The sequence below is a fragment of the Entelurus aequoreus genome, linkage group LG18 (genome assembly GCF_033978785.1).
Source record: "Entelurus aequoreus isolate RoL-2023_Sb linkage group LG18, RoL_Eaeq_v1.1, whole genome shotgun sequence".
Lineage (NCBI taxonomy): Eukaryota > Metazoa > Chordata > Actinopteri > Syngnathiformes > Syngnathidae > Entelurus > Entelurus aequoreus.
Window position 1 is genome coordinate 47,394,306 of NC_084748.1, and position 72,089 is coordinate 47,466,394.

General features: G+C 35.5%; 2 protein-coding genes across 2 annotated transcripts in view; one reads left to right on the top strand and one right to left on the bottom strand.

Moving 5' to 3' along the window:
* Positions 1 to 6,439: 6,439 nt before the first annotated feature.
* LOC133634204 (ATP-sensitive inward rectifier potassium channel 12-like) lies at positions 6,440 to 34,476 on the bottom strand. Its single transcript, XM_062027290.1, has 3 exons — positions 34,268 to 34,476; positions 11,161 to 11,339; positions 6,440 to 9,382 (listed from the first exon to the last, which is right to left on the bottom strand). Exons 2-3 carry the CDS (start codon positions 11,250 to 11,252, stop codon positions 7,753 to 7,755), a joined length of 1,722 nt encoding a protein of 573 aa, XP_061883274.1. The 5' UTR covers positions 11,253 to 11,339; positions 34,268 to 34,476; the 3' UTR covers positions 6,440 to 7,752.
* A 35,586-nt stretch (positions 34,477 to 70,062) lies between these two features.
* Positions 70,063 to 72,089, top strand: part of LOC133633436 (uncharacterized) — a 56,932-nt gene continuing 54,905 nt past the window's right edge. The window contains exon 1 of the mRNA XM_062025961.1: positions 70,063 to 70,223. Coding sequence (XP_061881945.1) covers positions 70,063 to 70,223 — 161 coding nt within the window. The remainder of the gene's footprint in view (positions 70,224 to 72,089) is intronic.

Consider the following 72,089-nt stretch of genomic DNA (forward strand, 5'->3'; position numbering starts at 1 on the left):
TCCGCCATGTCATTTAAGGTTGTCCATCATGTCATTTATATTGGCCCATCATGTCATTTAAGGTGGTCCGCCATGTCATTTAATGTGGCCCATCATGTCATTTAATGTGGTCCGCCATGTCATTTAAGGTGGCCCATCATGTCATTTAAGGTGGTCCGCCATATCATTTAATGTGGCCCATCATGTCATTTAAGGTGGCCCATCATGTCATTTAAGGTGGTCCGCCATGTCATTTAAGGTGGCCCATCATGTCATTTAATGTGGTCCGCCATGTCATTTAAGGTGGCCCATCATGTCATTTAAGGTGGTCCGCCATATCATTTAAGGTGGCCCATCATGTAATTTAAGGTGGCCCATCATGTCATTTAAGGTGGTCCGCCATGTCATTTAATGTGGTCCGCCATGTCATTTAAGGTGGTGTGCCATGTCATTTATTGTGGCCCATCATGTCATTTAAGGTGGCCCATCATGTCATTTAAGGTGGTCCGCCATATCATTTAAGGTGGCCCATCATGTCATTTAAGGTGGTCCGCCATGTCATTTAATGTGGCCCATCATGTCATTTAAGGTGGCCCATCATGTCATTTAAGGTGGCCCATCATGCCATTTAAGGTGGTCCGCCATGTCATTTAAGGTGGTCCGCCATTTCATTTAATGTGGCCCATCATGTCATTTAAGGTGGTCCGCCATGTCATTAATGTGGCCCATCATGTCATTTAAGGTGGTCCGCCATGTCATTTAATGTGGCCCATCATGTCATTTAAGGTGGCCCATCATGTCATTTAAGGTGGTCCGCCATGTCATTTAAGGTGGCCCATCATGTCATTTAAGGTGGCCCATCATGTCATTTAATGTGGTCTGCCATATCATTTAAGGTGGTCTGCCATATCATTTAATGTGGCCCATCATGTCATTTAAAGTGGTCCTTCATGTCATTTAATGTGGCCCATCATGTCATTTAATGTGGTCCGCCATGTAATTTAATGTGGCCCATCATGTCATTCAATTTGACCTGCCACGTCATTCCGTATGGTCTATCACATCATTTAAATTGGCCTATCGCACCATTTATTGTGGACTGCCACATCATATAATGTCGTCCGCCACATCATTTAATGTGGTCCGCCATGTCCTAAAATGTGGTTCGCCACATCATTTAATGTGGCCCGTCATGTCATTCAATGTGGGCCGCAAAGTTATTTTAAGTGGCCCACCAAATCATTTAAAGTGGCCCGCCATGTCATTCAACGTGGTCTTCCACGTCATTTAACATGGTCCGCCACATCCTTTAAAGTGGTCCGCCACATCCTAAAATGTGGTTCACCTCGTCATTTAATGTGGCCCATCATGTCATTTAAGGTGGTCTGCCATGTCATTTAATGTGGCCCATCATGTCATTTAAGGTTGTCCGCCATGTAATTTAATGTGGCCCATCATGTCATTCAATTTGACCTGCCACGTCATTCAGTATGGTCTATCACATCATTTAATTTGGCCTGTCGCATCATTTATTGTGGACTGCCACGTCATATAATGTCGTCCGCCACATCATTTAACGTATCCTAAAATGTGGTTCGCCACATCATTTAATGTGGCCCGTCATGTCATTCAATGTATCATTTAATGTGGCCCGTCATGTCATTCAATGTGGGCCGCAAAGTTATTTTAAGTGGCCCACCAAATCATTTAAAGTGGCCCGCCATGTCATTCAACGTGGTCTTCCACTTCATTTAACATGGTCCGCCACATCCTTTAAAGTGGTCCGCCACATCCTAAAATGTGGTTCACCTCGTCATTTAATGTGGCCCGTCATGTCATTCAACATGGTCCACAAAGTCATTTTAAGTGGCCCGCCAAATCATTTCAATGAGCCCACCATGTCATTCAACGTGATCTGCCACATCATTTATTGTGGTCTGCCATGTCATTTAAGGTGGTCCGCCATATCATTTAATGTGGCCCATCATGTCATTTAAGGTGGTCCTTCATGTCATTTAATGTGGCCCGTCATGTCATTTAACGTGGTCCGCCATGTAATTTAATCTGGCCCATCATGTCCTTCAATTTGACCTGCCACGTCATTCCGTATGGTCTATCACATCATTTAAATTGGCCTGTCGCATCATTTATTGTGGACTGCCACGTCATATAATGTCGTCCGCCACATCATTTAACGTGGTCCGCCACGTCCTAAAATGTGGTTCGCCACATCATTTAATGTGGCCCGTCATGTCATTCAATGTGGGCCGCAAAGTTATTTTAAGTGGCCCACCAAATCATTTAAAGTGGCCCGCCATGTCATTCAACGTGGTCTTCCACGTCATTTAACATGGTCCGCCACATCCTTTAAAGTGGTCCGCCACATCCTAAAATGTGGTTCACCTCGTCATTTAAGGTGGCCCGTCATGTCATTCAACATGGTCCACAAAGTCATTTTAAGTGGCCCGCCAAATCATTTCAATGAGCCCACCATGTCATTCAACGTGATCTGCCACATCATTTATTGTGGTCTGCCACATCATTTAAAGTGGTCTGCCACATAATTTAAAGTGGTCCATCAAGTAATTTAATGTGGCCCATTATCTTATTCAATTTCATCAAGGTGGTCCACGACGTCATTTAAGGTGGCCCGTCATGTCATTCAATGCTGTCCGCAAAGTTGTTTTAAGTGGCCCAGCAAATCATTCAAATTGGCCTGTCATGCCATTCAATGTGTTCTTCCACGTCATTTTATCTGGTCTGTCACGTCATGTAAAATGGCCCGCAATGTCATTTAACGTGATCTGCCACATCATTTAATATGGTCCGCCCCATCATTTAACGTGGTCCACCACGTCATTTAATGTGTTTAGCCACATCATTTATTGTGGCCCATTCTATCAATCAATATGACCCGCCACGTCATTCAATAAGGTCCGTCACATCATTTAATGTGGTCTGTTGCGTCATTTATTGTGGTCCGCAACTTCATTTAAAGTGGTCTGTCGCGTTATTTAATGTGGCTTGCCACACCTTAAAATGTGGTCCAGTACTTCATTTAATGTGGCCCGTCATATCATTCAATGCGGTCTGCAGAGTCATTTTAGGTGGGCCGCCGAATCATTTAAATTGGCCCGCCATTTCATTCAACGTGGTCTGCCACATCATTTCATGTGGCCCATTATCTCATTCAATTTGGTTTTGTTTACTCTAATAACGCCAAAGCTGCCATGCAGGCTGTTTCTTTCTTTTAAAAAATAATAATGAATCAAAATCAATGTCATTATGTATTATTGACCTATTTAAGGCTCCAATTACGTCACATTAAATATTCCACTTTGAGATATTTTTGGGGGGAAAATGTTGCATATTTTGTGTTTGCCATATAAAAAACTAAGCTGTTTTTAAAAAAAAAAAAAAAAAAAAAAACATAAACAACAATAAAACGTATAATTGACGGATGGATCTGAAGTTAATCTCAAGATTATTGGGTTAAAAGTAAACAATAAAAAAAAAAAAGTATTTATTTTTAACACTTTAATGAGTAGGACCCTTTTGGATCCCCAATAATTTTAGTGCGATTTGTTTTTAAGTGTCATTGCTCAAAAAATAATAATGAATTAAAATGGATAGGTTGATTGGCAACACTAAATGGTCCCTAGAGTGTGAATGTTGTCTGTCTATCTGTGTTGGCCCTGTGATGAGGTGGCGGCTTGTCCAGGGTGTACCCCGCCTTCCGCCCGAATGCAGTTGAGATAGGCTCCAGCACCCTCCGCCACCCCAAAAGGGACAAGCGGTAGAAAATGGATTTATGGGGTATATTTATATACTCCAAATGTATTCCATTTTAATATTTACTATGGCTATTTTATAACTGACCTTGAAACGGGAGACGAAAATCAGGTACAACACGCCCACTTAGACTCATTTTAGAGGACAGCGCATCTCTGCTGTTACGCAAGCTGCACACTGACTACTCTAAAGTAACATTTCCACACCTTTTGTCCCTTGAGAAAAAAATAATGCAATGCTGAAATGTCATTGTTGTGAGCTGCTGTACGTCGGATGATGAACGTCAATTAAAAAAAAAAAATACATAAACATTCGTAGGGTTTCTCCTCTCTGTTATGCTTCTTTTGAAGGTGTGGTCTGCTGTGACGGATCATGGTGGACCTTTTTAAGGAAAGGGGAAGAGACTTTACGAGCCCATCAAGTGAACTAAAGAGGAGTGAGAGCAAGCCTACATTTCAATCTGTTTCTACTAAGTACAGTAGTACCTCAAATTGGGAGCTCAATTGGTTGTGTAACGAAGCTCTTAACACAAAACACTTGTATGTCAAATCATGCGCACTTTCGTCCTTCTCGTGGTCGGAAAAAACAAACTTATCCAACATCTGGGTAAGACCAGATGTTTTCTCAAATTTTGGCTGTCAACTTGCGGTCTACGTAACGTTCTTTGGTCCAAATGTTGCATAGATTATGTTTTACAGACAGTCTTCATGCTGCTTTCATACGTGCCTCCACTTCGACAGCGTCTTCTCCCCGTCATCTTTGCTGCACCGTTGGTTTTTGGTGCTTCCATAGCGAGACTACTCACAGATGTAAGTTAGAAAATGTTGTGGTGACAACGCCCATAGCCACGCCCCCACCGCCACAGGTATCTTGGCAGTTTATGGGAAACACTGAACATGTTTCAAAAAAGCTGGCACAGGTGGCAAAAAAAGAGTGAGAAAGTTGAGGAATGCTCGTCAAAGACTTATTTGGAACATCCCACAGGTGAACAGGCTAATTGGGAACAGGTGGGTGCCATGATTGGGTATAAAAGCAGCTTCCATGAAATGCTCAGTCATTCACAAACAAGGACGGGGCGAGGGTCACCACTTTGTCAACAAATGCCTGAGCAAATTGTTCAAGAACAACATTTCTCAACCAGCTATTGCAAGGAATTTAGGGATTTCACCATCTACGCTCCGTAATATCATCAAAAGGTTCAGGGAATCCGGAGAAATCACAGCACGTAACATTGAATGCTCGTCGCCTTTGATCCCTCAGGCGGTACTGCATCAAAAAGTGACATCTGTGTGTAAAGGATATCACCACATGGGCTCAGGAACACTTCAGAAAACCACTGTCAGTAACTACAGTCGGTCGCTACATCTGTAAGTGCAAGTTAAAACTCTACTATGCAAAGCCAAAGCCATTTATCAACAACACCCGGAAACGCCGCCGGCTTCGCAAATGTGTCTCCTCAGTTCTCAAACCTTTACTGAGTGTTGTTAAAAGGAAAGGCCATGTAACACAGTGGTGAAAATGCCCCTGTGACAACTTTTTTGTAATGTGTTGCTGCCATTAAATTCTAAGTTCATGATTATTTGTAAAAAAAAAAAAAAAAAAAGTTTCTTAGTGTGAACATGAAATATCTTGTCTTTGCAGTCTATTCAATTGAATATAAATTGAAAACGATTTGCAAATCATTGTATTCTCTTTTTATTTACCATTTACACAACGGTGACAACTTCACTGCTTTTGGGTTTTGTGTATATATATATATATATATATATATATATATATATATATATATATATATATATATATATATATATATATATATGGCAATACGTTTGTACACCCCTGGTCTACATCATGCTCTTAAACCGAAGAAATAATCAATAGAACTAAACAGTGTTTATAATGTAAAGTAATCATAAAATATAATAATAATGCAAGTAACCATTTAATATGATTTCAACTTAAATTTTCCATTACTGTAGAATTTTTGACCATTGTACTGTTATTCAAAAGGTAAATGACTTTATTCTAAATAAATAAACAAAAACTTTTAAGTGACTCATTTCTGTAAACAAAAATTTTACTTTTTTCCCCAGTTGGTAAAACGACGTTGGATGCTGTCATTTTTTTGTCGTCGAATTTGGAATGTCGCACAGAAATTAATCTTACAGGAATGAAGTCAGATTTATTTAATTTTTTAATGTTGCTATTTTAAAAATGAATGATGGTAAAACATTTTCTTTATTATTATTTATTTATTATTATTATTTATTATTCTTTATTATTACTATTATTATGTGGGCTCTGTACCGAGGATGTCGTTGTGGCTTGTACAGCCCTTTGAGACACTTGTGATTTAGGGCTATATAAATAAACATTGATTGATTGGTTGATTACATAATACTTTAATTTGATTTTTTAATTTTTTTAAGAATTTGACCCAAATTTGACCAAGATCAAGTTTTATCAAGAAAAAGGCGAATTAGCTAGGGAATTAAGTTATTTCTGTTAAAAAAACGTCATGAAGTAAAACAAATAAATAACAATTTAATTTAAAAAAATTTTTTTTTGATAAAGTCATAATCCTACAAGAATGCTGTTGCATTTTTTTTCTTAAAAAAACTAAATTTCACGATAACAACGTCTTAATTTTTCAAAAAGGATCATAGTCTTAAAAGGGTGCATCAAAAGGTGATATTTTTCGATAATTGTCGTCTTAAAGAATAAAAACATTTTGTCATTTTTTTCTTAAGTAGTTCTAATCGTACGAAAATAAAATGTAACCGCCAAGTAATATTTTTTCTTTAAAAGGTCATAAATCGCAAAATAAATTGTAATTTAGGAATGAAAAACATGGGAGACAGACATTTATTTATTGAGAAAAACATCGGTAGGATGCAAAAAATACATATTTTTTTGCAAAATCTCTTTAAAAAAAAAAAAAAAAGGTTTTTGAAAATACCACTTCATCACTTTTTCCTGTGAAAATATGACTTTGTTTTAGTCAGATTACTTCTTTATATATTATTATTTTGGAATTCTATCCTCAAACAAAATCAACATTTTATTCTCTATGACTTTTGTGCTAAAAAAAAATGTATTTAATAAAGATAAATCTATTTTTTTATGTATGGCCCTAATACTCCTTGGCACTGACCGACATTTAAATATTCACTTAGAATGTAGTTATAGTCATTTCAAAATGGGAAATTGCCTAATCACTAATCAATAAATTGTTTTATAAAACAATTCCATCGTGCAGCCTCAGTTACAACTGTTCGCTACTTTGTATCAGAAATGGCAATCGCCGAGGATGCACGTGCATGTACGAGCCAGTTTGCCCGCGAATAAGAAGGAACTTATTGACTACAACATCATACTAAAATGGCGGACTCGCGCAAATCTCTTCGGGTAAATCTCTACCATATATGGGTACATCTGCGAACGTCACACCTGGTAAGAACGTGTGCAAATTCCAAACAGCTCGTTTGGAGGAAGTATGAAGGAAGGCAAGATTGTTTTATAAACATCTCCGCCATGCCTCCATGGTGTATGTCACCTTTTCGGGACTTATGCAGATCCCAAATACACAAAAACATGTACCAATCGTTAAGAAAAGTTGCTTTTGCATAGTAGGTCCCCTTTAACGCATTACAATTAGCTCTTATCTCAGAACACTCTCAAGTTGAGGTACCACTGTATCTGCAATGAAAGCACACTATATTTACAAAATGCAAGTTTGGTTTCCTCAGAGCTCGTGCAGTTATAGTTCTTGTCACTGGAGATAAATCCATAGTCGTTGTTACCTAGAAGAGAATGTACAATTCCTGAAACCAGCACAGTTTTTTGGCTGAAGCCAAGACATGAGTTTGAGAGAAAGCAGCAAAAAATGTTGCATCCTTCCTGAACCTTTCGTTCCAGATGAGTTCAAAGGACTCGGATATTGAGAGGAAACAAAAAGGAGGTCTTGACTGGTGACTGGCTTCAGACTCCAGACTCTCGACTGATGTATAAAGGTAGACCGGGCTGTAGTTTGTCAAGACTGATCTGATTGTCGGTGTCCAGCATGCAGAGCATCTCAACCATCTGCTCCTTTACAAATGTCTCCTTGAGGCCCAGGTGAAATTCTCCTCGCAACTTTGCCTCTTCTAGGCTTCCCGACTCCCTGTTCTCCTCCTCCTCCTCGTCATCATCCCCGCAGCAAAGTGCTACCTCGTTTTCGTAACAGAAGGCGCTCGGGGAGTGGAGGCCCAGGATTTGGCGGGCCGCCCTCGGAGCAAACGGTGACGGCGACCTGGAGAAACTCGATGCTGAAGACGAGGGCGGACCGCCGCTGCCCGCCTTCTGGCTGAGCTCCCTGGCACTGCAGTGAGGGGTGGATGGCACTTCGTACGTCTTGTGGAAGCGAGAGTAGTCCACATGGTAGCGGTTCCCCTTCTCAAAGACCACCGGCTCAAAGCGTTGACCCCATAATATCTCCTTGGCTAAGTAGGAGCTACGAGCCTGGGTAGTCATTGCCGTGGCCTCCACCATTCCCTCCAGGATGACCACAATCTCAAAGTCTTCCTTCTGTAAGTCTGTGCTACTCAGATCGTACAGAGGACTGCTCTTGTTGATCTCGTGGACCACCACCAGCGGTGACACTAGAAATAGTCGGTCCAGACCGTCGTCATAACCGACGTCTATGTCTGTTTGCTCCAAAGGGAGGTACTCGCCCTCAGCAGTTACTTTGGGCTTAATGAGCTGGGCACGGACATGCGCCTCGACGATGTGGCTCTTACGCATGTTCCCCAGGCGCCACATCAGGCACAGCTTCCCGTCTCGTAACGCGATGACGGCATGATGCGAGAAGAGCAAGGTCTGAGCCCGCTTCTTGGGCCGCACCATCTTGGCCATGATGGTACCTATCATGAAGGAATCAATAATGCAGCCCACGATGGACTGCACAACCACGGTCACCACAGCCACTGGGCACTCTTCCGTGACGCACCGAAAACCGTATCCAATGGTAGTTTGGGTCTCTATAGAGAAGAGGAACGCTCCGATAAAGCCCTGGATGTGCAGAATACATGGCCGCCATTTGTCCTGGTCGTCTTCCGCCTTGCTTGGAGAGTCTCCTTCTTGTACGGCGGCGTGGAGGTCGAAGTCTCCATGAACTAGCGCCACTCCCCAGAAGACCACACCGAAAAACAACCAGGACAAAAGGAAAGTGGTGGTGAAGATGAGCAGCAGGTAGCGCCAGCGTATGTCCACACAGGTGGTGAAAATGTCAGCCAGGTATCTGCGTTGTTTATCCTCCATGTTATCAAAGACCACGTTACACTGGCCGTTCTTCTTCACAAACCGACTGCGGAGGCGACCCGTGCCCAAGTCGAAGCCGACATGTCGACAGGACGGCGAAGCGCGGCTGCTGTTGGGGACCATGGAGTCGTCCGTCGGTCTCAGAGACAAAGCCCCACGTCCTTCTTGTTCCCCGGGGTATTTTACCGCTCCTTCATCCTCAGCATGCATGCAGGATCCCGTCAGGGTCTGCTGAGTCAGAGGACTGTGGCCATTATGGAGGCTCAGGGCTGAGATCTTCAGGGCGTCCTCGTCTGTGGAAACAATGCTGTATCTGAAAAACAGAAGATGATCTCCGTGTCAACACTGAGTGGTTTTTGGTTTTTAGTTTCAACAGCTAACAAGTTTTCTAACACTCTAACACACACTGGTGATGGGGCTGAAAATACAAGAAAATACAAATGCAGTTACTGAAAACCGTACATTGATGATATCGTCGTGCGAACCAGCCTACTCTGCAATGGTTATGCAAAACATAAATGTCCACTGTAGAGGACGGTAGGTCTCGGATATACGCCAAGTACATATAAATATATTACTCTAGGGGCAACATTTCTAGGAAGCTAAGGACAGAGGGGCCGGACTTCTCCCGTCAACAAATATATTCTTATTTTGAGACTCATCATGGACATTAGTTTTTGGTCTATTTATTTGATCAGTTAAACATTACTGTAACGTTTTATTTGGAGGTATCCCCATTGCTATCATTAAAAGATTACAGTTGGTACAAAATGCTGCTGCTCGACCTTTGACAGGGACAAGAACATTTTAATATTGAGAGTCCAGTCCATAGTGGATCTAACATAATAGTGTGAGAGTCCAGTCCATAGTGGATCTAACATAATAGTGTGAGAGTCCAGTCCATAGTGGATCTAACATAATAGTGTGAGAGTCCAGTCCATAGTGGATCTAACATAATAGTGTGAGAGTCCAGTCCATAGTGGATCTAACATAATAGTGAGAGTCCAGTCCATAGTGGATCTAACATAATAGTGTGAGAGTCCAGTCCATAGTGGATCTAACATAATAGTGTGAGAGTCCAGTCCATAGTGGATCTAACATAATAGTGTGAGAGTCCAGTCCATAGTGGATCTAACATAATAGTGAGAGTCCAGTCCATAGTGGATCTAACATAATAGTGTGAGAGTCCAGTCCATAGTGGATCTAACATAATAGTGTGAGAGTCCAGTCCATAGTGGATCTAACATAATAGTGTGAGAGTCCTGTCCATAGTGGATCTAACATAATAGTGTGAGAGTCCAGTCCATAGTGGATTTAACATAATAGTGAGAGTCCAGTCCATAATGGATCTAACATAATAGTAAGAGTCCAGTCCATAGTGGATCTAACATAATAGTGTGAGAGTCCAGTCCATGGTGGATCTAACATAATAGTGTGAGAGTCCAGTCCATAGTGGATCTAACATAATAGTGTGAGAGTCCAGTCCATAGTGGATCTAACATAATAGTGAGAGTCCAGTCCATAGTGGATCTAACATAATAGTGTGAGAGTCCAGTCCATAGTGGATCTAACATAATAGTGTGAGAGTCCAGTCCATAGTGGATCTAACATAATAGTGTGAGAGTCCAGTCCATAGTGGATCTAACATAATAGTGTGAGAGTCCAGTCCATAGTGGATCTAACATAATAGTGAGAGTCCAGTCCATAGTGGATCTAACATAATAGTGTGAGAGTCCAGTCCATAGTGGATCTAACATAATAGTGTGAGAGTCCAGTCCATAGTGGATCTAACATAATAGTGAGAGTCCAGTCCACAGTGGATCTAACATAATAGTGTGAGAGTCCAGTCCATAGTGGATCTAACATAATAGTGTGAGAGTCCAGTCCATAGTGGATCTAACATAATAGTGTGAGAGTCCAGTCCATAGTGGATCTAACATAATAGTGAGAGTCCAGTCCATAGTGGATCTAACATAATAGTGTGAGAGTCCAGTCCGTAGTGGATCTAACATAATAGTGTGAGAGTCCAGTCCATAGTGGATCTAACATAATAGTGAGTATGTTTACTGAAGTCGACATTCCCTATCCTACCTGTTGACTCGCACCGCCCCCATGGCAATGGTGATCATCAGTCTTTGTCTGCTGGTGCAGTAATGTAGGCTGGGACGGGCGGTGCCAACCATGAAAGTTCTGTTGCTGGACCGGGATGCAATTTGAGCTCAGGTCTGCCTCGCATTTGTCAACGACAGCGTCTTCTCATCACACATTTTCTGAAAACAAACCAAAAAAAAAACTACTATTTTAATACGCAAGTAGTCACACTTTATACACAATATCAAGTACTGTACAGTATTGTATGTCAAACAAACATAACAAGGAGGTGATGGATTAACTTTATATTTGTTAACAAAGCCAGGAAAACAACAACGACATCCTGAACTGCGCTGTTTTGCCAACACAGAAGTCCCTTTGATGCCCTCACAAATGATCAGAAATCACAAAAATCCCAAATTAGCATTTTTCTACAATAATAAACATCTTAAAAATGACTATCCGCTTACAAGGATAAAAGAGCAGACAGAGAGGGTAGAGAAATGGTGTGTGTGTGTGTGTACTGTTGGAAGTGTCGCCGCTGAACGAAAAGTAGTCCTCGCCTCCGCTGTGAAATAAGTCCACTCTTCGGAAATTCCGTTCTCATCACATCTAAAAAAAATTGCTGTGGTACGAAGGCTGCTTCTATACGAGCGAGTACAAAAATTGCTGCCAGCGGGACAGGAAATGAATGAACGAAGCCGTCCATAGCGTTCCTACTCCTATGTATTCTTCATCCATCACTCCAAGCAAGGTTTGTAAGTTTTACAATATAACTAAAACTATTCTTCCTTACTAAAGTGTCCCATGTGTGATGTCTGCAGGAGTGTTTTAATGCATATTTGTACGTGCTATCGTAATGTAATGACGCTGGCGTCGTTAGCATTAGCTAATATGCTAACATGTTTACGAGTGTCTGTTGAAATTCTAAAATGATAAATAAATAATAAACAACATATCCCAATCCAAACTTATATAAACACATTACTGTCTGAAGAACAAATATACCGTAAATTCCGGACCCTCTTAATCAGGACAAAAGAGAAGTTGTCTTTTGAATTGGAAAATTTCCTGTTTTTTCCGAAAATCCAGGAAATTTGTAGTAGCATTTCTCGGGTAAAAATGTTACTACTTTAACATTTCTCGACCGTTTTCAAAAAAAATGACAACACTCATTCAGAACAGAATTTTTTTTTTTTAGCATTTTCCAGAAAATTCCCGCTTTTCCTGAAATTCCCCAATTTCCATGAAATTCTCATTAAAGGGATGGGACATTTTTCCAACTTCCACAATTCCCACATTCGATTCATCCTGGAAATTCAAACTTGTTCCACGTTCAACACATTTCTAGGAATTCCTGTTTTTTTTCTAACCTTATTTCCAACTTTTTTCAGTGCGATGACTCCTTTCACATTTGTTAACCCTTTTCAAGCGTTCCACTGTCAAAACATTCCTCTTTGTCAGGACAAAAAAACAAGTTGGTTTAAGAACTTTTCCCGAAATTCCGTAAAACCATTTTTAAATTAAAAAACTGTCACTGCGTCAGCATTTCTTGCTGAAGCATTTCTTGCTGAAGCTTTTCCCAAAATTTCCAGGACAATTCCCACATATTTTAACCTATTCAAACCATACCACCTTCAACACATTCCACTCATCCTGGACATTCAAACTAACACTTTCCCAAGTTCCAAACCAAATTCTGGTTTTCCTGGAAATTCAAACTCTTCAACATTCAAACCATTCCAACATTCAAACTATTCTTACATTCATACTACATTCTGTCAGCATTTCACTTCAACTTCAGCATTGGAGCGTTTACACGCAATAACTTAAAGAAAATACATTTAATTTATTATTTTAAAAATAAGAATACATTTAAAAACTATACGTTTTTATGCCGTCTTCATGCAACTAGAAGGAGCGTTTCTGACCTGTAACCTGTTTTGAAAAAGTTTCATTATAATTAATAAACCAAAGAATACATTATGAGAATCTGTTTGAATCGAGAATCGACTCTAAAACGAATCTTTACCCTAGGAATCGGATTGACTCGTTAGGTGCCCAAAGATTCACACCCCTAACAAATAGTTCCGTCTTTCTTGAGTCTCTTTGCTCATGCAAAATGAAAAACGATTAGTATAGAATTCAAACGAGAGATTTTTAATGGTGATTAATCCAAATGAATCCATGTTCAGCATTTGACAGCACTAGTCCTAACCCTAAACCCCCTATCCATAACGTAACTACATTGACTGTGTGGTCAGTGTAAAGGGCAACTAGAAAACTTTGTTTATTTTTATGGCAAACACACAAAATATGCAACATTTCCCTCCAAAAATATGTCAAAGTGTAATATTTGATGTGAAGTCATTAGAGACTTGAATAGGTCAATAATTTACCAAAACTTGGATTTTGATTCATTATTATATTTTGAGCAAAGACAGTTTTTAAGAAAAAAATCCCACTAAAGTTCTTAGGGATTCAAAACATTTTTTTTTTAAACTTTTAACCCATATATCTCTCATATCTTGATCAACTTCAGATATATCTGTTGATTATAAGTATTTTTAAAAATGTTTTTATGGTTTTTTTTGTCAGATGTCCTTTTTGTCATAGACAACTTAGTTTTTTATGGTAAACACACAAAATATGCAACATTTCCCCCAAAAAATACATCAAAGTGTAATATTTGATGTGAAGTCATTAGAGACTTGAATAGGTCAATAATTTACCAAAACTTAGATTTTGATTCATTATTATATTTTGAGCAAAGAGAGTTAGTTCTTGGGGATTCAAAAAGGCTCCACTCATAAAAGTGTTTTTTTTTTTTTTTTTTACTTTTAACCCATAAACCTTTCACATCTAGATCAATTCAGATATATCTGTTGATTATAGGTATTTTTTTATTTTTTATGTTTTGGGTTTTTATTTATGTATTTTTAGTTTTTGGTTAGTTTGTCTGATGTCCTTTTTGTCATAGAAAACTTAGTTTTTTTTATGGCAAACACACAAAATGTGCAACACTTTCCCCAAAAAATACATCAAAGTGTAATATTTGATGTGAAATAATTAGAGATTTGATTACGGTAGGTCATAAATTCACCAAAACTTAGATTTTGATTCATTATTATATTTTCAAACAAGGACCGTTTTAAATGAAAAAAAACCAAAAACTTCCTACATGGCAGCTTTGTGTTATTAGAATAAACATTGCAACTTTTTCTTGTTAAATTACACCTGTTTTTTTCTTTTTTTACACTTTGTATCTTTTTTTTTGGAATGATTATTTGTAGAATGTGTAAAAAAATTAGATGAGGCAATTCCTGAAGGAATTACGTGTGAATGCTCCAATGCTGAAGTTGAACTGAAATGCTGACAGAATGTAGTATGAATGTAAGAATAGTTTACATTTCCAGGAAAAACGGAATTTGGTTTAGAACTTGGGAAAGTGTTAGTGGAATGTTGTTATGTACGGGAGGAGTAGACGGCACAGACAACAAGGGGGCGTAGTTTAGCTCTATGATTGATTATATATATATATATATATATATATATATATATATATATATATATATATATATATATATATATATATATATATATATATATATACTACCGTTCAAAAGTTTGGGGTCACATTGAAATGTCCATATTTTTGAAGGAAAAGCACTGTACTTTTCAATGAAGATAACTTTAAACTAGTCTTAACTTTAAAGAAATACACTCTATACATTGCTAATGTGGTAAATGACTATTCTAGCTGCAAATGTCTGGTTTTTGGTGCAATATCTACATAGGTGTATAGAGGCCCATTTCCGGAAACTATCACTCCAGTGTTCTAATGGTACAATGTGTTTGCTCATTGGCTCAGAAGGCTAATTGATGATTAGAAAACCCTTGTGCAATCATGTTCACACATCTGAAAACAGTTTAGCTCGTTACAGAAGCTACAAAACTGACCTTCCTTTGAGCAGATTGAGTTTCTGGAGCATCACATTTGTGGGGTCAATTAAACGCTCAAAATGGCCAGAAAAAGAGAACTTTCATCTGAAACTCAACAGTCTATTCTTGTTCTTAGAGATGAAGGCTATTCCACTAAATTGTTTGGGTGACCCCAAACTTTTGAACGGTAGTGTATATATATATATATATATATATATATATATATATATATATATATATATATATATATATATATATATATATATATATATATATATATATATATATATATATATATATATATATATATATATATATAGATATAGATATATATATAGATGTATATATATAAAATAACAAACAAAAATATAAATTAAACAAGGGAATGGAGTGTGACAAAAATCCAAAAGTGTGTGTGTGTGTGTGAGACTATGTGTGGAGATTAGCTGTTGTGTGTTACAGGGAGTGTGGAGCGAGAGGCGGAAGTCCCGGAGGGGAAAGGCAGGCTCGAATGTCAGTAAGACAAGCAGGAAGTCGGGGGCCAAAGCAGTTGGAGGTCCGTGTCCAAGCGGGAGGTCGAGATCCAAGAGTCAGTCCGGGAAGCAGAGGAACAAAGAATGACGAGACACACAGCTCGTCAACGCGGGAACGAAGGTTGTACGGGAACAGATGATTACGTTCTGGCCCAGAACGCAGGTCTGCACTGGCTTAAGAAGCCCAGGAAGCTCATCACTGACAGGTGCGCTGAGTGCTGATTGATTGAGTGACGCGTGCAGGAGATGAGCGGCCGTGGGAACCTCCTTGGGGTTCATTGATGAGTGCGCATTGGCATGCGCCCGGGCCGTCACATATGAGTTGACGGTGGAATGGTTTGAATCGGTTGAAAACTGTGCAAATTGTGGAAGTTTATAACATTGATCATTCATTTTGAATGGGGAAAATGTCCCTGAAAAGTGGGAATTCTTGGAAATCCGGGTTGTTTTTTTTAATTGTTGAATGAGAGCACAACAATTTTGAACAAGCTAAATATTTTGGCATTGGAACGGTTTGAATCGGATACAAAATGTGGGAATTGTGGAACTTTGAAAAATGTCCCATTCTTTTCAATGGGAATTTAATGGAAATTTGGGAATTTCGTAAAAAAGTGTATTTTTTGGAAAATGTTAAAAGACTTGAATGTTCTGAATGAATTGAAATGGTTGGTGTTGGAATATTTCAAATCGTTCGAGCAATCTTGAAGTAGTAACATTTTTCACTGAAAAATGGTATTGAGGAATTTCGGGAAAACCGGGAATTTTTCCAGTTATCCTCATTAAATGTAATGTTTTGACAGTGGAACGGTTGTAACACATGACAGTGGCATAAAAGATGACAGGAAAAGCACAATTTCAGGCCTGTCAGCCTCGAGTAAATTAGAGCTTGAGCCATCCGCTTTAATGGAGGAAGGCCGATGGCGCTCGCCTCACTCCGATGGCCGTCCAGCCAAAACCAAACATTGGACGTCAAAACTTTGTAGCCAGGGTCGAAGTAGACAAGTGTGTGAACAAAATGAGATATTAAGCACCGAGCTACATGAAAGAATGGCTGAGCTACAAGAGGAGGTACTCTTGTCTTTTTGGCTGGAAATATCCGCCATTATAAAGGTGCGTACCCATTCTAGTGGCCCAATTTTTTTTTTGTTCGTGATTAGTGTTACCATGGTAACACGAAGTGTACCCCACTTGAAGTTCCTCTCTTGCCCTGAACGAGACCTTTCCGCTGGTATAACATGTGGGGGTTTGTTGGTCGGTTCGTCGCTTACTATCCGCAAGAGTTTAGGATAGAAAAAAATATATTTTTAGTAAACTGTGAAGTATGAGCAACTAGAAAATTCCCGCGGAAATTTTGATGGACCTGCTATCTGTGCCCTGGACCTCTGGCCGGGGGTCGCCGGAAGCCGCCGTACTTATTAGATGGTGCAGAGTGTCTGAATCTGTGAGTTTTAGGTGTCACTGTACAAACTGAGCCACAGAGCTAGCCTAAAACAGTAGCATTTTTACACCAAAATGATAACATGATAGCATGATAACAGTCAGCATGTTTCAAATTCATTCGCTACAGTCCAGGTGAGTAGCCAATCACAGGACGCGTAAATGTCACGTTCAACGTTTTTCTGTCAAAAAGTTGGGATTTTTTTCTGTCAAAAAGTCGGGATTTTCTCTAAGTGTCAAAAAGTCGAGATTTTTTCTAAGTGTCAAAAGGTTATTGTTTTTCTAAGTGTCAAAAAAAAATAATTCTGTGTCAAAAAGTTGGGATTTTTTGTGTCAAAAAATCGGGATTTTTTCTTAGTGTCAAAAAATCAGGATTTTTTCTAAGTGTCAAAAAATCGGGATTTTTTTCTAAGTATCAAAAAATCGGGATTTTTTCTAAGTGTCAAAAAATCTGTATTTTTTAGTACGTTTCAAAAAGTCTGGATTTTTTCTAAGTGTCAAAAAATCAGGATTTTTTTGTACGTTTCAAAGAGTCAGGATTTTTTCCAAGTGTCAAAAAGTCGGGATTTTTTCTCAGTCTAAAAAAATCTGGATTTCTTTTAAGTGTCAAAAAGTCAGGATTTTTTCTAAGTGTCAAATAATCGGGATTTGTTCTAAGTGTCTAAAACTCTGGATTTTTTCTAAGTGTCAAAAAATCGGGATTTTTTCTAAGTGTCAAAAAATTTGGATTTTTTTGTACTTTTCAAAAAGTCTGGATTTTTTCTAAGTGTCAAAAAATCGGGATTTTTTTGTACGTTTCAAAAAGTCAGGATTTTTTCTCAGTCTAAGAAAATTGGGATTTCTTTTAAGTATCAAAAAAAATCTGGATTTCTTTTAAGTGTCAAAAAGTCAGGATTTTTTCTAAGTGTTAAAAAAATCTGGATTTGTTCTAAGTGTAAAAAAATTGGGATTTTTTCTAAGTGTCAAAAAATCTGGATTTTTTTCTAAGTGTCAAAAAATCTGGATTTTTTTCTAAGTGTCAAAAAATCGGGATTTTTTTCTAAGTGTCAAAAAATTTGGATTTTTTTTGTACGTTTCAAAAAGTCTGGGTTTTTTTCTAAGTGTCAAAAAATCGGGATTTTTTTGTACGTTTCAAAAAGTCAGGATTTTTTCTAAGTGTCAAAAAATCGGGATTTTTTCTCAGTCTAAGAAAATCGGGATTTCTTTTAAGTATCAAAAAAAACCTGGATTTCTTTTAAGTGTCAAAAAGTCAGGATTTTTTCTAAGTGTTAAAAAAATCGGGATTTGTTCTAAGTGTCAAAAAATTGGGATTTTTTCTAAGTGTCAAAAAATCAGAATTTTTTTCTAAGTGTCAAAAAATCGGGATTTTTTTCTAAGTGTCAAAAAATTTGGATTTTTTTGTACGTTTCAAAAAGTCTGGATTTTTTTCTAAGTGTCAAAAAAAATCTGGATTTTTTCTAAGTGTCAAAAAGTCGGGATTTTTTCTCAGTCTAAGAAAATTGGTATTTTTTTTAAGTATCAAAAAAAATCTGGATTTCTTTTAAGTGTCAAAAAGTCAGGATTTTTTCTAAGTGTTAAAAAAATCGGGATTTGTTCTAAGTGTCAAAAAATTGGGATTTTTTCTAAGTGTCAAAAAATTGGGATTTTTTCTAAGTGTCAAAAAATTGGGATTTTTTCTAAGTGTCAAAAAATCTGGATTTTTTTCCCAGTCTCAGAAAATTGGGATTTCTTTTAAGTGTCAAAAACTTGGGATTTGTTCTAAGTGTCAAAAAATCTGGATTTTTTCTAAGTGTCAAAAAGTCTGGATTTTTTCTAAGTGTCAAAAAAATCGAGATTTTTTTCTACGTGTCAAAAAATCGAGATTTTTTTGTACGTTTCAAAAAATCAAGATTTTTTCTAAGTGTCAAAAAATCGGTATTTTTTTGTACGTTTCAAAAAATCGGGATTTTTTTGTACGTTTCAAAAAATCGGTATTTTTTTGTACGTTTCAAAAAATCAAGATTTTTTCTAAGTGTCAAAAAATCGGTATTTTTTTGTACGTTTCAAAAAATCTGGATTTTTTTGTACGTTTCAAAAAATCTGGATTTTTTTGTACGTTTCAAAAAGTCGGGATTTTTTCTAAGCGTCAAAAAATCGGGATTTTTTTCTAAGTGTCGAAAAATCTGGATTTTTTTCCCAGTGTCATAAAATTGGGATTTCTTTTAAGTGTCAAAAAAATCTGGAATTCTTTTAAATGTCAAAAACGCGGCATGCACGGGGGTGATTGGTGGGGTAAACGGTTGCAAAACTAGCGCAAAAAGTTAGCATGCTAAAATTAGTAAGCTAACGTTAGCATGCAATCAGTTAGCATGTGTCACATACCAAGTTACTGTAAGGTGTATGGCGGTCTAATTAGAGAGAAAAAAAACATAGAATTAGTGTAATAATAGTAATAGTATAATATGGGGTTTGTTGGTCGGTTCGTCGCTTATTATCCGCCAGAGTTTAGGGTAGAAAAACTATATGTTCGATAAACTGACGTATGAGCAATAATAATATGGGCTGCTTGCATTGCATTGCAGCGGACCCATAATAAATAAATAGATGAATTTTGGTGTAGAAAACCATATTAGCTGCGCACTTTGGACAGCCTTGGTTTATGCAGTAAAAGGTTGCGTTGTCAATGATCATGTTCCTAGGAAGTGGTTGCGGTTTGCAGCTCTTTGGTTTATGGTTTCCAAGGAAGGGCAAAGCCAAAGAAAACATTTCAACAAAGCGGGAGTTAAGTTGACCAGGTTCTGGCCTCGGGCGGCTCGACGCCAACTTGCGGGGACAGAGGTCCGAACAAGACTTGAATCCGCTGCCAGAGGAACAATCGATCCGCCACTTGGCCCCCTGACAAGGTTGCAGGGCTTATTATGTCAGAACCAGCAGAACCCAAAAGTGGCGCTTGCGTAACCGTCAGCGGGTCAATGGTCCTAAAGGTCTTTGGCAGCGCTCTCAGTCCAGTCAGCAAGGCACTAATGGACGGTCTTGGGAATATTTCCCACAACTGCCTTTTTAAAAGCCTTCGCTCGATATGACGCAGGTCGGCAATAAAGCGTCACGTGTGGCGGTCTTGATGGGATTTGCCGTCATGTAACGGGTGCGACGCTCCCGGACTCCCGGCCCCGCGGACAGATGTCGGCGCCGATTGGCCGGATCACCAGCGATTTTCCGGGCGGATTAATCCCGAGGAGGCAGGCTGACGTCAGCGTGAAGACGCACGCATCTTGGAGGGAGTGGTCTTCCTCACGGACGTCTCGGGGCGGGCCGGTCCTGCATCCTGCTGGCGGTCACACAGTGTCATTGCGGGGAATCGACCGCGGTCTTTTATGTAACGCCGTATCCCGACATGACCACGTGGACTGAAGAACTTTTGTCCAACTCGTATTGTTGTGATTTTTAACACTTAGAATACTAACATATGTACTAACTCATGCTCACTTATCATCTTTTTAACTCTACTCCCCTTTGCAGTAATACAACACCCGAAACTAGTCAAGTTGCCACGTTGTGTAAATGGTAAATAAAAACAGAATATAATGATTTGCAAATCCTTTTCAACTTAAAAAAAAATGGAATAGACTGCAAAGACAAGATATTCCAACTGTTATTTATTTGCAAATATTAGCTCATTTGGAATTTGATGCCTGCGACGTGTTTCAAAAAAGCTGGCACAAGTGGCAAAAAAGACTGATAAAGTTGAGGAATGCTCATCAAACACTTATTTGGAACATCCCACAGGTGAACAGGCTAATTGGGAACAGGTGGGTGCCATGATTGGGTATAAAAGCAGCTTCCATGAAATGCTCAGTCATTCACAAACAAGGACGGGGCGAGGGTCACCACTTTGTCAACAAATGCCTGAGCAAATTGTTTAAGAACAACATTTCTCAACCAGCTATTGCAAGGAATTTAGGGATTTCACCATCTACGCTCCGTAATATCATCAAAAGGTTCAGAGAATCTGGAGAAATCACTGCACGTAAGCAACGATATTACAGACCTTCGATCCCTCAGGCGGTACTGCATCAAAAAGCGACATCAGTGTGTAAAGGATATCACCCCATGGGCTCAGGAACACTTCAGAAACCCACTGTCAGTAACTATAGTTGGTCGCTACATCTGTAAGTGCAAGTTAAAACTCTACTATGCAAAGCCAAAGCCATTTATCAACAACACCCAGAAATGCAGCCGGCTTTGCTGGGCCTGAGCTCATCTAAGATGGACTGATACAAAGTGGAAAAGTGTTCTGTGGTCGGACGAATCCACATTTCAAATTGTTTTTGGAAACTGTGGTCCTCCGGACCAAAGACGAAAGGACCGGATTGTTCTAGGCGCAAAGTGTAAAAGGCAGCATGTGTGATGGTATGGGGGTGTATTAGTGGCCAAGACATGGGTAACTTACACATCTGTGAAGGCACCATTAATGCTGAAAGGTACATACAGCTTTTGGAGCAACATATGTTGCCATCCAAGCAACGTTACCATGGACGCCCCTGCTTATTTCAGCAAGACAATGCCAAGCCACGTGTTACAACAGCGTGGCTTCATAGTAAAAGAGTGCGGGTACTAGACTGGCCTGCCTATAGTCCAGACATTGAAAATGTGTGAAGGCTAAAATGTGAGAAGGGAGACTGTTGAACAACTTAAGCTGTACATCAAGCAAGAATGGGAAATAATTCCACTTCAAAAATGTGTCTCCTCACTTCCCAAACCTTTACTGAGTGTTGTTAAAAGGAAAGGCCATGTAACACACTGGTAAAAATGCCTTCTTTGCAATGTGTTGCTGCCATTAAATTCTAAGTTCATGATTATTTGCAAAAAAAAATTGAAGTTTCTCAGTGTGAACATGAAATATCTTGTCTTTGCAGTCCATTCAATTGAATATAAGTTGAAAAGGATTTTGCAAATCATTGTATTCTCTTTTTACCATTTACACAACGTGACAACTTCACTGCTTTGGGGGTTTGTACTTGTTTAAGAACTTGTTTATACTTTTGGTAGTGGTGTGCGGTACTGAAATACCGATACCACCCAAACCGATTCCTTATGCTTTTAGCATATGGCTAAAGCAGGCTACGTGGATTTGAAATTATCTTTATTTTTCTCAAGCTGCCGAGCCTCCTCTGAAGTCTTCCGGGCTAGATTAGGTGAATTCATTATGACCGAGATGTTGTTAGTAATTCTGTCTATTGATACATTTTAAAATCGAAATTAATCACACTTTTGAATTTGGATTAGTCACGATTAATCGCAAGTATTACTGGTAGCATTAACTCGCTTGCATGCTTTCAATTAACTTAGACAATCTAATTAAATAATAAAAAACAATACTTTGTCACCAATAAAATGTTATTGTTAGGATAGATAGAAGGTAAATGAGCAAAATGAACTGTGTGATTATACCTGATTAATGCAATGTTTTCTGTGATTAATCGCATGAGTTAACTCGTTATTCTTTACAGTCCCACTTACATTACACTCATTTTCTTTGTCACCTATTACACCTTTACTAAATTAGGCCCTGTGTCTTTAAAAGTCGCTAACTTTACTTTTAGCATATGGCTAAAGCAGGCTACGTGGATTTGAAATTATCTTTATTTTTCTCAAGCTGCCGAGCCTCCTCTGAAGTCTTCCGGGCTGGATTAGGTGAATTCATTATGACCGAGATGTTGTTAGTAATTCTGTCTATTAATACATTTTTAAAATCGAAATTAATCACACTTTTGAATTTGGATTAGTCACGATTAATCGCAAGTATTACTGGTAGCATTAACTCGCTTGCATGCTTTCAATTAAATTAGACAATCTAGTTAAATAATAAAAAACAATACTTTGTCACCAATAAAATGTTATTGTTAGGATAGATAGAAGGTAAATGAGCAAAATGAACGGTGTGATTATACCTGATTAATGCAATGTTTTCTGTGATTAATCGCATGAGTTAACTTGTTATTCTTTACAGTCCCAGTTACATTACACTCATTTTCTTTGTCACCTATTACTCCTTTACTAAATTAGGCCCTGTGTCTTTAAAAGTCGCTAACTTTACTTTTAGCGTATGGCTAAAGCAGGCTACGGGGATTTAAAATTATCTTTATTTTTCTCAAGCTGCCGAGCCTCCTCCGAAGTCTTCCGGGCTAGATTAGGTGAATTCATTATGACCGAGATGTTGTTAGTAATTCTGTCTATTAATAAATTTTTAAAATCGAAATTAATCACACTTTTGAATTTGGATTAATCACGATTAATCGCAAGTATTACTGGTAGCATTAACTCGCTTGCATGCTTTCAATTAAATTAGACAATCTAGTTAAATAATAAAAAACAATACTTTGTCACCAATAAAATGTTATTGTTAGGATAGATAGAAGGTAAATGAGCAAAATGAACGGTGTGATTATACCTGATTAATGCAATGTTTTCTGTGATTAATCGCATGAGTTAACTTGTTATTCTTTACAGTCCCAGTTACATTACACTCATTTTCTTTGTCACCTATTACACCTTTACTAAATTAGGCCCTGTGTCTTTAAAAGTCGCTAACTTTACTTTTAGCGTATGGCTAAAGCAAGCTACGGGGATTTGAAATTATCTTTATTTTTCTCAAGCTGCCGAGCCTCCTCCGAAGTCTTCCGGGCTAGATTAGGTGAATTCATTATGACCGAGATGTTGTTAGTAATTCTGTCTATTAATACATTTTTAAAATCGAAATTAATCACACTTTTGAATTTGGATTAATCACGATTAATCGCAAGTATTACTGGTAGCATTAACTCGCTTGCATGCTTTCAATTAAATTAGACAATCTAGTTAAATAATAAAAAACAATACTTTGTCACCAATAAAATGTTATTGTTAGGATAGATAGAAGGTAAATGAGCAAAATGAACGGTGTGATTATACCTGATTAATGCAATGTTTTCTGTGATTAATCGCATGAGTTAACTCGTTATTCTTTACAGTCCCAGTTACATTACACTCATTTTCTTTGTCACCTATTACACCTTTACTAAATTAGGCCCTGTGTCTTTAAAAGTCGCTAACTTTACTTTTAGCGTATGGCTAAAGCAGGCTACGGGGATTTGAAATTATCTTTATTTTTCTCAAGCTGCCGAGCCTCCTCCGAAGTCTTCCGGGCTAGATTAGGTGAATTCATTATGACCGAGATGTTGTTAGTAATTCTGTCTATTAATACATTTTTAAAATCGAAATTAATCACACTTTTGAATTTGGATTAATCACGATTAATCGCAAGTATTACTGGTAGCATTAACTCGCTTGCATGCTTTCAATTAACTTAAACAATATAATTAAATAATAAAAAACTACTTTGTCACCAATAAAATGTTATTGTTAGGATAGATAGAAGGTAAATGAGCAAAATGAACTGTGTGATTATACCTGATTAATGCAATGTTTTCTGTGATTAATCGCAAGAGTTAACTCGTTATTCTTTACAGTCCCAGTTACATTACACTCATTTTCTTTGTCACTTATTACACCTTTACTAAATTAGGCCCTGTGTCTTTAAAAGTCGCTAACTTTACTTTTAGCATATGGCTAAAGCAGGCTACGTGGATTTGAAATCATCTTTATTTTTCTCAAGCTGCCGAGCCTCCTCTGAAGTCTTCCGGGCTAGATTAGGTGAATTCATTATGACCGAGATGTTGTTAGTAATTCTGTCAATTGATACATTTTAAAATCGGATTAATCACACTTTTGAATTTGGATTAATCACGATTAATCGCAAGTATTACTGGTAGCATTAACTCGCTTGCATGCCTTCAATTAACTTAGACAATCTAATTAAATAATAAAAAACAATACTTTGTCACCAATAAAATGTTATTGTTAGGATAGATAGAAGGTAAATGAGCAAAATGAACTGTGTGATTATACCTGATTAATGCAATGTTTTCTGTGATTAATCGCATGAGTTAACTCGTTATTCTTTACAGTCCCAGTTACATTACACTCATTTTCTTTGTCACCTGTTACACCTTTACTAAATTAGGCCCTGTGTCTTTAAAAGTCGCTAACTTTACTTTTAGCATATGGCTAAAGCAGGCTACGTGGATTTGAAATTATCTTTATTTTTCTCAAGCTGCCGAGCCTCTTCTGAAGTCTTCCGGGCTAGATTAGGTGAATTCATTATGACCGAGATGTTGTTAGTAATTCTGTCTATTAATAAATTTTTAAAATCGAAATTAATCACACTTTTGAATTTGGATTAATCACGATTAATCGCAAGTATTACTGGTAGCATTAACTCGCTTGCATGCTTTCAATTAAATTAGACAATCTAGTTAAATAATAAAAAACAATACTTTGTCACCAATAAAATGTTATTGTTAGGATAGATAGAAGGTAAATGAGCAAAATGAACGGTGTGATTATACCTGATTAATGCAATGTTTTCTGTGATTAATCGCATGAGTTAACTCGTTTTTCTTTACAGTCCCAGTTACATTACACTCATTTTCTTTGTCACCTATTACACCTTTACTAAATTAGGCCCTGTGTCTTTAAAAGTCGCTAACTTTACTTTTAGCGTATGGCTAAAGCAGGCTACGGGGATTTGAAATTATCTTTATTTTTCTCAAGCTGCCGAGCCTCCTCCGAAGTCTTCCGGGCTAGATTAGGTGAATTCATTATGACCGAGATGTTGTTAGTAATTCTGTCTATTAATACATTTTTAAAATCGAAATTAATCACACTTTTGAATTTGGATTAATCTCGATTAATCGCAAGTATTACTGGTAGCATTAACTCGCTTGCATGCTTTCAATTAACTTAAACAATATAATTAAATAATAAAAAACTACTTTGTCACCAATAAAATGTTATTGTTAGGATAGATAGAAGGTAAATGAGCAAAATGAACTGTGTGATTATACCTGATTAATGCAATGTTTTCTGTGATTTATCGCAAGAGTTAACTCGTTATTCTTTACAGTCCCAGTTACATTACACTCATTTTCTTTGTCACTTATTACACCTTTACTAAATTAGGCCCTGTGTCTTTAAAAGTCGCTAACTTTACTTTTAGCATATGGCTAAAGCAGGCTACGTGGATTTGAAATCATCTTTATTTTTCTCAAGCTGCCGAGCCTCCTCTGAAGTCTTCCGGGCTAGATTAGGTGAATTCATTATGACCGAGATGTTGTTAGTAATTCTGTCAATTGATACATTTTAAAATCGGATTAATCACACTTTTGAATTTGGATTAATCACGATTAATCGCAAGTATTACTGGTAGCATTAACTCGCTTGCATGCCTTCAATTAACTTAGACAATCTAATTAAATAATAAAAAACAATACTTTGTCACCAATAAAATGTTATTGTTAGGATAGATAGAAGGTAAATGAGCAAAATGAACTGTGTGATTATACCTGATTAATGCAATGTTTTCTGTGATTAATCGCATGAGTTAACTCGTTATTCTTTACAGTCCCAGTTACATTACACTCATTTTCTTTGTCACCTGTTACACCTTTACTAAATTAGGCCCTGTGTCTTTAAAAGTCGCTAACTTTACTTTTAGCATATGGCTAAAGCAGGCTACGTGGATTTGAAATTATCTTTATTTTTCTCAAGCTGCCGAGCCTCCTCTGAAGTCTTCCGGGCTAGATTAGGTGAATTCATTATGACTGAGATGTTGTTAGTAATTCTGTCTATTAATACATTTTTAAAATCCAAATTAATCACACTTTTGAATTTGGATTAATCACGATTAATCGCAAGTATTACTGGTAGCATTAACCCGCTTGCATGATTTCAATTAACTTAAACAATATAATTAAATAATACAAAACAATACTTTGTCACGAATACAATGTTATTGTTAGGATAGATAGAAGGTAAATGAGCAAAATAAACTGTGATTATACCTGATTAATGCAATGTTTCTGGATTAATCACGATTAATCGCAAGTATTACTAGTAGCATTAACTCGCTTAAACAATCTAATTAAACGATTTTTTTTTTAAAACAATACTTTATCACAGTTTTGTTAGTATAGCTAGAAGGTAAAGGAGCAAAATGAACTGTGATTATTCTGCGTAGATACCTGATTAATGCAATTTTTTCTGTGATTAATCGCATGAGTTTACTCGTTATTTTTTTTTACAGTCCCAGTTACAAAACACATATTTTATTGGTCACCAAGCTAACGTGGTAGTTTTGTTCATAACCCTTTCGCATCTTTAATGCAGAAAACGCATCAAAGCATATTTGGATTGTAGCGAAGGCGTCCCTCGCTAATAAAACTTTGGACTCCCCTGCTTCGTGTTGCATAACTTTACAAAATGTTGGCTCAAAGTGAAGGAGTCCTGGGCGGTTTATTCATATTTTTAATGTGTCTGTTCAGTTGGAGTCGTTGCTGAAGTATCAGCGTGAATTTGGCCGCAGACTTCAGCCCCTGGGGGAGGCTAGCCATAATTAGCGGTTGTACGTCTCCATAGCAACGCTTTTCTTCCCTCCTGGTGTTGCCAGCGTGTTTGTGCACCTTTTTTTTTATGACTCGCCGATTCCCACCCGGCACCTGCTCGCTAAAATCATTTAACTTTTTGGGTTTTTGAAGCGCAACGAGACGTTTGTGTTTGTGTTTGTGTTGACATTGAAGCTGGCTGCAATGTTGTCGTGTTGTTTTCATTTAAAAAAAATATTGTTTAGCTATTACCCCCTTGTATGTATGTATGTATATATATTTTTAAAATATTTGTTTATTTTTATAATTTTTTTTCATTTTATTAATGTATATTTATGTATTTTATATCTTAAGCACAAAAATTATGACCAAAGTGGTGAACCTTTATTTTCATTCCTATTTCAATTTTATTGACAGTTGAGTTAAGAAACATAGAAAAAGAAATCACTTTTGAATTTAGCTAGAATGAGTGTATTTTTATAATATTTATTTTATTAATGTGTATTTATGTATTTTAAATCTAAAGCGCCAAAATTAGGACTAAAGTGGTGAACCTGTAATTTTATTAATATTTCAATTTTAAGAAACATTTAAAAAATCACTTTTAAATTTAGTTAGAATGAGTTTATTTTTATAATATTTATTTTATTTTATTAATGTATATTAATGTATTTTATATCTTAAGCGCAAAAATTATGACTAAAGTGGTGAACATGTATTTTCATTCATATTTCAATTTTATTGACAGTAGAGTTAAGAAACATTAAAACAAAAATCACTTTTAAATTAAGCTAGAATTAGTTTATTTTTATAATATTTATTTTATTAATTTTTATTTATGTATTTTAAATCTAAAGTGCCAAAATTGTGACTAAAGTGCTGAACCTGTATTTTTATTCATATTTAAATTTTAAGAGACATTAAAAAAATCCCTTTTAAATGTAGTTGGAATGAGTTAATTTTTATAATATTTATTTTATTTTATTAATGTATATTTATGTATTTTATATCTTAAGCGCAAAAATTATTACTAAAGTGGTGAACCTGTATTTTCATTCATATTTCAATTTTATTGACAGGTGAGTTAAGAAACATTTAAAAAAAATCACTTTTAAATTTAGCTAGAATTAGTTTATTTTTATAATATTTATTTTAGTAATGTGTATTTATGTATTTTAAATCTAAAGTGCCAAAATTATAACTAAAGTGGTGAACCTGTATTTTTATTCATATTTAAATTTTAAGAAACATTAAAAAAATCACTTTTAAATGTAGTTAGAATTAGTTTAATTTTATATTATTTATTTTATTTTATTAATTATTTATGTATTTTATATCTTAAGCGCAAAAAATATGACTAAAGTGGCCAGACTATATTTTCATTTGCACTTAATATTTATTGACAGTTTAGTTAAGAAACATAAAAAAAAAATCACTTTTAAATGTAGTTAGAATGAGTTTATTTTTGTAATATTTTTTAACATGTATTTTATATCTTAAGCACACAAATTATGACTAAAGTGGTGATTCTGTATTTTCATTTGTATTTTATTTTACTGACAGTTTAGTTAAGAAACATAAAAAAAACTGTTTTAAGTTTAGTTAGAATGAGTTTATTTTTATAATATTCATTGTTATTTTGTTAATGTATATTTATATCTTAAGCGCAAAAGTTATGATTAAAGTGGTCAAGCTGTATTAAATTATGACTAAAGTGGTCAAGCTGTATTAAAGTGGTGAACCTGTATTTTCATTAGTATTTAAATTTTATTGACAGTTGAGTTAAGAAACATTTTTTAAAAAATTACTTTTAAATTGAGCTAGAATGAGTTTATTTTTATAATATTAATTTTATTAATGTGTATTTATGTATTTTAAATCTAAAGCGCCAAAATTAGGACTAAAGTGGTGAACCTGTAATTGTATTCATATTTCAATTTTATTGACAGTTTAGTTAAGAAACATTTAAAAAATCACTTTTAAATTTAGTTAGAATTAGTTTATTTTTATAATATTTATTTTATTTTATTAATGTATATTTATGTATTTTATATCTTAAGTGCAAAAAATATGACTAAAGAGGCCAGGCTGTATTTTCATTTTAACTTTATATTTATTGACAGTTTAGTTAAGAAACATAAAAAAAAATCACTTTTAAATGTAGTTAGAATGAGTTTATTTTTATAATATTTTTTAATATGTATTTTATATCTTAAGCACACAAATTATGACTAAAGTGGTGATTCTGTATTTTTATTTGCATTTTATTTTACTGACAGTTTAGTTAAGAAACATTAAAAAATCACTTTTAAATGTAGTTAGAATGAGTTTATTTTTATAATATTTTTTAATATGTATATTTATATCTTAAGCGCAAAAATTATGACTAAAGTGGTCAAGATGTATTTTCATTTGCATTTTAATTGTATTGACAGTTTAGTTAATAAACATAAAAGACACTTTTAAATTTAGTTAGAATTAGTTTGTTGTTATTATATTTATTTTATTTTATTACTGTATATGTATATATTTTATATCTTAAGTGCTAAAAATTGGACTAAAGTGGTGAACCTGTATTTTAATTTGTATTTTAATTTTATTGACAGTTTAGTTAAAAAAAAAACATTTAAAAAAATCACTTTAAAATGTAGATAGGATGAGTTTATTTTTATATTATTTATTTTATTTGATTAATGTATATTTATTTATTTTATTTCTTAAGCGCAAAAATTATGACTAAAGTGGTCAGGCTGTGTTTTCATTTGAATTTGAATTTTATTGACAGTTTAGTTAAGAAACATAAAAAAAACACTTTTAAATTTAGTTAGAATTAGATAATTGTTATAATATTTATTTTATTTTATTAATGTATATTTATTTATTTTATATCTTAAGCGCAACAATTTGGACTAAAGTGGTGAACCTGTATTTTAACTTGCATTTTAATTTTATTGACAATTTAGTTAAAAAAAACATTTGAAAAATCACTTAAAAATTTAGTTAAAATGACTTCATTTTTATAATATTTATTTTATTTTATTGATGTATATTTATGTATTTTATATCTTAAGGGCAAAAATTATGACTAAAGTGGTGAACCTGTTTTCATTCGTATTTACATTTTATTGACAGTTTAGTTAAGAAACATTAAAAAAAAAACCTTTTAAATTTAGTTAAAATTTGTTCATTTGTATAATATTTATTGTATTTTATTTTATTAATGTATATTTATTTATTTTATATATTAAGCGCAAAAATTATGACTAAAGTGGCCAAGCTGTGTTTTCATTTGCATTTTAATTTTATTGACAGTTGAGTTAAGAAACATTTTTAAAAAATCACTAAAATTAGTTGATGTTTATATTTATTTTATTCATGTATATTTATGTATTTGTATCTTCAGCGCAAAAAATATGACTAAAATTGTCAAGCTGTATTTTCATTTGCACAGTTTTTTGTTTTTTTAAGAAACATTATTTGTTATTAAATTAGTTATATTTAATTTGTCACAACATAATAGTATTGTGTTCAGTATTTATGAGTCCCTTATTTTGCAGTATATTAGACTAATATTTATTTTTGTAATCAGCCTGACCTAAGCCTTGATAATACTCTTTGTGATTAAAACACATCAAACACACCAGGTGGTAAACTGTAAGTAAGGTGGATATAAATAATAAATATGACTAAAATGAAGACGTAATCCCGCAGCAGGCAAAGATGGAGGAAGCCCTGGTCAAAGAGCAGATTAGTCCTCCTCCTAATCTCCCGGGGCCAAAGCACAATATGAAAGGTGCTGGCTGGCGTGACCCGGCCTCAACCCGTCAGCGTAATCACAAAGTGCGATGACGCCAGCTTGGAAGGAGCAGGCGTGCTCGTGGAGGAACGTGAGCTCCTGCAGGAACATTCCTCCAGCGCGAGGGCGACAAGAGGAGGGGGATTAAGATGAGGGGATTATGACGTCAGCACACATCTAATGGTATTTACTTCAGACAAAGAGAATGAACGTGTGAAAAAACTCTGTGTGCTCAAAAATAGTTTGGATTATTTGTCTCTTCGAAAGGTTCCCAATGAATACATACAACTAAACCAATCTACACATTCAATATTTATACACATAAAGTTGATGATATCTAGGTAGTAATTCAACAAATTAAGTATAAAAAACACGTTTTAAAATATTTTCATGAATAAATAAAATAAGTATGTAAAAGGGTGAAACTTTCTTTTGTATTTATTCATTGTTTTATTCTAAATAATTTATTTTTATTTTATATATTTATTTATTTTTTATTCATACATTTTTTAATTCAAAACAATTACTTTTTTATTTGAATGAAATTCTAAACAGTGAATTTTTTTTACAATGCATTTTTTTTACACTGATATTTTTGCACCAAATTTTTTTACGCTGAATTTTTATACACTGTATTTTTTTCACACTGAATATATTAGACTGATTTTGTTTTGCACTGAATTTTAAATCAGAATTTTTAAACACTGAATTTTTATAGTGCATTTTTTTTACACTGAATATGTTTTACCTTAAATTTTCTTTTAAACTGAATTTTTAAACACAAAATTTTTAACAATGTATTTTTTTACAATTATTTTGTTTCACATTGAAATTTTTTGCCTTGAATTTTTGTACACAGAATTTTTTTTTACACTGGATTTTTAAAAACTGAATGTTTTATAATGCATTTTTTTACACTGAATTTTTTTGCACTGAATTTGTGAACACTGAATTTTTAACAATGCATTTTTTAAACAGATTTTTTTTCACACTGAAATTTTTTACAATGAATTTTTGTACACTGAATTTTTAAACAATGAATGTTTTACAATGCATTTTTTTACACAATGTTTTTTTTACACTGAATTTTTTTGCACTGAATTTAAAACTGAATTTTTAAACACTGAATGTTTTACAATGCATTATTTTACACAACATTTTTTTTATACTGAGTTTTTAAACACTGAATTTTTAACAATGCATTTTTTACACTGATTTTTTTTCACACTGAAATGTTTTGCACACTGAATTTTTTTGCACTGAATTTTTGGACAGTGACTTTTTTTTACACTGAATTTTTAAACACTGAATGTTTTACAATGAATTTATTTTACACCACATTTTTTACACTGATATTTTTGCATCAAATTTTTTTATGCTGAATTTTTATACACTGAATTTTTTTTACACTGAATTTTTTTATACTGATTTAATTTTGCACTGAATTTTAACACATCATTTTTAAACACAGATTTTTTTTTACAGTGCATTTTTTTTACACTGAATTTTAAAAGTGAATTTTCAAACACTGAATTCTTAACAATGCATTTTTTACACTGATTTTTTTCACACTGAAATGTTTTGCTCTGAATTTTTGTACACTGATTTTTTTACACTGAATTTTAAAACATAATTTTTAAACAATGTTTTTTACAATGCATTTTTTTACACATTTTTTTTCACTGAATTTTTAAACACTGATTTTTTAACAATGCATTTTTACACTGATTTTTTTTCCCACTGAAATTTTTTGCACTGAATGTTTTTACACTGAATTTTTAACAATGCATTTTTTACACTGATTTTTCTTCACACTGAAATTTTTTGCACTGAATTTTTGTACACTGACTTTTTATTTTACACTGAATTTTTTTACACTAAATTTTTAAACACTGAATGTTTTACAAGGTATTTTTTTACACAACATTTTTTTTTACACAACATTTTTTTACACTGAATTTGTATATGCTGAATTTTTAAACACGTATTTTGCTAACAATTTTTTTTTTCCAACGAAAATTGTCAGCATAATTTTATGTAAAAATAATTCAATTTACAAAATTCAAACGCGAACAACTCAGTTACATGAATCGAGTGTAAAAAAACAAAACAAACACAAACTAACTTCCATATTGACGTATCTCACTTTGCATGTAACCACATATTATCAAATATTTGCAAATTCCAAGTGGAATTGCTGACATGAATGAACTTTTTGCACAATATCCTCATTTTTGGGAGTTTCCCCTTTACTTTTATCTTGTCTTTTTATTTGTGTTTTAAATACCGTGAAACATACTATTGGATATAAATAAAGTGCACTGGATTAGAAACTTTTACAGCGTTTGCACGACTAAAAAGGTCTTAAAATTAAGTCCGGTAATTATCTATCAAACCTATAAATAAATAAATAACAATTCTTTAGTTTGGGCGTATGACGACAAGTGGTGATGAACTTCTCCCTGAAAGTTTCCACTCCTGGCCGCGGTCGATGGCACAAGTTATGATGGGCCAGTTTGCCGACTCAGCAGCAGGAGTGACGCGTGTGGGCCGGATTGAGGCCACGGGAGCTGTCCGGTGCTGAAAATCGATGCGACGCCCGCAGGAACAATCGACAGGCAGGATTGGGGGGTGGGGGGGGGTTGTGGTGGGCTGCAGTCTCCTGCCCAAACCCCAGGAATGATTTTTTTTTTAAAAATTGGCCCATTCAGACATTTTCCTCGCTGTGTTTACTCTCGCCACATTTTTGACGGTCGACAAGAACGTTTTGCACAAATATTGATCCGCTTGTTTCCGCAACAAGTCCGTCAGCTTCTCTTGAACGTTTTTATTTTTTTTCCCCCAAATAAGTGAGCTAAATTAGGAAGATTCCCGCCATCATGATAAAGACATTCCGCCCATCCATATCGTAACTACTTGATTATTAGGACGTTGCTCACCTTTGAGGTAAAAACGTGTCCCTCTCCTCGGTGTCCCTGCTGAGCGATTCATTCGAAGACGGAAGTTTCTTCTTAAGGTCCTCGTTTGGTTCCTCTCTAATATTTCATGACCTCGCTCCAACTTGGAAAATGTCTTCCACTCGCAGCTTCGTCGAATTGTTCCATAGCGCTGAAGAGTGCCGCCCGCTGCTGCCTCGCTTGTGCATCCCCCTCCATCTCCGCCAGTGCGGGTGTGTGTGTGTGCGTGTGCGAGAGAGAGAGAGAGAGAGAGGTGCCTGATTATCTTCCTATTTACAAGCCATTGTTTTCTCTCCGTGTGTGTTTTTAGATGTCGACCTACTATCCAAACAGTTAAATTATAGCAGAAATCTCTCAGAATTGTTGGGAATTTTCCATCAATTTTAGAAAGAAGTGCGTGGATCCAGCATGGATATGGAATGAAATGACAGCCAAAAGATTGTTTCACTCACCACCCAACGATTCGCAAGTCAAATCGGAGTTTACTAAGTAAAAAAACGATTAGAAAGTATAGAAACTCATTTTTGCAATTAAAAAAAACTATTTTCTGCAGGTAAAAAAAACGATTTGCAAGTATAAAAACAAGTTTTTGCAAGTAAAAAAAGCAATTTGTAAGTATTAAAAACATTTTCTGCAAGTAAAAAAAACTATTTTCAAGTATAATAACAAGTTTTTGCAAGTAAAAAAGCGATTTGTAAGTATAAAAACAAGTTTTTGCAAGCAAAAAAGCAATTTTCAATTATAAAAACAAGTTTTTGCAAGTAAAAAAACGATTTGCAAGTGTTAAAAACATTTTCTACAAGTAAAAATACCTATTTTCAAGTATAAAAACAAGTTTTTGCAAGTCAAGAAGCGATTCGTAAGTATTAAAAACATTTTCTGCAAGTAAAAAAAAAACATTTTCAAGTGTTAAAAACAAGTTTTTGCAAGTAAAAAAGCTATTTGTAAGTATTTTTTTTTTTAAATTTGCAAGCAAAAATACGATTTGCAGGTATAAAAGCAATTTTCCGCAGGTAAAAAAACGATTTGCAATTACAAAAACAATTTCCTGCAAGTAAAAAGACGATTTGCAAGTATAAAAACAAGTTTTTGTAAGTAAAAAAGCGATTTGTAAGTATTAAAAACATTTTCTGCAAGTAAAAAAAACAATTTTCCAGTATAAAAACAAGTTTTTCAAAGTAAAAAAGGGATTTGTAAATATAAAAACATTTTTCTGCAAGCAAAAATACGCTTTGCAAGTATAAAAAAATTCTCTCTGTGTGTGTTTTAGACGTCGACCTACTATCCAAACAGTTAAATTATAGCAGAAATCTCTCAGAATTGTTGGGAATTTTCCATCAATTTTGGAAAGAAGTGCGTGGATCCAGCGTGGATTTGGAATGAAATGACAGCCAAAAGATTGTTTCACTCACCACCCAACGATTCGCAAGTAAAATCGAAGTTTACTTAGTAAAAAAACGATTAGAAAGTATTGAAACTAATTTTTGCAATTAAAAAAAACTATTTTCTGCAAGTAAAAAAAAACAATTTGCTAGTATAAAAACAAGTTTTTGCAAGTAAAAAAAGCGATTTGTAAGTATTAAAAACATTTTCTGCAAGTAAAAAAAACTATTTTCAAGTATAATAACAAGTTTTTGCAAGTAAAAAAGCGATTTGTAAGTATAAAAACAAGTTTTTGCAAGCAAAAAAGCAATTTTCAATTATAAAAACAAGTTTTTGCAAGTAAAAAAACGATTTGCAAGTGTTAAAAACATTTTCTACAAGTAAAAATACCTATTTTCAAGTATAAAAACAAGTTTTTGCAAGTCAAGAAGCGATTCGTAAGTATTAAAAACATTTTCTGCAAGTAAAAAAAAAACATTTTCAAGTGTTAAAAACAAGTTTTTGCAAGTAAAAAAGCTATTTGTAAGTATTTTTTTTTTTAAATTTGCAAGCAAAAATACGATTTGCAGGTATAAAAGCAATTTTCCGCAGGTAAAAAAACGATTTGCAATTACAAAAACAATTTCCTGCAAGTAAAAAGACGATTTGCAAGTATAAAAACAAGTTTTTGTAAGTAAAAAAGCGATTTGTAAGTATTAAAAACATTTTCTGCAAGTAAAAAAAACAATTTTCCAGTATAAAAACAAGTTTTTCAAAGTAAAAAAGGGATTTGTAAATATAAAAACATTTTTCTGCAAGCAAAAATACGCTTTGCAAGTATAAAAAAATTCTCTCTGTGTGTGTTTTAGACGTCGACCTACTATCCAAACAGTTAAATTATAGCAGAAATCTCTCAGAATTGTTGGGAATTTTCCATCAATTTTGGAAAGAAGTGCGTGGATCCAGCGTGGATTTGGAATGAAATGACAGCCAAAAGATTGTTTCACTCACCACCCAACGATTCGCAAGTAAAATCGAAGTTTACTTAGTAAAAAAACGATTAGAAAGTATTGAAACTAATTTTTGCAATTAAAAAAAACTATTTTCTGCAAGTAAAAAAAAACAATTTGCTAGTATAAAAACAAGTTTTTGCAAGTAAAAAAGCGATTTGTAAGTATTAAAAACATTTTCTGCAAGTAAAAAAAACAATTTTCAAGTATAATAACAAGTTTCTGCAAGTAAAAAAGCGATTTGTAAGTATAAAAACAAGTTTTTGCAAGCAAAAAAGCAATTTTCAATTATAAAAACAAGTTTTTGCAAGTAAAAAAACGATTTGCTAGTGTTAAAAACATTTTCTACAAGTAAAAATACCTATTTTCAAGTATAAAAACAAGTTTTTGCAAGTAAAAAAGCGATTTGTAAGTATTAAAAACATTTTCTGCAAGTAAAAAAAACAATTTTCAAGTATAATAACAAGTTTCTGCAAGTAAAAAAGCGATTTGTAAGTATAAAAACAAGTTTTTGCAAGCAAAAAAGCAATTTTCAATTATAAAAACAAGTTTTTGCAAGTAAAAAAACGATTTGCTAGTGTTAAAAACATTTTCTACAAGTAAAAATACCTATTTTCAAGTATAAAAACAAGTTTTTGCAAGTCAAGAAGCGATTCGTAAGTATTAAAAACATTTTCTGCAAGTAAAAAAAAACAATTTTCAAGTATTAAAAACAAGTTTTTGCAAGTAAAAAAGCTATTTGTAAATATTTAAAAAAAAAAATTGCAAGCATAAATACGATTTGCAGGTATAAAAGCAATTTTCCGCAGGTAAAAAAACGATTTGCAATTACAAAAACAATTTCCTGCAAGTAAAAAAAGACGATTTGCAAGTATAAAAACAAGTTTTTGTAAGTAAAAAAGCGATTTGTAAGTATTAAAAACATTTTCTGCAAGTAAAAAAAACAATTTTCCAGTATAAAAACAAGTTTCTCAAAGTAAAAAAGGGATTTGTAAGTATAAAAACATTTTTCTGCAAGCAAAAATACGATTTGCAAGTATAAAAACTCATTTTTGCAAATAAAAACTAAAACAATTTTCAAGTATTAAAAACATTTTATGCAAGTAAAAAAAACATTTGCAAGTATTAAAAAAATTCTCTCTGTGTGTGTTTTAGACGTCGACCTACTATCCAAACAGTTAAATTATAGCAGAAATCTCTCAGAATTGTTGGGAATTTTCCATCAACTTTGGAAAGAAGTGCGTGGATCCAGCGTGGATATGGAATGAAATGACAGCCAAAAGATTGTTTCACTCACCACCCAACGATTCGCAAGTCAAATCGGAGTTTACTAAGTAAAAAAACGATTCGAAAGTATAGAAACTCATTTTTGCAATTAAGAAAAACTATTTTCTGCAGGTAAAAAAAAACAATTTGCAAGTATAAAAACAAGTTTTTGCAAGTAAAAAAAGCGATTTGTAAGTATTAAAAACATTTTCTGCAAGTAAAAAAAACAATTTTCAAGTATAAAAACAAGTTTTTGCAGGTAAAAAAAGCGATTTCTAACGATAAAACCATTTTTTTACAAGCAAAAATATGATTTGCAGGTATAAAAACAATTTTCAAGTATAAAAACAAGTTTTTGCAAGTAAAAAAAGCGATTTCTAACGATAAAAACATTTTTTTGCAAGCAAAAATACGATTTGCAGGTATAAAAACCATTTTCTGCAGGTAAAAAAAACGATTTGCAATTATAAAAACAATTTCCTGCAAGTAAAAAGACGATTTGCAAGTATAAAAACTCATTTTTGCAAATAAAAAAAATATTTTTCAAGTATTAAAAACATTTTATGCAAGTAAAAAAAAACGTTTGTAAGTATAAAAACTATTTTATGCAATTTAAAAAAAAAAATTGCAAGTATAAAAACTATTTTATGCCAGCAAAAATACGATTTGCAAGTATAAAAAAATGTCTGCAAATAAAAAAAAATTCTCTCTGTGTGTGTTTTAGACGTCGACCTACTATCCAAACAATTAAATTATAACAGAAATCTCTCAGAATTGTTGGGAATTTTCCATCAACTTTGGGAAGAAGTGCCTGGATCCAGCGTGGATATGGAATGAAATGACAGCCAAAAGATTGTTTCACTCACCACCCAACGATTCGCAAGTCAAATTTTTACCACATTTTCTGCAAGTACAAAAACGATTCGAAAGTACCGTAATTTCCGGACTATAAGCCGCACCTGACTATAAGCCGCACCAGCTAAATTTAAGGGAAAATACAGATTGCTCCATATATAAGCCGCACCCGACTATAAGCCGCAGGGTTTTGATGTGTAATTAGCGTAGTATACAGGGGTTCCTGCTACCACGGAGGGGATTGTCGGGACAGAGATGACTGTTTGGGAACGCAAAGCGTCCCATTTATTAACAATAAATCTTTCAATCATTCAATCAAACTTTCACATCTTTGACATGGCGAACAGCATTCGTGCAGAGTACAAATAATACAACGCTGCAAAGTAATACAAAGTGCTCGCCTGTACGTTATCAAAATAACCAGCCTACCGGTATATGAAAAGTCAGTCTTTAATCATTGTGTCATCGTCTTCCTCCTGCGTACTAAAACCACCGAAATCCTCTTCGTCGGTGTCGGAGAAGAACAGGCCGTAAATAAGCCGCACCCTTGTATAAGCCGCAGGGACCAGAACGAGGGGAAAAAGTAGCGGCTTATAGTCCGGAAATTACGGTATATTGCAAGTAAAAAAAACACATTTCTGCAGGTAAAAAAAAAAATTTGCAAGTATAAAAACAAGTTTTTGCAAGTAAAAAAGCGATTTGTAAGTATTAAAAACATTTTCTGCAAGTAAAAAAAAATATTTGCAAGTATAAAAACAAGTTTTTGCAAGTAAAAAAGCGATTTGTAAGTATTAAAATCATTTTTTGCAAGTAAAAAAAACAATTTTCAAGTATAAAAACAAATTTTTGCAAGTAAAAAAGCGATTTGTAAGTATTAGAAACATTTTCTACAAGTAAAAAAAACAATTTTCAAGTATAAAAACAAGTTTTTGCCAGTAAAAAAGGGATTTGTAAGTATAAAAACATTTTTCTGCAAGCAAAAATACGATTTGCAAGTATAAAAACTAATTTTTACCAATAAAAAAATACAATTTTCAAGTATTAAAAACATTTTTTGCAAGTAAAAATACCAATTTTCAAGTATTAAAAAACACATTTTTGCAAGTAAAAAAGCGATTTGTAAGTATTAAAAACATTTTCTGCAAGTAAAAAAAACTATTTGCAAGTATAAAAACAAATTTTTGCAAGTAAAAAAGCGATTTGTAAGTATTAAAAACATTTTCTGCAAGTAAAAAAAACAATTCTCAAGTATAAAAACAAGTTTTTGCCAGTAAAAAAGGGATTTGTAAGTATAAAAACATTTTTCTGCAAGCAAAAATACGATTTGCAAGTATAAAAACTCATTTTTACCAATAAAAAAACACCATTTTCAAGTATTAAAAACATTTTATGCAAGTAAAAAAAAAGATTTGCAAGTATAAAAAAAATTTCAGCAATAAAAAAAGATTTGCAAGTAACTACATTTAAAAACAACAACAACAAAAATAAATATAGAATCTGGTAGCTCAGTCACTAGAATTTTACTGTAAAATTGAGGGTGTTTTTTGCACCAAATTACTGCATATTGAAAAAGTGTATCACTGTAGCTTTTATGTTAAAACTCTGGTGACTCGGCTTTCATTTGTTTACTGTAAAAAAATTTTACTGTGTTTTACTATAAATTGTAAATGAGTACCACTGGTATTTTCACCACATTCTGGAATCCTGCTACTTTTAAACCGTAAAATCTAATGAAAAAATGGTACCACGGATGACTTTACAGCAAATTTCTGGCGACGAAGCTGCTAGTTTGTCTTTTTTACCGTAAAAACTATGGCCATTTTTTTACTGGATGGAAGGATCTTTGTCATTGCACAAGGTCAACAAAATTTCATTTTCAGCTCAAACCCTTGCAAGATTAGAGACACGTTGTACAGGGTAACAGAACAGGAACGCTGATGGGCCGCCCCTGATTTTTACCGCGCAATTTTGCCGACTGACCTTGTCACTTGATTGATTGATTGATTGAAACTTTTATTAGTAGACTGCACAGTACAGTACATATTCCGTACGATTGACCACTAAATGGTAACACCCGAATAAGTTGTTCAACTTGTTTAAGTCGGGGTCCGCTGTCAGGTTCAAACACTGATGACATCTATTAAACAAGACAAGAAGCAAGGAATTAAACAGAGACAGAATTAAATTTGGCTCAATGAGGAGAAACGCGTAGACACTATTCCCTTGTACAGTGTCGTCCCACGCTCCTGACAAAAGATTGTACGCCTCCTCTTTTATTTGGACTTTCCCTGAATACATGGCAACAGCTGTTTCTAAGGGAGGGGGGTCGTAAACAGCCATCGCCTTTAGTTACAGAACAGTTCACAGAAAAGGTCGTAAAACTGTTCAACGAAGAGGTCCCTGGAGGGGAGTCAGGTCCTGCTTCCTCTTCGCTTTGTAGATCTCGGGTCAAGACAATATCTTTCTGTTGATTACAATACATGAAATAAACAGAACACCTTCATGTGTCTTCCCATCCTACACAGTGGACTTTTACAAGCCGTCTGCCTGGTAGGATTAAAGACAGCTTCTGTCCTCTCGCCGGGAACTCATTGAAACACAAAGTTTTGTGATAATTTAGATACAATTATTCTGACATCCACGTTAATCAATTCATGGTGAAGATGCTGTATAACGCAGTAGAGAGGAACCCAAGGATGCAGACGGACGGCGAGTAAAAGAGTTCTTTTACTTAGGTCATGTACTCACAAACAAACAAAAGGAGAAAACAAAATATAAAATGTGGGGGAAACAAAAAAGTACTATGTACAAAAATAAGGTCAACTTAGGTCGGAGTTGCAAGACATGCTAACTACAAAAACAACACCAAGCTGGATGGCACCGGGAATGGCCAAAATAGCAGGTAGCAAAAAAAATGAAAAATGGAAGTTTTTTAGGCATGGAGAGCCTTCCCTGTTTTTACAGCGCATTACTGGAAATGGTAACATGGCACCTCTGATGATTTTACAGTCATTTCTGGCAACTGAGCTGCCAGGTTTGTTTGTTTTTACCACAAAATCCACTGACTTTTTGACAGCGTAGCCTTGCATTGATTGATTGATTGATTGAAACTTTTATTAGTAGATTGCACAGTACAGTACATATTCCGTACAATTGACCACTAAATGGTAACACCCCAATAAGTTTTTCAACTTGTACTAATATAATTCACAACTTGTTTAAGTCGGGGTCCACGTTAATCAATTCGTGGTAACGATGCTGTATAACGCAGTAGAGAGGAAGCCAAGGATGCAGACGGACGGCGAGTAAAAGAGTTCTTTTACTTAGGTCATGTACTCACAAACAAACAAAAGGCGAAAAGGAGAAAACAAAATGTAAAATGTGGGGGAAACAAAAAGTACTATGTACAAAAATAAGGTCAACTTAGGTCGGAGTTGCAAGACATGCTAACTACAAAAACAACACCAAGCCGGATGGCACCGGGAATGGCCAAAATAGCTGGTAGCAAAAAAACTGAAAAATTGAAGTTTTTTAGGCATGGAGAGCCTTCCCTGTTTTTACAGCGCATTACTGGAAATGGTAACATGGCACCTCTGATGATTTCACAGTCATTTCTGGTAATTTTTTGTTTTTTTACCACAAAATCCACTGACTTTTTGACGGTGATGGTGCAGCTTGAAAGAGGTCAGCATGATTACGTGTTGTTTTTGGTAGCCACCCTTGGGCGGGTGAAACCCAATGAAACGACGGGCCAAATTTGGCCCGCGGCCCCCACTTTGGGCCACCCTGGCATAGAGGCCGATGTTGAGTCGCCGTGCGGTCTCATGGCCGTGACAAGTCGCCAAGCCGACCTCACATGCCGACCAGAGCCAAGGGCAGTGATTAAGTTATCTGAGAGTCATTACGTGATGCTTAGTCACTCGTTATGCAACGCTTATTTAGTTGTGGTAATTACACCAGTCTCAATGTTTGGGAAGCTAAATAGGAACACAGATGAGAGGTTGGCTGTCCAAAGTCGGGACCCAGGGTGGACCACTCATCTGTGCATCAGTTGGGGACGTCTCAGCACTGCTGACCTGTCTCCACTCAACATGATCTCCTGCTGGCCCCACTATGGACTGGACTATCACTATTATGTTAGATCCACTATGGACTGGACTATCACTATTATGTTAGATCCACTATGGACTGGACTCTCACTATTATGTTAGATCCACTATGGACTGGACTCTCTCACTATTATGTTAGATCCACTATGGACTGGACTCTCACACTATTATGTTAGATCCACTATGGACTGGACTCTCACTATTATGTTAGATCCACTATGGACTGGACTCTCACTATTATGTTAGATCCACTATGGACTGGACTCTCACTATTATGTTAGATCCACTATGGACTGGACTCTCTCACTATTATGTTAGATCCACTATGGACTGGACTCTCACACTATTATGTTAGATCCACTATGGACTGGACTCTCACTATTATGTTAGATCCACTATGGACTGGACTCTCACTATTATGTTAGATCCACTATGGACTGGACTCTCACACTATTATGTTAGATCCACTATGGACTTGACTCTCACACTATTATGTTAGATCCACTATGGACTGGACTCTCTCACTATTATGTTAGATCCACTATGGACTGGACTCTCACACTATTATGTTAGATCCACTATGGACTGGACTCTCACACTATTATGTTAGATCCACTATGGACTGGACTCTCACACTATTATGTTAGATCCACTATGGACTGGACTCTCACACTATTATGTTAGATCCACTATGGACTGGACTATCACTATTATGTTAGATCTACTATGGACTGGACTCTCACACTATTATGTTAGATCCACTATGGACTGGACTCTCACACTATTATGTTAGATCCACTATGGACTGGACTCTCACACTATTATGTTAGATCCACTATGGACTGGACTCTCACTATTATGTTAGATCCACTATGGACTGGACTCTCACACTATTATGTTAGATCCACTATGGACTGGACTCTCACACTATTATGTTAGATCCACTATGGACTGGACTCTCACACTATTATGTTAGATCCACTATGGACTGGACTCTCACACTATTATGTTAGATCCACTATGGACTGGACTCTCACACTATTATGTTAGATCCACTATGGACTGGACTCTCACACTATTATGTTAGATCCACTATGGACTGGACTCTCACACTATTATGTTAGATCCACTATGGACTGGACTCTCACTATTATGTTAGATCCACTATGGACTGGACTCTCACACTATTATGTTAGATCCACTATGGACTGGACTCTCACACTATTATGTTAGATCCACTATGGACTGGACTCTCTCACTATTATGTTAGATCCACTATGGACTGGACTCTCACACTATTATGTTAGATCCACTATGGACTGGACTCTCACTATTATGTTAGATCCACTATGGACTGGACTCTCTCACTATTATGTTAGATCCACTATGGACTGGACTCCCACACTATTATGTTAGATCCACTATGGACTGGACTCTCACTATTATGTTAGATCCACTATGGACTGGACTCTCACTATTATGTTAGATCCACTATGGACTGGACTCTCACACTATTATGTTAGATCCACTATGGACTTGACTCTCACACTATTATGTTAGATCCACTATGGACTGGACTCTCTCACTATTATGTTAGATCCACTATGGACTGGACTCTCACACTATTATGTTAGATCCACTATGGACTGGACTCTCACACTATTATGTTAGATCCACTATGGACTGGACTCTCACTATTATGTTAGATCCACTATGGACTGGACTCTCACACTATTATGTTAGATCCACTATGGACTGGACTCTCACACTATTATGTTAGATCCACTATGGACTGGACTATCACTATTATGTTAGATCTACTATGGACTGGACTCTCACACTATTATGTTAGATCCACTATGGACTGGACTCTCACACTATTATGTTAGATCCACTATGGACTGGACTCTCACTATTATGTTAGATCCACTATGGACTGGACTCTCACACTATTATGTTAGATCCACTATGGACTGGACTCTCACAATATTATGTTAGATCCACTATGGACTGGACTCTCACACTATTATGTTAGATCCACTATGGACTGGACTCTCACACTATTATGTTAGATCCACTATGGACTGGACTCTCACACTATTATGTTAGATCCACTATGGACTGGACTCTCTCACTATTATGTTAGATCCACTATGGACTGGACTCTCACACTATTATGTTAGATCCACTATGGACTGGACTCTCACTATTATGTTAGATCCACTATGGACTGGACTCTCACTATTATGTTAGATCCACTATGGACTGGACTCTCACACTATTATGTTAGATCCACTATGGACTTGACTCTCACACTATTATGTTAGATCCACTATGGACTGGACTCTCTCACTATTATGTTAGATCCACTATGGACTGGACTCTCACACTATTATGTTAGATCCACTATGGACTGGACTCTCACACTATTATGTTAGATCCACTATGGACTGGACTCTCACACTATTATGTTAGATCCACTATGGACTGGACTCTCACACTATAATGTTAGATCCACTATGGACTGGACTCTCACAATATTATGTTAGATCCACTATGGACTGGACTCTTACTATTATGTTAGATCCACTATGGACTGGACTCTCACAGTATTATGTTAGATCCACTATGGACTGGACTCTCACACTATAATGTTAGATCCACTATGGACTGGACTCTCACAATATTATGTTAGATCCACTATGGACTGGACTCTTACTATTATGTTAGATCCACTATGGACTGGACTCTCACACTATTATGTTAGATCCACTATGGACTGGACTCTCACACTATTATGTTAGATCCACTATGGACTGGACTCTCACACTATTATGTTAGATCCACTATGGACTGGACTCTCACTAACTAATTTTGATAGTAGGCTAATATAGCTAATATAGACACTTACATCATGTGTTGTCTTCATTATAACACTTATTTAAGACTTTTATAGTCATTTTGATAGTAGGCTAATATAGCTAATATAGACACTTACATCATGTGTTGCCTTCATTATAACACTTATACAAGACTTTTAAAGTCATTTTGATAGTAAGCTAATATAGCTAATATAGACACTTACATCATGTGTTGTCTTCATTATAACACGTATATAAGACTTGTAAAGTCATTTTGATAGTAGGCTAATATAGCTAATATAGACACTTACATCATGTGTTGCTTTCATTATAGCACTTATATAAGACTTTCAAAGTCTATTTGATAGTAGGCTAATATAGCTAATAAAGACTTAAATGTCTTCATTATAACAATTATATAAGACTTTTAAAGTCATTTTGATAGTAGGCTAATATAGACACTTACATCATGTGTTGCCTTCATTATAACACTTATATAAGGCTTTTAAATTAATTTTGATAGTAGGCTAATATAACTAATATAGACACTTACATCATGTGTTGTCTTCATTATAACACTTATTTAAGACTTTTATAGTCATTTTGATAGTAGGCTAATATAGCTAATATAGACACTTACATCATGTGTTGCCTTCATTATAACACTTATATAAGACTTTTAAAGTCATTTTGATAGTAGGCTAATATAGACACTTACATCATGTGTTGTCTTCATTATAACACTTATTCAAGACTTTTAAAGTCAATTTGATAGTAGGCTAATATAGCTAATATAGACACTTACATCATGTGTTGCCTTCATTATAACACTTATATAAGACTTTTAAAGTCAATTTGATAGTAGGCTAATATAGCTAATATAGACACTTACATCATGTGTTGTCTTCATTATAACACTTATATAAGACTTTTAAAGTCATTTTGATAGTAGGCTAATATAACTAACATAGACACTTACATCATGTGTTGTCTTCATTATAACACTTATATAAGACTTTTAATTGTATATGGCTCCAGACAGATTTGTTTTTTGTATTTTTGGTCCAATATGGCTCTTTCAACATTATGGGTTGCCAAACCCTGGTGTGCGACATGGACTTTCCAGTAAGAGATCTTAAGAAAGAGTCCAAAACCATCATAAAAAATAATAGTATGTACTGTAGAGAGGAAAAAAGAGCCATTTATCAGTCATATCCATCAGCGATAGACAATTTAACTCTAATTTGATTTCCAACTTCTTCCAGCCTTTTTACAAATCAGACAAAACTCTTTAGTTTCCATGGCAACCATATCATTGCCATTCCAGGGCGTATAAATACACACGCTCTCTCCCGCCGCCATGGTTATTTTTGACACCGCTTTTCTTTTCGGTGTGATCCGACAACAGGTGGGTGTTGCGATACGTGTGTGTGTGGGGGGGGGGGGCGGACAGAGGATCTTGGTGCCAAGACTTGTGGGTTGAGGGTGAAGGGGTCCACCCGAGTGGGCTCACCAAAGGAATGCGTGGGCTGAGATGAACTCGCAGTCCGAGGAACACCGTGTCCAAGTAACAAGTTGGAATGAGAAAAAAGAAAAAGAAGTTGTCAAACAGTGCAAGACTTGCGACGCACTATTAGGGTGGCAGCATGGCGGGGGGGAGGGGGAAGTGGGCGTGGCCAATGCAAATTCCGGGACCCTGAAGCAAAATCCTCAGTGGATTTCTGGACTGACTGACAGATAGGAGGGTGGTTAGTTGACTCATTGGTTGTAATGATCTCCATGGTGAGGTACTAAAAATCGACATAATTTATGTATATATTGATGCATTTTCACATTTATTTTCCTAAATAACCGTTTATTACCTGCAATTTTTAAAAACAGAGCATTTGTTTACACACGCCAGGAGATGTTTGCGCTCTCCGTGGAAGTACGGAAACAGCGGCGGGGATGGCGTGCTGGCACAAGGATGAAAGTTTACCTGAGCTACTGGGTGGAACAATTTCCCTTGTGGATCTATAAAGTTGGTCTAAGTCTAAGTTGTAATGAAACAAAAACAGTTGAATTTATTCCCGTTACATTTATTAAATTAATGGAAATTTTATTAAAAAATTAAATAAAATACATAAAAAAAATATAATAGAAATGTGTGCAAACCTGGAGCATTAGTGCTAGGAAATACATTTTAGAAATGTCTGCATTACTTTATTTACAATAAATAAATCATTGATTAATGACGTTTACTAATCAAATTTTGTAATTACCCAATTGCGATCCATGTAAAAAACGATTATTTTGCCCACCTTTGATGTATAGTGTCATGACGGGGGGGGTCGCAGCTTACTGCGAGGTTTGTTCTCCCGGGAAGCAATCGGACTATTTCGGACAAGGCGTGAAGGTAGGAACATATTTATTAATCTACTACAAAATAACAGGCAAAAACTCTTTTAAGTGTGGCATGAAATAAACAAGACTTATGTAGAGGGTTGCTTGACAATAGCGTGAAGCAAGAAACTAGCATAAACTATAGCATAGCAAGAAACAAACAACTAATATAACTATGGCATGGAACAACTATGAAACTGTGGCATGAAACGACTAACATGAACTATGGCATGGAACAACATGAAACAACTAACATGAACTATGGCATGGAACAATTATGAAACTGTGGCATGAAACAACTAGCATGAACTATGGCATAGAACAACATGAAACTGGCATCAAACAACTAACATGAACTATGGCATAGAACAACATGAACCTGTGGCGTGAAACAACTAGCATGAACTATGGCATAGAACAACATGAACCTGTGGCATGAAACAACTAGCATGAACTATGGCATAGAACAACATGAAACTGTGGCATGAAACAACTAACATGAAATATGGCATGGAACAACATGAAACTGTGGCATGAAACAACTAACATGAACTATGGCATAGAACAACATGAAACTGTGGCATCAAACAACTAACATGAACTATGGCATAGAACAACTATGAAACTGGGGCATGAAACAACTAACATGAACTATGGCATAGAACAACATGAAACTGTGGCATGAAACAACTAACATAAACTATGGCATAGAACAACATGAAACTGGCATCAAACAACTAACATGAACTATGGCATAGAACAACATGAAACTGTGGCATGAAACAACTAACATGAACTATGGCATAGAACAACATTAACCTGTGGCATGAAACAACTAGCATGAACTATGGCATGGAACAACATGAAACTGTGGCATGAAACAACTAACATGAACTATGGCTTGGAACAACATGAAACTGTCGCATCAAACAACTAACATGAACTATGGCATAGAACAACTATGAAACTGTGGCATGAAACAACTAACATGAACTATGGCATAGAACAACGTGAAACTGTGGCATGAAACAACTAACATGAACTATGGCATGGAACAACTATGAAACTGTGGCATGAAACAACTAACATGAACTATGGCATAGAACAACATGAAACTGTGGCATCAAACAACTAACATGAACTATGGCATAGAACAACTATGAAACTGGCATGAAACAACTAACATGAACTATGGCATAGAACAGCATGAAACAACTAACATGAACTATGGCATGGAACAACTATGAAACTGTGGCATGAAACAACTAACATGAACTATGGCATGGAACAACTATGAAACTGTGGCATGAAACAACTAACATGAACTATGGCATAGAACAACATGAAACTGGCATCAAACAACTAACATGAACTATGGCATAGTACAACATGAAACTGGCATCAAACAACTAACATGAACTATGGCATAGAACAACATGAAACTGTGGCATGAAACAACTAACATGAACTATGGCATAGAACAACATGAAACTGTGGCATGAAACAACTAACATGAACTATGGCATGGAACAACTATGAAACTGTGGCATGAAACAACTAACATGAACTATGGCATGGAACAACTATGAAACTGGCATGAAACAACTAACATGAACTATGGCATGGAACAACTATGAATCTGTGGCATCAAACAACAAACATGAACTATGGCATGGAACAACATGAAACTGTGGCATGAAACTGATTGGCCGGCTGTTATGTCATGAAATTAAGAAAAAATCTTCCCCACAGGGAGGTTGTATACATTCTCAAAACATGCTGCTAGTCTTTCCCCATCTAGTGGACAACTTAGGTTGTTCAAGTCACTGATCTTTATTTATGTCTTTAATGGAGCTTTGTGCAGCATTTACTTATTTGACCCGATTCAAACAACCTTCCCTAGTCATGGTGCAAAAAAAATAAAAAATACATTTAATTAAATTCCAACCAACACAAAATGTCAACAGACATGGTCACTAAACTTTGAACTTAGAAAAAAATCTAAATTAGATCCCATTAGACCCATTAAATCCATTAAAAAACATGATTGGAAAAATGCAAAGCAATATCTCCACACTACAAAAGTAAACAAGGTAGGAGTTAAACTTTCACATACTCTTAATATCCAGTTATATATATACCATATTTTCCGCACTATAAGGCGCACCTAAAAACCTCCAATTTTCTCAAAAGCTGACGGTGCGCCTTATATATGGACCAATATTGAGCCACAACAGGTCTCGCAACTACGGGATGCATTACGTAACCCCAGCCTCTACTGTAGCGTCTATTCTATGCGCCTTATAATGCGGTGCACCTTATATATGAACAAAGTTTTAAAATAGGCCATTTATTGAAGGTGCGCCTTATATATGAACAAAGTTTTAAAATAGGCCATTTATTGAAGGTGCGCCTTATATATGAACAAAGTTTTAAAATAGGCCATTTATTGAAGGTGCGCATTATATATGAACAAAGTTTTAAAATAGGCCATTTATTGAAGGTGCGCCTTATATATGAACAAAGTTTTAAAATAGGCCATTCATTGAAGGTGCGCCTTATATATGAACAAAGTTTTAAAATAGGCCATTTATTGAAGGTGCGCCTTATATATGAACAAAGTTTTAAAATAGGCCATTTATTAAAGGTGCGCCTTATATATGAACAAAGTTTTAAAATAGGCCATTTATTGAAGGTGCGCCTTATATATGAACAAAGTTTTAAAATAGGCCATTCATTGAAGGTGCGCCTTATATATGAACAAAGTTTTAAAATAGGCCATTCATTGAAGGTGCGCCTTATATATGAACAAAGTTTTAAAATAGGCCATTTATTGAAGGTGCGCCTTATATATGAACAAAGTTTTAAAAAAGGCCATTTATTGAAGGTGCGCCTTATATATGAACAAAGTTTTAAAATAGGCCATTCATTGAAGGTGCGCCTTATATATGAACAAAGTTTTAAAATAGGCCATTCATTGAAGGTGCGCCTTATATATGAACAAAGTTTTAAAATAGGCCATTCATTGAAGGTGCGCCTTATATATGAACAAAGTTTTAAAATAGGCCATTTATTGAAGGTGCGCCTTATATATGAACAACGTTTTAAAATAGGCCATTCATTGAAGGTGCGCCTTATATATGAACAACGTTTTAAAATAGGCCATTCATTGAAGGTGCGCCTTATATATGAACAAAGTTTTAAAATAGGCCATTCATTGAAGGTGCGCCTTATATATGAACAAAGTTTTAAAATAGGCCATTTATTGAAGGTGCGCCTTATATATGAACAAAGTTTTAAAATAGGCCATTTATTGAAGGTGCGCCTTATATATGAACAAAGTTTTAAAATAGGCCATTTATTGAAGGTGCGCCTTATATATGAACAAAGTTTTAAAATAGGCCATTCATTGAAGGTGCGCCTTATATATGAACAACGTTTTAAAATAGGCCATTCATTGAAGGTGCGCCTTATATATGAACAAAGTTTTAAAATAGGCCATTCATTGAAGGTGCGCCTTATATATGAACAAAGTTTTAAAATAGGCCATTTATTGAAGGTGCGCCTTATATATGAACAAAATTTTAAAATAGGCCATTTATTGAAGGTGCGCCTTATAGTGCGGAAAATACGGTATATAGTTAGTTTACATGCAGTCACCTTTTGGCCCTTGACCAAATTTTTTTGGAGCCCCCAGGTCAAAAAGTTTGGACACCAAATATAAATAGTATAATTTGTCTATAAAAGTGTTATAAGTGCACCTCTGCATAACATACAAGTGAGTACCGCAGGTGAGAAACATATCTTTTTGCGGCCCTATGGTTAACAAACACTGCTTTGAATAGTTTCTGTTTCAGATTAAAAACAATGTTAATAAAGGTTTTCTTCGTTGTAAATTGATCTATATTTATTTTTGTTGTTGTTGTTTTCTTTAATGTTAATAAGCATGTAATGTTATGCAGAGGTGTACTTATAACAATTTTATTAGACAAATTATACTATTTATACAAAAGGTGTCCAAACATTTTGATTTGGGGGCCGAATTGGGCTTAAAAAAATGAGCTCGACTGCATGTAAAGTAACAATATATATAATTGGATATTAAGAGTATGTGAAAGTTTATGCTAATGTTTTATGCTAGCTCTTTAGCTAATTGTGTATGTTTTAACCTAAAAATTATGTTTTTTGATATTTAGCGCCACCTTGGAAGAACACAAACGTCTTTTATACTAGCATGCTAATGTTTAACGCTAGATGTTCAGCTATGTCATCATGCTAACATTAGCATGCAAACGTTTTATGATAGCTTTTTAGCTAAATTTGTATGTTTGAACCTAAAAATTATTGATTTTGATGCTTGGCGCCCTCTTAAATGTATGCTAACGTCGCTTATATTAGCACGCTAACATTAGCCTGCTAACATTTTGTGCTAGCTTTTGAGCTAATTTTGTATGTTTTAACATAAAAAAATATGCTTTTTGATATTTACCGCCACCTAGGAAGTACACAAACGTCTTTTATATTAGCATGCTAATGTTTTATGCTAGATGTTCAGCTAATTTTGTATGTTTACAACTAAAAATAGTGCATTTTAATACTTAGCGCTCTCTTTGAAGTAAGCTAACTTGTGCTATATCATCATGCTAACATTAGCATGCACACGTTTTATGACAGCTTTTTAGCTACATTTGTATGTTTGAACCTAAAAATCATTGATTTTGATGCTTGGCGCCATCTTAAAAGTATGTTAACGTCTCTTAAATTAGCATGATAACATTAGCATGCTAACGTTTTATGCTAGATTTTTAGCTAATTTGGTATGTTTACAACTAAAAATGGTGCATTTTAATACTTGGCGCTATCTTTGAAGTAAGCTAACTTGTGCTATATCATCATGCTAACATTAGCATGCACACGTTTTATGACAGCTTTTTAGCTACATTTGTATGTTTGAACCTAAAAATCATTGATTTTGATGCTTGGCGCCATCTTAAAAGTATGCTAGCGTCTCTTATATTAGCATGATAACATTAGCATGCTAACATTTTATGCTAGATTTTCAGCTAATTTTGTATGTTTACAACTAAAAATAGTGCATTTTAATACTTGGCGCTATCTTTGAAGTAAGCTAACTTGTGCTATGTCTTCATGCTAACATTAGCATGCACACATTTTATGACAGCTTTTTAGCTACATTTGTATGTTTGAACCTAAAAATTATTTATTCTGATGCTTGGTGCCATCTTAAAATTATGCTAACGTCTCTTATATTAGCATGATAACATTAGCATGCTAACGTTTTATGCTAGATTTCCAGCTAATTTTGTATGTTTACAACTAAAAATGGTGTATTTTAATACTTGGCGCTATCTTTGAAGTAAGCTAACTTACAAACCGAACTAACAAAGGTCTTAACTCATTCTCTTTCTATGCCACATCAATGTGGAATGCGCTCCCAACAGGTATAAAAGAAAGGGCATCTCTATCCTCCTTCAAAACCGCTATAAAAGTTCACCTCCAGGCAGCTACAACCCTAAACTAACACCCTCCCCGGATTGCTAATAATCAAATGTAAACAATCAAATGCAGATTCTTTTTCTTATGCCTTCTGATCTCTCTCTCTCTCTCTCTCTCTCTCTCTCTCTCTCTCTCTCTCTCTCTCTCTATGTCCACTACTTGATGTCCATACCCCCCCCCCCACCCCACCCCCCCTCCACACTCCTGATTGCAAATAATGTAAATAATTCAATGTGATTATCTTGTGTGATGACTGTATTATGATGATAGTATATATGATAGTATATATCTGTATCATGAATCAATTTAAGTGGACCCCGACTTAAACAAGTTGAAAAACTTATTCGGGTGTTACCATTTAGTGGTCAATTGTACGGAATATGTACTTCACTGTGCAACCTACTAATAAAAATCTCAATCAATCAATCAATCAATTGTGCTATGTCTTCATGCTAACATTAGCATGCACACATTTTATGACAGCTTTTTAGCTACATTTGTATGTTTGAACCTAAAAATTATTTATTCTGATGCTTGGCGCCATCTTAAAATGATGCTAACGTCTCTTATATTAGCATGATAACATTAGCATGCTAACGTTTTATGCTAGATTTTCAGCTAATTTTGTATGTTTACAACTAAAAATAGTGCATTTTAATACTTGGCGCTATCTTTGAAGTAAGCTAACTTGTGCTATATCATCATGCTAACATTAGCATGCACGCGTTTTATGACAGCTTTTTAGCTACATTTGTATGTTTGAACCTAAAAATCGTTGATTTTGATGCTTGGCGCCATCTTAAAAGTATGCTAACGTCTCTTATATTAGCATGATAACATTAGCATGCTAACATTTTATGCTAGATTTTCAGCTAATTTTGTATGTTTACAACTAAAAATAGTGCATTTTAATACTTGGCGCTATCTTTGAAGTAAGCTAACTTGTGCTATGTCTTCATGCTAACATTAGCGTGCACACATTTTATGACAGCTTTTTAGCTACATTTGTATGTTTGAACCTAAAAATGATTTATTCTGATGCTTGGCGCCATCTTAAAAGTATGCTAACGTCTCTTATATTAGCATGGTAACATTAGCATGCTAACGTTTTATGCTAGATTTTCAGCTAATTTTGTATGTTTACAACTAAAAATAGTGCATTTTAATACTTGGCGCTATCTTTGAAGTAAGCTAACTTGTGCTATATCATCATGCTAACATTAGCATGCACACGTTTTATGACAGCTTTTTAGCTACATTTGTAGGTTTGAACCTAAAAATCATTGATTTTGATGCTTGGCGCCATCTTAAAAGTATGCTAACGTCTCTTATATTAGCATGATAACATTAGCATGCTAACATTTTATGCTAGATTTTCAGCTAATTTTGTATGTTTACAACTAAAAATAGTGCATTTTAATACTTGGCGCTATCTTTGAAGTAAGCTAACTTGTGCTATATCATCATGCTAAAATTAGCATGCACACGTTTTATGACAGCTTTTTAGCTACATTTGTATGTTTGAACCTAAAAATTATTTATTTTGATGCTTGGTGCCATCTTAAAATTATGCTAACGTCTCTTATATTAGCATGATAACATTAGCATGCTAACGTTTTATGCTAGATTTTCAGCTAATTTTGTATGTTTACAACTAAAAATAGTGCATTTTAATACTTGGCGCTATCTTTGAAGTAAGCTAACTTGTGCTATATCATCATGCTAACATTAGCATGCACACGTTTTATGACAGCTTTTTAGCTACATTTGTAGGTTTGAACCTAAAAATCATTGATTTTGATGCTTGGCGCCATCTTAAAAGTATGCTAACGTCTCTTATATTAGCATGATAACATTAGCATGCTAACATTTTATGCTAGATTTTCAGCTAATTTTGTATGTTTACAACTAAAAATAGTGCATTTTAATACTTGGCGCTATCTTTGAAGTAAGCTAACTTGTGCTATATCATCATGCTAAAATTAGCATGCACACGTTTTATGACAGCTTTTTAGCTACATTTGTATGTTTGAACCTAAAAATTATTTATTTTGATGCTTGGTGCCATCTTAAAATTATGCTAACGTCTCTTATATTAGCATGATAACATTAGCATGCTAACGTTTTATGCTAGATTTTCAGCTAATTTTGTATGTTTACAACTAAAAATAGTGCATTTTAATACTTGGCGCTATCTTTGAAGTAAGCTAACTTGTGCTATGTCTTCATGCTAACATTAGCATGCACACATTTTATGACAGCTTTTTAGCTACATTTGTATGTTTGAACCTAAAAATGATTTATTCTGATGCTTGGTGCCATCTTAAAATTATGCTAACGTCTCTTATATTAGCATGATAACATTAGCATGCTAACATTTTATGCTAGATTTCCAGCTAATTTTGTATGTTTACAACTAAAAATGGTGCATTTTAATACTTGGCGCTATCTTTGAAGTAAGTTAACTTGTGCTATATCATCATGCTAACATTAGCATGCACACGTTTTATGACAGCTTTTTAGCTACATTTGTATGTTTGAACCTAAAAATCATTGATTTTGTTGCTTGGCGCCATCTTAAAAGTATGCTAACGTCTCTTATATTAGCATGATAACATTAGCATTCTAAAGTTTTATGCTAGCTTTTTAGCTAATTTATATGTTTTAACCTAAAATGTATGTTTTTTGATATTCAGCGCCACCTTGGAAGTAAACAAACATATTTTATATTAGCGGGCTAATATTTTATGCTAGATGTTGAGTTCAGTGTTTGCATGTTTAACTCCTACCTTGTTTACTTCTGTGACGACCTCCTTAAAGTTTGGTAATCAGTCAGAAATATCAAGCAGCTAAAATGCACCAAACATGGATACGCGTGGAGAGAGTGTTTTGCATTTTTCCCATCATGCTTTGTAATGGATTTAACGGGTGTAATCCATTTTTATTTTTATGGTGAATGGACATTTTTCATAATGTCCACAAAGTTCAGTGACAATGTCTGTTGACATTTTGTGTCGGTTGGAATAAAAAAAATGTTGCACCATGACTAGGGAAGGTTGTTTGTATCGGGTCAAATAAGTAAATGCTGCACAAATTTCCATTTAATACATAAATAAAGATCATTGACCTGAAAAACTCATGTTGTCCACTAGATAGGGAAAGAAGAGCAGCATATTTTGAAATGTATACAACCTCCCTGCGGGGAAGATTCCTTCTCAATTTCTTGCCGGTCAATCCGAGGACGTCGGTGGGCCGCATTTGACGGATGGATGGTTGGATGGCGAGAGGTACAAATACTGGATGGTGGTTGGTGGGCTGAAAATGCTGGTTGACTGAAACTTGATCAATTGTTGAGAAAATCACACATAAACTAATTTTCCAGACACAAAGCTCCCTCAGAAGGTCAGAGATGGCATTAGCCACCCCAAGCCCTCCATTGCATGACGACAACGCTTCCCTTTTAGTTTATTTTTACCTTTCAAAGCAGATGATGGTGGCGGGTCTATTTTCTGCCTCTGTGTCACGAGAGCCAATACACTTGGAAGCACACGCTCGCCTCATTTCTCACTTTGAGCGCTCACCCGGGTCAACATATTTGTTTTGGAAAAGCAGGCCGAATGAGGCGGGGCAGCAAGTGGCCTCCCAGTGGATGAATACATTCATTTGAATTAAAGAGCAGTTTACCTGCACTTTATTTCCCTTTGACTTTGTTTGTCCCAAAAACAGCATTTTCAATCATCAACCAATCAAAGTTGACTTATATAGCCCTTAATCACCAACGTCTCAAAGGGCTGCACGAGCCACGACGACATCCTCGGCTCAGATCCCACATCAGGGCGAGAAAAAACTCAACCCGATGCAACGGGAGACCTTGGAAGGGACCACAGATGTGGGGACCACCCAAGCCCCTGGGTGACAATGGATGCTGAGTGGATACAGTTAATAATGTGAGAGTCCAGTCCAGCAGGGAGACCAGCTGGATGTAAACACGTCGGGGCGTAGAGACTGATGCATAAGGGGTGGTCCACCCCAGGTCCAGAGTTCATGCGCAAGTCCAGTCCATTGGGAGACCAGCCGGGGATCATCTTGAATGGAGACAAGTCAGCAGCGCAGAGACGTCACCAACTGATGCATAAGTGGTGGGCCATCCTGGGTCCGGACTTCATGCGAAAGACTGGTCCATTGGGAGACCAGCCGGGGATCATCTTGAATGGAGACAAGTCCGCAGCGCAGAGACGTCACCAACTGATGCATAAGGGGTGGGCCATCCTGGGTCCGGACTTCATGCGAAAGACTGGTCCATTGGGAGACCAGCAGGGGATCATCTTGAATGGAGACAAGTCCGCAGCGCAGAGACGTCACCAAATGATGCATAAGGGGTGGTCCATCCTGGGTCCAGACTTCATGCGAAAGACTGGTCCATTGGGAGACCAGCAGGGGATCATCTTGAATGGAGACAAGTCCGCAGCGCAGAGACGTCACCAAATGATGCATAAGGGGTGGTCCATCCTGGGTCCGGACTTCATGCGAAAGACTGGTCCATTGGGAGACCAGCAGGGGATCATCTTGAATGGAGACAAGTCCGCAGCGCAGAGACGTCACCAAATGATGCATAAGGGGTGGTCCATCCTGGGTCCGGACTTCATGCGAAAGACTGGTCCATTGGGAGACCAGCAGGGGATCATCTTGAATGGAGACAAGTCCGCAGCGCAGAGACGTCACCAAATGATGCATAAGGGGTGGTCCATCCTGGGTCCGGACTTCATGCGAAAGACTGGTCCATTGGGAGACCAGCAGGGGATCATCTTGAATGGAGACAAGTCAGCAGCGCACAGACGTCACCAACTGATGCATAAGGGGTGGGCCATCCTGGGTCCGGACTTCATGCGAAAGACTGGTCCATTGGGAGACCAGCAGGGGATCATCTTGAATGGAGACAAGTCAGCAGCGCACAGACGTTACCAACTGATGCATAAGGGGTGGGCCATCCTGGGTCCGGACTTCATGCGAAAGACTGGTCCATTGGGAGACCAGCAGGGGATCATCTTGAATGGAGACAAGTCAGCAGCGCAGAGACGTCACCAACTGATGCATAAGGGGTGGTCCATCCTGGGTCCAGACTTCATGCGAAAGACTGGTCCATTGGGAGACCAGCCGGGGATCATCTTGAATGGAGACAAGTCAGCAGCGCAGAGACGTCACCATGCCGTTGTGTCCTTGGGCAGGACACTTCACCCTTTCCCCCGGTGCCGCTCACACTGGTGAATGAATGTTGAATGAATGATAGGTGGTGGTCGGAGGGGCCGTAGGCGCAAATTGGCAGCCACGCTTCCGTCAGTCTACCCCAGGGCAGCTGTGGCTATGAAAGTAGCTTACCACCACCAGGTGTGAATGACTGATGGGTTTTTAACATGTAAAGCGACTTTGGGTACTTAGAAAAGCGCTATATAAATCACAGGTATTATTATTATTATTATTATTAAATGATGCATAAGGGATGGTCCACCCCGGGTCCAGACTTCGTTGTCACGGCCCGGGCTCGAACTCGCTTTACCCCGGCAGCTGGGATTTCCAGCACCTCCGCTGGCAGCGTGCCGAGACACGCCCAAATACCGGCAAGGCTGTGGGCGATCAGCAATCTGCACACCTGGGACTGATGAGGGCGAACGGTTTAAGGACCAGTGGACCCTAGGATCCTTGCGGGAACGTAGTTCTCTATGATGTACCGTAAGCCGACACAAGCTTTATGCTCTCTTTTGCTCTCTCCGTGTTTCTTCTCCGTTGCCTTGGTTTTGAGCTGTGCGTCTCGCTCCCTTGGACTCCCCCCAACTGCCTTCCCAGATCTCGACCCCTCGCATGGACACGGACTCTGACGTCTCTCTCTCTCGCTCCTGGATCTTTCGCCTGCTTACGGACATCCTTTTTGCCTCTCCCTCTTGGACTTCCAGTTTGGAACACCACCTCCCGGTAACCCTCAACAGATAACTGCTTCACATAGTCTCACACCACACACACTCCTGAATGTAGTCACACTACATTCTATAGTTTATTAATTGTATTGTTCATTATTTATGATATTATATTGTTGATATATATATATATAATAAATACATAGAGCAATATTTCCCCCTTGTGGAACTGTGTCGTCACAACTCCCTCCTCCAACCATAACATTCGTGTGCAAGTCCAGAATAATATCATGGATTTTTATGCTTGGCACCATCTTGAAAATTTGCGAACATCTCTTATAACAGCATGCTAACATTAGCATGCTCACGTTTTCCGGCTGGTTTCTAATGTTTGAATTGAATATCATGGATGTGGATACTTGCCGCCATCTTGGAAGTTTGCTGGCTTCGACTGACCCCCGGGCCAGAGGTCCAGGGCACAGATAGCAGGCCCATCAAAAATTTCCACAGGAATTTTCTAGCTATAATCATCATACACTGCGAGAATCACTTGACAAGCAGCAGGAGTCCAAAATAATTATCTGGTAATTGCCCTCGCCGGAACGTGTAATTATAGTTCTACGCCCGGGAGACTTTGGCGGTTCTTTGTGCAAAAGAACTGGTTCTGCACAGCGACTGGCCGGAGCTCACACGGCGCTGGCTCCACAGGGACCGCAGAAATCCCAAATCAACAAGAGTGGGTACGCTTGGTAAAACAATAGAAGATAAAGAGGTATTAGTTATTCATTCAACTAAATGACATTTGACTCCAGTTTCACCAACAAAACTCTTAATAAAATTGGATTTGACAGTTTGACCTGAAGCTGAATGTCCACACCTCTGTTTGGGTCCACCCTGTCAGGTTTGGGTCCACCCTGTCAGGTGATCCAAGGGTGTCGATGTCTTTTAATCCACCATTCACCGTCATGGTAACCCACTGTGTTGCCTTCTCCATAAGACATCTGTCGGGAGGAGTCAGTCCACTCTCCAAAGATGACGCCACCTGGGAGGACACGGGCTCCTCGCGGGTCTAGGTGAAGACCGAGGAACCGCTCGGAACAACTGAAGGGCGACGGAAGGCTTCCACCAGCTCATGTCGGGGATCCAGGGAGCAGATTGAGGCACGCGGTCAGAAGGTAGACGCTCATTTTGGATCGGATTTTCCTGGGATTTCTTAGAGAGCTACATATTTGTTCAAATAATTAACCCTTTTACATTGTTATGAATTATTCTCCCCCACATTTACAGATATGTATCCCTCATGTCTCTGTAAAATGATTCATGATAATGATTATTTAATATTAATTAATATTAACCAAGTATTAGTGATATTGTTATTACAAGCGCTAACACAGACGGATTAATTTTTTTGAATGCGTTGTAAATATTAAATAAACGTAAATAAAAGCCAAAGGGAGCTCCTCTACTTCGCCCATAAACAACCATTCAAAAAGCGCCAACAATACTCCATTTACATTTGGTGACTTGAATATCAACCAAGTATTAGTGATATTGTTATTACAAGCGCTGACGCAGACGGACTATTTATAGCGACGACGTAATCACTTCCTGTGTGCCAATGTTGACATCGAGTGGTCTGCTGCTTCCTCGCTTCCCTGCTCCCTGTCGGTCTATTCTAGATCCCAAATCATGCATCTCACCTGGATAGTAGAAGTCTGAGTAGGTAATCTGACAAGTTGGGATACTTTGACAGTCATCTAGGACACCAAAATGGCCAGAGCGACACGAAAGTACACTCGTTTGCCCCGGATACTTGCCCGGTTTCTTTGTGAGGATTATGAGTCATTCTTCATCGAAGTGGGAATATATGAACATCCTAGCAGTCGGCATCCTAATGACAGCAGACATTGTACAGTAAGTGATGTTTTATTATGTTTGTTGGCTTTCGTGTAGAAGAAAAAACATTAGCATGCTAACATTTTGATAACTTTTTAGCTAAATTTGTATGTTTGAACCTAAAAATCATTGATTTTGATGCTAACGTCTCTTATACTAGCATGATAACATTAGCATGCTAACGTTTTATGCTAGCTTTTTAGATAATTTTGTATGTTTTAACATAAAAATTATGTTTTTTCGGATGCCGACTGCTAGAATGTTCATATATACATTGTTATGAATATTTACAGATATATAACCCTCATGTCTGTGTAAAATTATTCATTATAATGATCCTCGTTATTCATATTGAACTCCTTTGTATTGTTTTTTTTTGTAGTTAGCATATTTTGGGTAATGTCAGGCACAAGCAGGGATGCAACGATTAACGATTAAAAACGTCACGGTTACTCGATCGCAAAAGGTCCACCACACCGACGACATGAAAAGACGTTCGGTTTCGCCCCCGGATTCTCCTCTTTTGTATTAGCATGCTAAAAATAGTGCATTTTAATACTTGCCGCTATCTTTGAAGTAAACTAACTTGTGCTATGTCATCATGCTAACATTAGCATGCTAACGTTTTGATAGCTTTTTAGCTAAACTTGTATGTTTGAACCGAAAAATCATTGATTTTAATGCTTGGCGCCATCTTGAAAATATGCTAACGTCTCTTAAATTAGCACGATAACACTTGCATGCTAACGTTTTATGCTAGATTTTTTTAGCAAATGTTGTATGTTTTAACCTTAAAAATAATGTTTTTTGATATCTAGCGCCACCTAGGAAGTACACAAAGGTCTTTTATTTTAGCATGCTAACGTTTTATGCTAAATATTCAGCTAATTTTGTATGTTTACAACAAAAAATTTTGCATTTTATTACTCGGGGCTATCTTTGAAGTAAGTTAACTTGTGCTATGTCATCATGCTAACATTAGCATGCTAACGTTTTGATAGCTTTTTAGCTAAATTTGTATGTTTTAACCTAAAAAATCGTTGATTTTAATGCTTGGCGCCATCTTGAAAATATACCAACGTCTTTTAAAAATTAGCATGATAACACTTGCATGCTAACGTTTTATACTAGATTTTTACCTAATTGTGTATGTTTTAACCTTAAAAATTATGTTTTTTGATAACTAGCGCCACCTAGGAAGTACATAAAGGTCTTTTATATTAGCATGCTAACATTTGATGCTAAATATTCAGCTAATTTTGTATGTTTACAAGAAAAAATTGTGCATTTTATTACAATAAAAAAGATGAAATTGAATATAAATATTTATATATGAACTGAATGGCAGATGACGGAGCATCGCGTCTCTCCACCTTCTGAGGACTACTACTGCTGGAGGTTTCAGCCCAACACCTTTGACGCCTCTCGCTGCGCCACCTGCCTGCGGCCGCACCACATGCACCTGGACGCGTCACAAGAGTGGGTGTGTACAGCTGTGAAACTTGATGCTTGCTCTCTGAAACTCGTCCATTTAGTCACAGATTGTACCCGTCAGTAATTTCACAGCCTTTATGTTGCGTTTTGTTAGTGTTTTCTATTACTTCCTGTCCCGTGCTTTTATTTTGGCGGCTTTTCCGGTTTGGTTGGTGTTTTCCCCTGGCTGCTTCACTTCTTTCCCCCTTACCTGTTTTTTGTTTACAACCCAGACTATTTAAGTCGATCCTTCGATGTCGGGACTCTTTTATCGATTCTCAGTTGACGATGTAACTCCAACTTTGTGGACGCCGTCTGCTCCACACTTCCTGTGAGTGTTTGTTTTCTTTTCTTTCATAGTCTGTCACTTTCCCCTTGTTCTCGCTTCTTGTTCCTTTTACACTTTTTACCCTCATTCCCCCAGCCATACACCTTAGAGTCATATAACTTGGTATGTGCCTCAAGCTAACTGTTAGCAGTTAGCTTGTGTTACTGCTACCTTTTTGAGTCAGTTTTGCAACCGTTTACCCAACTTTTTAGCTAATTTTACACTTTTTTTTCTCTATTTCCCCAGCCATACACCTTAGAGTCATATAACTTGGTATGTGACACAAGCTAACTGTTAGCAGGCTAATTTTAGCTACCTTTTTTAGCTAGTTTTGCAACCGTTTACACAACTTTTTAGCTAATTTTACACTTTTTACCCTCATTCCCCCAGCCATACACCTTAGAGTCATATAACTTGGTATGTGACACAAGCTAACTGTTAGCAGGCTAATTTTAGCTACCTTTTTTAGCTAGTTTTGCAACCGTTTACACAACTTTTTAGCTAATTTTACACTTTTTACCCTCATTCCCCCAGCCATACACCTTAGAGTCATATAACTTGGTATGTGACACAAGCTAACTGTTAGCAGGCTAATTTTAGCTACCTTTTTTAGCTAGTTTTGCAACCGTTTACACAACTTTTTAGCTAATTTTACACTTTTTACCCTCATTCCCCCAGCCATACACCTTAGAGTCATATAACTTGGTATGTGACACAAGCTAACTGTTAGCAGTTAGCTTGTGTTACTGCTACCTTTTTGAGCCAGTTTTGCAACCGTTTACCCAACTTTTTAGCTAATTTTACACTTTTTTTTCTCTATTTCCCCAGCCATACACCTTAGAGTCATATAACTTGGTATGTGACACAAGCTAACTGTTAGCAGGCTAATGTTAGCTACCTTTTTTAGCTAGTTTTGCAACCGTTTACACAACTTTTTAGCTAATTTTACACTTTTTTTTTTCTCTGTTTCCCCAGCCATACACCTTAGAGTCATATAACTTGGTATGTGACACATGCTAACTGTTAGCATGCTACCTTTTTGAGCTAGTTTTGCAACCGTTTACACAACTTTTTAGCTAATTTTACACTTTTTTTTTCTCTGTTTCCCCAGCCATACACCTTAGAGTCATATAACGTGGTATGTGACACATGCTAACTGTTAGCATGCTACCTTTTTTAGCTAGTTTTGCAACCGTTTACACAACTTTTTAGCTAATTTTACACTTTTTTTTCTCTGTTTCCCCAGCCATACACCTTAGAGTCATGTAACTTGGTATGTGACCCATGCTAACTGTTAGCATGCTACCTTTTTGAGCTACTTTTGCAACCGTTTACACAACTTTCTAGCCAATTTTACACTCTTGTTTCCTCTATTTTCGCAGCCATACACCTTTGAGTCATTTAACTTGGTATATGAAACATGCTAACTGTTAGCATGCTAACGTTAGCTTGCTAACATGCTAACATTAGCATGCTAACTTTTTTAGCTAGCTTTGCAACCGATTGCACAAGAGTCATATAACTTTGTATAGGCACCTTAACAGACACCTTCATAACAATATGTAATATGTAATAATCATTCCCCCAGCCATACACCTTAGAGTCATATAACTTGGTATGTGACACAAGCTAACTGTTAGCAGTTAGCTTGTGTTACTGCTACCTTTTTGAGCCAGTTTTGCAACCGTTTACCCAACTTTTTAGCTAATTTTACACTTTTTTTTCTCTATTTCCCCAGCCATACACCTTAGAGTCATATAACTTGGTATGTGACACAAGCTAACTGTTAGCAGGCTAATGTTAGCTACCTTTTTTAGCTAGTTTGGCAAACGTTTACACAACTTTTTAGCTAATTTTACACTTTTTTTTTCTCTTTTTCCCCAGCCATACACCTTAGAGTCATATAACTTGGTATGTGACACATGCTAACTGTTAGCATGCTACCTTTTTTGAGCTAGTTTTGCAACCGTTTACACAACTTTTTAGCTAATTTTACACTTTTTTTTTCTCTGTTTCCCCAGCCATACACCTTAGAGTCATATAACTTGGTATGTGACACATGCTAACTGTTAGCATGCTACCTTTTTTGAGCTAGTTTTGCAACCGTTTACACAACTTTTTAGCTAATTTTACACTTTTTTTTTCTCTATTTCCCCAGCCATACACCTTAGAGTCATATAACTTGGTATGTGACCCATGGTAACTGTTAGCATGCTACCTTTTTGAGCTACTTTTGCAACCGTTGACACAACTTTCTAGCCAATTTTACACTCTTGTTTCCTCTATTTTCGCAGCCATACACCTTTGAGTCATTTAACTTGGTATATGAAACATGCTAACTGTTAGCATGCTAACGTTAGCTTGCTAACATGCTAACATTAGCATGCTAACTTTTTTAGCTAGCTTTGCAACTGATTGCACTAGAGTCATATAACTTTGTATAGGCACCTTAACAGACACCTTCATAACAATATGTAATAATTACATATTGTTATGAAGGTGTCTGTTACTACATTATATATATACTTGCAGTGTGTATATTGTACATATTACATATTGTTATGAAGGTGTCTGTTACTACATTATATATATACTTGCAGTGTGTATATTGTACATATTACATATTGTTATGAAGGTGTCTGTTACTACATTATATATACACTTGCAGTGTGTATATTGTACATATTACATATTGTTATGAAGGTGTCTGTTACTACATTATATATATACTTGCAGTGTGTATATTGTACATATTGTTATGAAGGTGTCTGTTACTACATTATATATATACTTGCAGTGTGTATATTGTACATATTACATATTATTATGAAGGTGCCTGTTACTACATTATATATATACTTGCAGTGTGTATATTGTACATATTACATATTGTTATGAAGGTGTCTGTTACTACATTATATATATACTTGCAGTGTGTATATTGTACATATTGTTATGAAGGTGTCTATTACTACATTATATATATACTTGCAGTGTGTATATTTTACATATTACATATTGTTATGAAGGTGTCTGTTACTACATTATATATATACTTGCAGTGTGTATATTGCACATATTACATATTGTTATGAAGGTGTCTGTTACTACATTATATATATACTTGCAGTGTGTATATTGTACATATTACATATTATTATGAAGGTGCCGTTACTACATTATATATATACTTGCAGTGTGTATATTGTACATATTACATATTGTTATGAAGGTGTCTGTTACTACATTATATATATACTTGCAGTGTGTATATTGTACATATTGTTATGAAGGTGTCTATTACTACATTATATATATACTTGCAGTGTGTATATTTTACATATTACATATTGTTATGAAGGTGTCTGTTACTACATTATATATATACTTGCAGTGTGTATATTTTACATATTACATATTGTTATGAAGGTGTCTGTTACTACATTATATATATACTTGCAGTGTGTATATTGTACATATTACATATTGTTATGAAGATGTCTGTTACTACATTATATATATACTTGCAGTGTGTATATTGTACATATTGTTATGAAGGTGTCTGTTACTACATTATATATATATACGTGCAGTGTGTATATTGTACATATTGTTATGAAGGTGTCTGTTACTACATTATATATATACTTGCAGTGTGTATATTGTACATATTACATATTGTAATGAAGGTATCTGTGACTACATTATATATATACTTGCAGTGTGTATATTGTACATATTACATATTGTTATGAAGGTGTCTGTTACTACATTATATATATACTTGCAGTGTGTATATTGTACATATTACATATTGTTATGAAGGTGTCTGTTACTACATTATATATATACTTGCAGTGTGTATACTGTACATATTACATTTTGTTATGAAGGTGTCTGTCACTACAATATATATATACTTGCAGTGTGTATATTGTACATATTACATATTGTTATGAAGGTGTCTGTTACTACATTATATATATACTTGCAGTGTATATATTGTACATATTACATATTGTTATGAAGGTGTCTGTTACTACATTATACATATACTTGCAGTGTGTATATTGTACATATTACATGTTGTTATGAAGGTGTCTGTTACTACATTATATATTATACTTGCAGTGTGTATATTGTACATATTGCATGTTGTTATGAAGGTGTCTGTTACTACATTATATATATACTTGCAGTGTGTATATTTTACATATTACATATTGTTATGAAGGTGTCTGTTACTACATTATATATATATATATATATATACTTGCAATGTGTATATTGTACATATTACATGTTGTTATGAAGGTGTCTGTTACTACTATATATATATACTTGCAGTGTGTATATTTTACATATTACATATTGTTATGAAGGTGTCTGTTACTACATGACATATATACTTGCAGTGTGTATATTGTACATATTACATATTGTTATGAAGGTGTCTGTTACTACATTATATATATATATATATATATATATATACTTGCAATGTGTATATTGTACATATTACATATTGTTATGAAGGTGTCTGTTACTACATTATATATATATATACTTGCAGTGTGTATATTTTACATATTACATATTGTTATGAAAGTGTCTGTTACTACATTATATATATATACTTGCAGTGTGTAAATTGTACATATTACATATTATTATGAAGGTGCCTGTTACTACATTATATATATACTTGCAGTGTGTATATTGTACATATTACATATTGTCATGAAGGTTTCTGTTACTACATTATATATATACTTGCAGTGTGTATATTGTACATATTACATATTGTTATGATGTGTCTGTTACTACATTATAGATATACTTGCAGTGTGTATATTGTACATATTACATATTGTTATGAAGGTGTCTGTTACTACATTATATATATACTTGCAGTGTGTATATTGCACATATTACATATTGTTATGAAGGTGTCTGTTACTACATTATATATATACTTGCAGTGTGTATATTGTACATATTACATATTGTTATGAAGGTGTCTGTTACTACATTATATATATACTTGCAGTGTGTATATTGTACATATTACATATGGTTATGAAGGTGTCTGTTACTACATTATATATATATACTTGCAGTGTGTATATTGTACATATTACATATTGTTATGAAGGTGTCTGTTACTACATTATATATATACTTGCAGTGTGTATATTGTACATATTACATATGGTTATGAAGGTGTCTGTTACTACATGATATATATACTTGCAGTGTGTATATTGTACATATTACATATGGTTATGAAGGTGTCTGTTACTACATTATATATATATACTTGCAGTGTGTATATTGTACATATTACATATTGTTAGGAAGATGTCTGTTACTACATTATATATATACTTACAGTGTGTATATTGCACATATTACATATTGTTATGAAGGTGTCTGTTACTACATTATATATATACTTGCAGTGTGTATATTGTACATATTACATATTGTTATGAAGGTGTCTGTTACTACATGATATATATACTTGCAGTGTGTATATTGTACATATTACATATTGTTATGAAGGTGTCTGTTACTACATTATAGATATACTTGCAGTGTGTATATTGTACATATTACATATTGTTATGAAGGTGTCTGTTACTACATTATATATATACTTGCAGTGTGTATATTGTACATATTACATATGGTTATGAAGGTGTCTGTTACTACATGATATATATACTTGCAGTGTGTATATTGTACATATTACATATGGTTATGAAGGTGTCTGTTACTACATTATATATATATACTTGCAGTGTGTATATTGTACATATTACATATTGTTAGGAAGATGTCTGTTACTACATTATATATATACTTACAGTGTGTATATTGCACATATTACATATTGTTATGAAGGTGTCTGTTACTACATTATATATATACTTGCAGTGTGTATATTGTACATATTACATATTGTTATGAAGATGTCTGTTACTACATGATATATATACTTGCAGTGTGTATATTGTACATATTACATATGGTTATGAAGGTGTCTGTTACTACATTATATATATATACTTGCAGTGTGTATATTGTACATATTACATATTGTTACGAAGGTATCTGTTACTACATTATATATATACTTGCAGTGTGTATATTGTACATATTACATATTGTTATGAAGGTGTCTGTTACTACATGACATATATACTTGCAGTGTGTATATTGCACATATTACATATTGTTATGAAGGTGTCTGTTACTACATAATATATATACTTGCAGTGTGTATATTGTACATATTACATATTGTTATGAAGGTGTCTGTTACTACATAATATATATATAGTTGCAGTGTGCATATAAAACGCTGATGGAGGGTTTTGAAGTAGTTTTGGAGACTCTGAAGGCTACAAGCGTGACTCACATGAGTTGCATCTTTGAAGCGTGTTTTATCATCTTTAAGTGGGGCTCAAGACGAGGCCAAGAAAGGAGTGGCGTGGGCGGTTCTGCCGATGCAAGAGAGCGATGAAATAATGATGAGGTCTAGCTTGTGTTACGTGCTGCGTGCCGGCTTTGCTGGACGGCTGAGGATGTCCGCTGGAAGATGTTTGGATAAGAGACAGTAAGTGTACTTAGTAACATAATTAGCACAACACTTGCTCTTTGTAGTGCTTATTGATTGTTGTGTTGCCTCCTGATCTCTAATGTGAACGCTCTGTTTGGTAAAAGAATGAAGAGTAACCCGCTCTAACTTCCTGCGCCTCTCCAAAATAAAACGTTGCTTTGTTGATAACGTCCAGTCTTTTATGATGTTTCAGGTGTGCGGTGAGGACGATGTGGTCCTGTGGGACGCGACCTGGACGGCCGGCGGGGATGGCGTCAGAGGTGGTCGGACCTGCGAGTGGAGTCGTGTCCACAGTTTGAGCCCGGAGTGGGAACTCGACACCTGTGACACTGACATACAATCCAGGTGACGCGTCGGCCTGGTTTCTTACCTCCGCACTGGCAAAACTTCAAAAGGGGAACTGCACTTTTTTGGGGGGTAATTCTGCCCATCGTTGACAATCATTCTGAGAGACAACAAGACAAATGTTGTCTTGTGCTTGGTGGCTAATGTTAGCAATTAATTCTACCACTAAATCACTTTAAAGACGCATTCAAAAACCATCAACAATACTTCAATATTTTTATATTTTTCCGGTTTATTTGGGTAAGCACTCCATTTATGTAGAAACAGCTTGGCTCCAAATTCCATATTTATAGCGCCAGTCACTTACACCTCACTTTCTCGGCTCCTGTCTACTCCAACATCTCACTCTTAGGCTAATATAGCTAATTTAGACACTTACATCATGTGTTGTCTTCATTACAACACTTATATAAGACTTTTAAAGTCATTTTGATAGTAGGCTAATATAGACACTTACATCATGTGTTGCCTTCATTATAACACTTATATAAGACTTTTAAAGTCATTTTGATAGTAGGCTAATATAGACACTTACATCATGTGTTGTCTTCATTATAACACTTATATAAGGCTTTTAAAGTAATTTTGATAGTAGGCTAATATAGCTAATATAGACACTTACATCATGTGTTGTCTTCATTACAACACTTATATAAGACTTTTAAAGTCATTTTGATAGTAGGCTAATATAGCTAATACAGACACTTACATCATGTGTTGTCTTCATTACAACACTTATATAAGACTTTTAAAGTCATTTTGATAGTAGGCTAATATAGCTAATATAGACACTTACATCATGTGTTGTCTTCATTACAACACTTACAGTATATAAGGCTTTTAAAGTCATTTTTATAGTAGGCTAATATAGCTAATACAGACACTTACATCATATGTTGTCTTTAACACTTATATAACACTTTTAAAGTCATTTTGATAGTAGGCTAATATAGCCAATATAGACACTTACATCATGTGTTGTCTTCATTATAACACTTATATAAGACTTTTAAAGTCATTTTGATAGTAGGCTAATATAACTAATATAGACACTTACATCATGTGTTGTCTTAATTACAACACTTATACAATACTTTTAAAGTCATTTTGATAGTAGGCTAATATAGACACTTACATCATGTGTTGTTTTCATTACAACACTTATATAAGGATTTTAAAGTTGTTTTGATAGTAGGCTAATATAGCTAATATAGACACATCATGTGTTGTCTTCATTATAACACTTATATAAGACTTTTAAAGTCATTTTGATAGTAGGCTAATATAACTAATATAGACACTTACATCATGTGTTGTCTTAATTACAACACTTATACAATACTTTTAAAGTCATTTTGATAGTAGGCTAATATAGACACTTACATCATGTGTTGCCTTCATTATAACACTTATATAAGACTTTTAAAGTCATTTTGATAGTAGGCTAATATAGACACTTACATCATGTGTTGTCTTCATTATAACACTTATATAAGGCTTTTAAAGTAATTTTGATAGTAGGCTAATATAGCTAATATAGACACTTACATCATGTGTTGTCTTCATTACAACACTTATATAAGACTTTTAAAGTCATTTTGATAGTAGGCTAATATAGCTAATATAGACACTTACATCATGTGTTGCCTTCATTATAACACTTATATAAGACTTTTAAAGTCATTTTGATAGTAGGCTAATATAGACACTTACATCATGTGTTGTCTTCATTATAACACTTATATAAGGCTTTTAAAGTAATTTTGATAGTAGGCTAATATAGCTAATATAGACACTTACATCATGTGTTGTCTTCATTACAACACTTATATAAGACTTTTAAAGTCATTTTGATAGTAGGCTAAT

Excerpts from the sequence above, each read along its gene's own strand:
- LOC133634204 (XM_062027290.1), bottom strand. The coding sequence starts at position 11,252 with ATGGTTGGCACCGCCCGTCCCAGCCTACATTACTGCACCAGCAGACAA. Across the intron at positions 9,383-11,160 it reads GGGGCGGTGCGAGTCAACAG|ATACAGCATTGTTTCCACAG; the intron begins GTAGGATAGGGA and ends TCTGTTTTTCAG.